Below are 72,089 nucleotides of genomic sequence, written 5' to 3'. Positions count from 1 at the left end.
CAGGTGCAGTTAATACAGGTAATGAGTGGAGAACAGGAGGGCTTCTTAAAGAAAAACTAACAGGTCTGTGAGAGCCGGAATTCTTACTGGTTGGTAGGTGATCAAATACTTATGTCATGCAATAAAATGCAAATTAATTACTTAAAAATCATACAATGTGATTTTCTGGATTTTTGTTTTACATTCTGTCTCTCACAGTTGAAGTGTACCTATGATTAAAATTACAGACCTCTACATGCTTTGTAAGTAGGAAAACCTACAAAATCGGCAGTGTATCAAATACTTGTTCTCCCCACAGTATCTCCAAGATATAGGACAGACACTTCAAAACCATATTTTTTTGTTTTGTTTTGGACTGTCTTTTCTTTCATTTATAAATGTGTTATTCAATGCGTTTCTATGAGCTATAGTAGTAAAGGCCAAATTCAATATTTTATCAAATATATTTTATATAAATATTTTTTTTAAACCTAAAGGGGTCCTAAAATTCTAAATCAAATAGCTAAATGATCCATAGTATGACCATCTTAAAACAATTCCATATGCCCCCCCCTCCCCCCATTTGATTGATGAGATGACATAGTCAATAAGAACCTTAATAGCTAATTAAAATAATTGAACCAATGTAAGTAGTTGAACCAATGTTTTGAATATTTTACTAAGCAATTGCATGCCTAGTGCCAACATGATTATTCCTGAGTTAATCACACTTACCTTACACAATCAATCGGGCATGGTTCTTCATATGAATGTCACTGTGTGGAATGATACAGAATGCAGGATTGATGGATGAGGTGCGAGGGGCTTACCCATCCGATACCCAAATCAGCCTCTCTTGTCCACAGCTGTGCCAGCATGAGTCTGTCATACTCAATCCTGCAGGCAGAGGAGCACCGTCTCTTCCCTCATTACCATAGTCCAGTCACTGAGACTCTCTCTTTCTCTCTGAGTCTATATCCCCTCTCTCTCTCCCCTCTCTCTCTCCCTTCCAACCTCTCTCCCTCCCCCCTCTCTCTGACTCTTCTGTCACTTTTATCTGATCTTTGCCCAGACCTGCGTCATCTTCTCTCTTAGCCCCTCTCTGGGTGTCTGAGCCCTCCTTCTTTCCATCTATTTGTAATTCCAACGCATTTTCTCATGTTTTCTCTTTATCACAGACATCCTCACTAGGATGTTCTACCTAATAAAGCCTCTTATCAGTGGTCTGTCTGTGATAACGATTATAAGTACCAGTTGGGCTGCAGGTCAGATGTGTGGCTGTGTGGTTCTGTCACTTTTTTCCTCCACTAATAATTCAAATTGGTGCAGTATAGAAAGGCTGTCAAGTAACATATTAGATATATTTTTAATTTCAGTCTCTTATTAGCTGCTCAGACAATTTTCTAACATACAATACCATTTAGGGAAGAATACAGATTTGTTTTAATGGTAATGTTTAAGTTGTTTCACAGTAGTACTTTGTGAGGAGAAAAGTTCAAAGCTAAAAGAGCTTCTTCATGGAAAATGTGATTGGTAGATATTAGATAATTGGTAGACAATTACATTTAAAAAGGAATCGTAGAGCACTAATATTTTAAGTTGTCATAAAGTATAAAGTATCAGATAAAACAATTTGCAGACATTCAAAACCACCTTCAGACCATTTACTAGATAGGACAGATGTATATTTATTTATTTTACCACATAAAATCTTAAAAGGTTTTGTTAATTTCTTTACAGGTCTGGTAGGTAACACAAAGATAAGGCAAGGTAAACAAAACAGACAGTCCCTCTACATTCCAGCTGGAATCATGTACCATGTACTATCTCTACATCTGTTGCTTAAATTGTGTCACGATCGTCGAAGGAAGAGGACCAAGGTGCAGCGTGAAATGCGAACATACTTATTTTTATTTAATGAATACACGAACAACAAAACAACAAACGATAACGTGACGTCCTAGGTCAAACACAACCAACACGGAACAAGATCCCACAACTACTGTGGGAAAACAGCCTGTCTAAATGTGGTTCCCAATCAGAGACAACAAGCAACAGCTGACACTCGTTGCCTCTGATTGAGAACCACTCTGGCCAACATAGAAATACAAGAACTAGAACTACAACATAGAACACAAACACATAGAATCTACACACCCTGGCTCAACATATAGAGTCCCCAGAGCCAGGGTGTGACAGTACCCCCCCCCAAAGGCGCGGACTGCGACCGCGCCTAAACATAAACCAAACAGGGGAGGGCTGGGTGGGCATTCCTCCTCGGAGGCGGTTCCGGCTCCGGGCTTGACCACCACCCTCCAACAATCCCCCCGTAGCGCCCCTGGTCCGGTCTGGCCCCGCTGGCTGGAGCTGGACTGGACATCGTAGGAGCGGATTGCTTAGGCTCCGGTGTGGAGCAGCTGACCGGTACCTGACCAGGCACCGGTGACCCAGGCACGGGTTGTGCCGGACTGACGACTCGCACCCCTGGCTTGGTGCGTGGAGCAGGAACGGGCCGGACCGGGCTGACGATGCGCACCCCTGGCTTGGTGCGTGGAGCAGCAACGGGCCGGACCGGGCTGACGATGCGCACCCCTGGCTTGGTGCGTGGAGCAGGAACGGGCCGTACCGGGCTGACGACTCGCACCCCTGGCTTGGTGCGAGTGGCAGGAACAGGCCGGGCCGGGCTGGCGACGCGCACCGTAGGCTTGGTGCGAGGGGCAGGAACAGGACGGGCCGGGCTGGCGACGCGCACCATTAGCTTGGTGCGGGGAGCAGGAACAGGCCGGGCCGGGCTGGCGACGCGCACCATTAGCTTGGTGCGGGGAGCAGGAACAGGCCGGGCTGGCGACGCGCACCATTAGCTTGGTGCGGGGAGCAGGAACAGGCCGGGCCGGGCTGGCGACGCGCACCATTAGCTTGGTGCGGGGAGCAGGAACAGGCCGGGCTGGCGACGCGCACCGTAAGCTTGGTGCGGGGAGCAGGAACAGGCCGGGCCGGGCTGGCGACACGCACCGTAAGCTTGGTGCGAGGGGCAGGAACAGGCCGGGCCGGGCTGGCGACGCGCACCGTAGGCTTGGTGCGAGGGGCAGGAACAGGCCGGGCCGGGCTGGCGACGCGCACCGTAAGCTTGGTGCGGGGAGCAGGAACAGGCCAGGCCGGGCCGGGCTGGCGACGCGCACCGTAAGCTTGGTGCGAGGGGCAGGAACAGGCCGGGCCGGGCTGGCGACGCGCACCGTAGGCTTGGTGCGAGGGGCAGGAACAGGCCGGGCCGGGCTGGCGACGCGCACCGTAGGCTTGGTGCGAGGGGCAGGAACAGGCCGGGCCGGGCTGGCGACGCGCACCGTAGGCTTGGTGCGAGGGGCAGGAACAGGCCGGGCCGGGCTGGCGACGCGCACCGTAGGCTTGGTGCGAGGGGCAGGAACAGGCCGGACCGGGCTGGCGACGCGCACCGTAGGCTTGGTGCGAGGGACAGGAACAGGCCGGACCGTACTGGGAACACACACCACTGGCCTTAAACGGGGATCAGGAACGGGCCGGACCGGACTGGCAATACACCTCAGTACCTCTCGCCGTGCCTCTACATCTTCCTTCCCTTTTCTTACCAATGGCTCCCGTAACCCGGTGGCCTTCTCACCTCGTCCACGAACTCGCCCCTTCTCTGCCTCCAGCAGCCCCGTTGTTTTTTTGGGGTGCCTCTCGCCTGTCCGACCACGGCCCGGTTGGTGCCGCTTCTCCTCTCTACGGCGCGCCTCCACCGTCTCTTCCCACGGACACCGATCCATCCCGGCCTGTATCTCCTCCCAAGTCCAGGACCCTTTCCCGTCCAAAATCTCCTCCCATGTCCAGGCTGCCTGCTCCTGGACACGCTGCTTGGTCCTGGTTTGGTGGGATCTTCTGTCACGAACGTCGAAGGAGGAGGACCAAGGTGCAGCGTGAAATTCGTACATCTTATTTTATTAAGTGCACAACACAATAAACAAAACAACAAACGATAACGTGACGTCCTAGGTCTAACACAACCAACACGGAACAAGATCCCACAACTACTGTGGGAAAACAGCCTGTCTAAATGTGGTTCCCAATCAGAGACAACCAGCCACAGCTGACACTCGTTGCCTCTGATTGAGAACCACACTGGCCAACATAGAAATAGAATAACTAGAATATACAACATAGAACATAAACACATAGAATTTACACACCCTGGCTCAACATATAGAGTCCCCAGAGCCAGGGTGTGACAAATTGAGAAATTGCCATTTGCACATTATACATCTGTTAGAGAACAGAATGTCAGTTTGACCAAATGTCATTGTGTGATCACCAAATTATTTATAATCTCTGAAGAGAACATAACAACTATTTCTTTATCAATGTGGGTAACCGTAACATTAGTAATTGTTATGGAAAGACAGTTAATTCATTTAATGAGTAAAACTATTCAGTGAATCAATGTCTGGATCTTAATTGGCCCTTTGTACTGAATCTCTTGGTGATAAAGCCATTTAATTTATCTTTGTTTTCTGTCACCGAGTAGCAGTCTAGCTCAGAGGAACGTGATGCTGTCTCCTCCTGCATGCACTTCAATTGGCTGTGCCTGAGAGGATTTTGGGTGGGACGCAACGGTTCCGTGTTCTCCATCAGTCTCCAAGGCACCAAGGCACCTGTGGGGAATCCTGAGAAGAACAACAAAACAAAACCAGATAGCATAGCAACAAAAGACAGAGCAGCAGAGAGAGCCACTCGCTTCAGTCAACTCTTGACTGGGGTTCTCATTTGAGCTTACATTTAAATATCCTACCTCCTCCCGTGACGTTTAGATATAAGCAGTATGAAAATGTATGCACTCACTAACTGTAAATCGCTCTGGATAAGAGCGTCTGCTAAATGACTAAAATGTAATGTAAGCAGGAGCCTTGAATGTTCAACCTTAAAGGAGCAATCTGGAGCAATCGGTAAATGAGCAAACCGCTTTGTTAATATTTTAACTAAAGATTGCCCCTTTAAAGATGAATGATTATCACGGGATTAACTAGGTGCAGTTTGGGGCATATACATCTTTAGGTGCATCCAATTTCCACTGGCTTTATGACTGGCTTAAAAAGCAACCATCTATTTTCTACACACTGACACTTTTTTAATACAAATGTGATTCTATCTTGTTGGTGCCCTGTGGTTGTTGTTGCTGGCGCTGCCGAAATCCCACTGTGATGCAAGGAGTCACTTATCCAAATTTCATCCAGACACTCGTATCGTATAAGAGACATCCATTCCATCCAGTCCTGCCCTCCATGTGTTCACCCACAATACAGCACAATTACGTTTTGAAAAGGTCTGTCCCACTGGGCACCAACTGGTTGAATCAACGTTGTTTCAACATAATTTGTCAATGTATTGTGTCAATCAAACAAGACATAGCAGTCACATGATTTGCACAGCAACAAAACATGCAAGAAGGGGGGATTGATACAGCTGTTCAAGATACAACAATTGAGAGATAATATTGCATGAGGACTACCTAAGAAATATCTTTGATGGTGGAGATGGCACTAGAGTTTATGTAACCGCGCCATTAGGGCTGTCCCTGACCAAAAACAATCTTGGTCGACCAAAAGTAATCTGTTGTTTCGACCAATCGATTGGTCGACATTTTTAAACGTGTATTTTTCCATATATAGACACACCCTGTGTGTTTTAATAAAATCAACTATATGCATTGAGCTTGTCTGATGATTAAAGCTTACAGTTTGATGAATTAAGACAAATGCATCAAGAGGGAGCCAGAGATCTAGATAATCAAAAGAAAAATAATTTATCCTGACCCAACTATTCTCCTCCTGCTCCTGCTGGCTTTCGCAGATTCTGCCATTACTCTCCTGAAGATGCCGGTAATAGGCTACACGAGGAGTCGGCAACCATTCTCATGTGGAATGCTAATTTATTTTGCAATTTCTACTGATCTGCGTGACAGTTATGGTTTTCATATGCACATTTTCGTGAAACAGTTTAATTTAATTTATAATAACGTCTTCATATCTCAAAATCATTGTCAAGTGGTTAATCAAAATTCTATCCAAATCTAAAAGAAAATGATACAAACCTAAAAGGTAACTTCTATTGCCATTGCCAACTATGTAAAAATAGCCTATATAAAGCCAACAAATAACATTGGCTACACATGGCCTGTCTGCAACGAACTTGAAACATTATATCAACTATTAACATGGGTCTGGCCTGAAGCTTGTGCTAGGGAACTTGCAACATTGTATAAAATATTCTGGGACCTCAGAGTTTCCCGTGCCAGTGAACTCGGGACAGACACAGCTATAGGCTATTTGCACAAGGGATAAGAAGCAGTTGTCACGCCCTGGCTCTGGGGACTCTTAAATGTTGAGCCAGGGTGTGGAGTTTCTATGTATTATTGTCTATGTTAGTTCTAGATCGTGTGGATCTATGTTGGCCAGGGTGGTTCCCAATCAGAGGCAGCTGTAACTCGTTGTCTCTGATTGGGAACCATACTTAGGCAGCCTGTTTGGCACTAGTCGGTGTGGGATCTTGTTCCGTAAAGGTTTGTTTTGTGTAACCACAGGACTTCACGTATCGTTTGTTTGTTGTTTTGGTTTTGTTCGTGTTGTGTACTACAATAAAGATGTACGCTTATCACGCTGTGCCTTGGTTCCACGAATCATTAAACGATCGCGACAGAAGATCCCACCACATGAAGACCAAGCAGCGTGCCCAGGAAGAGAAGTTAGCGATGTCTCAGGTGGGCAAATGGTGGTCATGGGAGGAGATATTCGCGGGGAAAGGGCCATGGGCAAAGGTAAAAGCCCAGGCAGGAGAGGAGAAACGGCGCCAACCGTGCCGACGACGGACACCCGAGAGGCAACCCCAAGAAATTTTTTTTGGGGGGCACACGGCGTGGACGACGGGGCAGCAGGAGGCAGCGACAGGGCGAATCTGCAGACTAGGAGAGGAGGCCACCAGGTTACGGGGGCTATTGGTCCAGAGGGAGCAGGAGTTAATTGGTCAGAGGGAGGAGCTACAGGAGTCGTTAAGGGAGAAGAAGAGTGTAGAGGCACGGCGAGAGGAGCTGGTTAGGCAGCAGAAGGAGCGGAGGTTTATAAGGAAACCCAGTCCCGCTCCTCGCACCAAGCAAGTGGTGTGTGTCACCAGTCCGGTCCGGCCCGTTCCTGATCCCCGCACTAAGCCAGTGGTGCGTGTTCCCAGTCCGGCCCGACCCATTCCTGCTTCCCGCACAAGGCCAGTGGTGTGTGTTCCCAGTACGGTCCGGCCCGTTCCTGCTCCTCGCACTAAGCCAGTGGTGCGTGTTCCCAGTCCGGCCCGGCCTGTTCCTGCTCCCCACTCTAAGCCAGTGGTGCGTGTTCCCAGTCCGGCCCGTTCCTACTCCCCGCACCAAGCCGGTGGTGCGTGTTCCCAGTCCGGCCCGGCCCGTTCCTGCTCCCCGCACCAAGCCAGTGGTGCGTATTTCCAGTCCAGGCCGGCCCGTTCTTGTCCCTCGCACCAAGCCAGTGGTGCGCGTCACCAGCCCGGTCTGTTCCTGCTCCCTGCACCAAGCCAGTGATGCGCGTCGTCAGCCCGGTCCAGCCCGTTCCTGCTCCCCGCACCAAGCCAGTGGTGCGCGTCGTCAGCCCGGTCCGGCCCGTTCCTGCTCCCCGCACCAAGCCAGTGGTGCGCGTCGTCATTCCGTTCCGGCCCGTTCCTGCTCCCCGCACCAAGCCAGTGGTGCGTGTCGTCAGCCCGGTCCGGCCCGTTCCTGCTCCCCGCACCAAGCCAGTGGTGCGCGTCGTCAGCCCGGTCCGGCCCGTTCCTGCTCCCCGCACCAAGCCAGTGGTGCGTGTGTCCAGTCCGGCACGGCCCGTGCCTGTTCCACTCCGGAGCCAGAGAAATCCGCTCCACCAGGGTCCGGTCCAACTCCAGTCAGCGGATCCACTCCGGAGCCAGAGCAATCCGCTCCACCGGTGCGCAGTCCAGCTCCGGCCAGCGGCTCCAGTCTGGAGCCTGTACAGATCGATCCACCGTCGTCGGGTCCAGCTCCAGTCAGCGGTGCCAGACCAGACCAGGGGCGCAACGGGGAGGTGGAGAGAAAGTGGTGGTCACGCCCGGAGCCGGATCCGCCTCCGAGGCGGAATGCCCACCCGGCCCCTACCCGGTTCTGTTTGTGTGGCGCGGTCGCAGTCCGTGCCTTTGGGGGGGGGGGTACTGTCATGCCCTGGCTCTGGGGACTCTTAAATGTTGAGCCAGGGTGTGGAGTTTCTAAGTATTATTGTCTATGTTAGTTCTAGATCGTGTGGATCTATGTTGGCCAGGGTGGTTCCCAATCAGAGGCAGCTGTAACTCGTTGTCTCTGATTGGGGACCATAATTAGGCAGCCTGTTTGGCACTAGTCGGTGTGGGATCTTGTTCCGTAAAGGTTTGTTTTGTGTAACCTCAGGACTTCACGTATCGTTTGTTGTTTTGGTTTTGTTCGTGTTGTGTACTACAATAAAGATGTACGCTTATCACGCTGCGCCTTGGTTCCACAAATCATTAAACGATCGTGACAGCAGTGCTTAACTTGGCCAGGAGCTCACCAGAGCTGAGTACCGGCACCTCAACTTTTCTACTGGTTGTGGTCCTGTTCCTCTTATAGAATATTAGCTCAAAAGTATTGTGGAGCTTCTGCACCTAAATATAAACAGTACCTGCACCCAAAATGAGTACCGGAACCTATTTCAGTCCAAGTCAAGCACTGATAAGAAAAAATCAGGTAGGCCTATTTTATGACGTTTCCACTGGATAAGAGTATTACATTTTTCCCTTTCACGCTGAGTGGTTATCAAAAGGGAGAGAGCTGGAAAGAGTTTTCAAATACATTGAGGAACTATTGTAATTCTCAATGGATGTAAAAACAGACTTTGTTTGCTTGCTGTTTGAGGTGAAGAAAACATTACTTTGAGAAGCTCCACAGGTCATTAGTGGTGGTGCGTTAAGGCAATCAGAAATACTATCAGATCCCCAAATGGGCACATTTACAGTTGAAGTCTGAAGTTTACATACACTTAGGTTGGAGTCATTAAAACTAGTTTTTCAACCACTCCACAAATTTCTTGTTAACAAACTATAGTTTTGGCAAGTCGGTTAGGACATCTACTTTGTGCATGACACAAGTAATTTTTCCAACAATTGTTTACGGACAGATTATTCACTTATAATTCACTGTATCACAATTCCAGTGGGTCAGAAGTTGACATACACTAAGTTGACTGTGCCTTTAAACAGCTTGGAAAATTCCAGAAAATGATGTCATGGCTTTAGAAGCTTCTGATCATTTGAGTCAATTGGAGGTGTACCTGTGGATGTATTTCAAGGCCTACCTTCAAACTCAGTGCCTCTTTGCTTGACCTCATGGGGAAATCAAAAGAAATCAGCCAAGACCTCAGAAAAAAAAATGGTAGACCTCCATAAGTCTGGTTCATCCTTGGGAGCAATTTCCAAACGCCTGAAGGTACCACGTTCATCTGTACAAACAGTAGTACGCAAGTATAAACACCATGGGACCACGCAGCCTTCATACCGCTCAGAAAGGAGACGCGTTCTGTCTCCTAGAGATGAACGTACTTTGGTGCGAAAAGTGCAAATCAATCCCAGAACAACAGCAAAGAACCTTGTGAAGATGCTGGAGGAAACAGGTACAAAAGTATCTATATCCAAAGTAAAACGAGTCCTATATCGACATAACCTGAAAGGCCGCTCAGCAAGGAAGAAGCCACTACTCCAAAACCGCCATAAAAAGGCAGACCCAGGTTTGCAACTGCACATGGGTACAAAGATCGTATTTTTTGGAGAAATGTCCTCTGGTCTGATGAAACAAAAATATAACTGTTTGGCCATAATGACCATCGTTATGTTTGGAGGAAAAAGGGGGTTGCTTGCAAGCCAAAGAACACCATCACAACCGTGAAGCACGGGGTGGCAGCATCATGCTGTGGGGGTGCTTTGCTGCAGGAGGGTCTGGTGCACTTCACAAAATAGATGGCATCATGAGGAAGGAAAATTAGGTGGATATATTGAAGCAACATCTCAAGACATCAGTCAGGAAGTTAAAGCTTGGTCGCAAATGGGTCTTCCAAATGGACAATGACCCCAAGCATACTTCCAAAGTTGTGGCAAAATGGCTTAAGGACAACAATGTCAAGGTATTGGAGTGGCCATCACAAAGCCCTGACCTCAGTCCTATAGAAAATGTGTGGGCAGAACTGAAAATGCGTGTGCTAGCAAGGAGGCCTACAAACCTGACTCAGTTACACCAGCTCTGTCAGGAGGAATGGGCCCAATTCACCCAACTTATTGTGGGAAGCTTGTGGAAGGCTACCCGAAACGTTTGACCCAAGTTAAACAATTTAAAGGCAATACTACCAAATACTAATTGAGGGTATGTAAACTTCTGACCCACTGGGAATGTGATGAAAGAAATAAAAGCTGAAATAAATCATTTTCTCTAAAATTATTCTGACATTTCACATTCTTAAAATAAAGTGGTGATCCTAACTGACATAATACAGGGAATATTTACTAGGATTAAATGTCAGGAATTGTGAAAAACAGAGTTTAAATGTAGTTGGCTAAGGTATATGTAAACTTCCGACTTCAACTGTAAGTTGCATGGACTCACACTGTGTGTAATAATAGTGTTTAACATTGAATACTCCTTTGAGCATGGTGAAGTTATTAATTACACTTTGGACGGTGTATCAATACACCCAGTCACTACAAAGATTCATGCATCCTTCCTAACTAAATTGCCAGAGAGGAAGGATACCGCTCAGGGATTTCACCATGAGACTAATGGTGACTTTAGATCCGTTACAGAGTTTAATGGCTTTGATAGGAGAAAACTGAGGATGGGTCAACAACATTGTACTTACTCCACAATACTAACCTAATTGACAGAGTAGAAGGAAGGAAGTCTGTGCAAAATAATAATAATCCAAAACCAGAGAAACTTGAATCAGAGATGCTAGTCTGCCAATAGACTCAACTAGCGATTCCATTACTTCCTGTAATTCGCGCTTGCGCAATGAAGATTCAGGCAGAAGTCAATGGAAAATGGTCACGTTCTAAGCTACAGGAAGTAATCTTATTTTGAGTCAAAGTTGAGTATCATGTTTGTCTATTTAGTTTAGCTTGCACAAGTCGGAGAATCTTCTATCGACTACTTTCCATTTTATGTCCACTTTCATAAGCGATATAAACAACACATTAACAACAAGTAAATCACACATTTATTTTGGCCAGTTCAACGTGAATTGTTCAATAGCATAACCAGTTTGATGCATATTTTATTGGAAACATGTTGCTGTGAAAATGTTAGGCCTATCTGTTTTAGGGCTGGCTAAGGCTACCACACATTTTAGGGCTGTTTTGCTTCCGCTGGTGCCCTTGTTAAGGTCAAGGGCAACATTTTATTTAATTAATTTTTTGTCATTTAGCAGATGCTCTTATCCAGAGCGACTTACAGGAGCAATTAGGGTAAAGTGCCTTGCTCAAGGGCACATCGACAGATTTTTCACCTAGTCGGCTCAGGGATTAGAACCAGCGACCTTTCGGTTACTGGCACAACGCTCTTAACCACTAAGTTACCTGCCGCCCCATGAACTCTACCAAGTACCAGGACATTTAGCCACAAACCTAGATGCCTCTGCCAGGAGGCTGAAACTTGGCAAGTGGATCTTCCAGCAAGACAATGACCCCAAGCACACAAAAATCTACAAATAAATTGTTAATTGACCAGTCTCCGGTCTTGAATCCCATTGAACACCTGTGGTTTGAATTGAATTGAGCAGTCCATAAGTGCAGACCGAAGGACACCAAGGATCTGGAAAGATTCTGTATGGAAGAATGGTCTAAGATAGATCCCTCCCAATGTGTTCTCCAATCTCATAAAACATTATAGAAAATCCTAAGTGCCGTTATCCTCGCAAGGGGAGGGCGCACAAAGTATTGAAAACAGATTTTTTTTAAATGATTTCTTTAACATATAATGTTTCTCTGAGCAATTTTATAAAACAATATTATTTTCAATTTTTTCTTTGCATACATTATAGCTCAGTATTTGTATTATTTATTTTATACAGTCTTTATTTACTCATCTTTATCAAGGGTGACAATAATTTTGGAGGTAGCTGTCAATAAGCAATTATAATAAATCAAGGGCGAAAATGTCTAATTTCCTGTCTTCATACCGTGTGACTCTGACTCGCAAACCCATTGAGGCTCTAAATAGCCTGCCGTAATTGCCTTTGCCAGTTTACATCTTCTGAGATGAGAGACACTCTGATGGAGACTCTATCCCCACCCAGTCAGGGTTTGACATCTGTTCCAAAACAAACAGTTATGAACCAATCAGAAACCTTCTCAAAACAATTCCACATCAGATTCAGGTATGCTACACATACTGCAGTTGCCTTAATCTAAAAAGCGGACATAGACAAACATTTCTTAGATATACAGTATTTTGAACCACATTTAACAAAATAAAATCAAGCTACACAGATACAAAATATTTGAATATTTTATTTTATTAAAATATTGCATGGCAAATAAAGTCTAAAAACAGAGGGAAATTACAGCACAGTGCTCAAAGCATGCCATTTCCCAGTAAAAAAACAGTCATACAAATGATCTCCACAAAGAAAATATTTACAATGAGTATAATTTGTCCTTATTTGACATGATGCACACCTTCCTAGAAAAACTGTAACAGTCATGATCATGATTCTTGTACATTTACAGGTTGATCCCTTTTAAAATTGAGATAAAATTATAAAACTATATACACAAAATATACATTTCAATCTGACTCACAACTCGACCTTTGATGGTTATGTTTTAAACAGTGATTTTAAAAATAAAACCATGATAGCTTATGACTATTTGTATCATTTGTTGCTTTCATCTGTTATGTCTTTTAAGATCAGAGAAAGTACCTGGATAATGCATAATGTAATAATCCATGATGAGTTGTCCCTGGTTAAACCATGAAGGACTAGTCCACTCCACTACAGCAGGAGGGGGCTCATCAGCATTATATGATCCAAAGAATATCAGGGTTGGAAAAAGACACACATGAATCTGTCAATAGGAAAATCAGTGTAAAACAATAAATAACTTTGTTATCATTACTCTTTGGAGTTTTAGCTTAAAATAATATCCAGGCCAGCCCAATGAGAAAGTACAGTAATATTCACAGAATCTTAAAAAAATGTGCACAACACTGCTTAAAGCGAAATATACAGTGGGGAGAACAAGTATTTGATACACTGCCGATTTTGCAGGTTTTCCTACTTACAAAGCATGTAGAGGTCTGTAATCTCCACTCATTACCTGTATTAACTGCACCTGTTTGAACTCGTTACCTGTATAAAAGACACCTGTCCACACACTCAATCAAACAGACTCCAACCTCTCCACAATGGCCAAGACCAGAGAGCTGTGTAAGGACATCAGGGATAAAATTGTAGACCTGCACAAGGCTGGGATGGGCTACAGGACAATAGGCAAGCAGCTTGGTGAGAAGGCAACAACTGTTGGCGCAATTATTAGAAAATGGAAGAAGTTCAAGATGACGGTCAATCACCCTCGGTCTGGGGCTCCATGCAAGATCTCACCTTGTGGGGCATCAATGATCATGAGGAAGGTGAGGGATCAGCCCAGAACTACACGGCAGGACCTGGTCAATGACCTGAAGAGAGCTGGGACCACAGTCTCAAAGAAAACCATTAGTTACACACTACGCCGTCATGGATTAAAATCCTGCAGCGCACGCAAGGTCCCCCTGCTCAAGCCAGCGCATGTCCAGGCCCGTCTGAAGTTTGCCAATGACCATCTGGATGATCCAGAGGAGGAATGGGAGAAGGTCATGTGGTCTGATGAGACAAAAATAGAGCTTTTTGGTCTAAACTCCACTCGCCGTGTTTGGAGGAAGAAGAAGGATGAGTACAACCCCAAGAACACCATCCCAACCGTGAAGCATGGAGGTGGAAACATCATACTTTGGGGATGTTTTTCTGCAAAGGGGACAGGACGACTGCACCGTATTGAGGGGAGGATGGATGGGGCCATGTATCGCGAGATCTTGGCCAACAACCTCCTTCCCTCAGTAAGAGCATTGAAGATGGGTCGTTGCTGGGTCTTTCAGCATGACAACGACCCGAAACACACAGCCAGGGCAACTAAGGAGTGGCTCCGTAAGAAGCATCTCAAGGTCCTGGAGTGGTCTAGCCAGTATCCAGACCTGAACCCAATAGAACATCTTTGGAGGGAGCTGAAAGTCCGTATTGCCCAGTGACAGCCCCGAAACCTGAAGGATCTGGAGAAGGTCTGTATGGAGGAGTGGGCCAAAATCCCTGCTGCAGTGTGTGCAAACCTGGTCAAGACCTACAGGAAACGTATGATCTCTGTAATTGCAAACAAAGGTTTCTGTACCAAACATTAAGTTCTGCTTTTCTGATGTATCAAATACTTACAGTGAGGGAAAAAAGTATTTGATCCCCTGCTGATTTTGTACGTTTGCCCACTGACAAAGACATGATCAGTCTATAATTTTAATGGTAGGTTTATTTGAACAGTGAGAGACAGAATAACAACAAAAAAATCCACCAGGTTTGGCAACCAGGTTTGCACACATCTCAGGAGGGATTTTGTCCCAGTCCTCTTTGCAGATCTTCTCCAAGTCATTTAGGTTTCGAGGCTGACGTTTGGCAACTCGAACCTTCAGCTCCCTCCACAGATTGTCTATGGGATTAAGGTCTGGAGACTGGCTAGGCCACTCCAGGACATTAATGTGCTTCTTCTTGAGCCACTCCTTTGTTGCCTTGGCCGTATGTTTTGGGTCATTGTCATGCTGGAATACCCATCCACGACCCATTTTCAATGCCCTGGCTGAGGGAAGGAGGTTCTCACCCAAGATTTGACGGTACATGGCCCCGTCCATCGTCCCTTTGATGCGGTGAAGTTGTCCTGTCCCCTTAGCAGAAAAACACCCCCAAAGCATAATGTTTCCACCTCAATGTTTGATGGTGGGGATGGTGTTCTTGGGGTCATAGGCAGCATTCCTCCTCCTCCAAACACGGCGAGTTGAGTTGATGCCAAAGAGCTCGATTTTGGTCTCATCTGACCACAACACTTTCACCCAGTTCTCCTCTGAATCATTCAGATGTTCATTGGCAAACTTCAGACGGGCCTGTATATGTGCTTTCTTGAGCAGGGGGACCTTGTGGGTGCTGTAGGATTTCAGTCCTTCACGGCGTAGTGTGTTACCAATTGTTTTCTTGTTAACTATGGTCCCAGCTGCCTTGAGATCATTGACAAGATCCTCCCGTGTAGTTCTGGGCTGATTCCTCACCGTTCTCATGATCATTGCAACTCCACGAGGTGAGATCTTGCATGGTGCCCCAGGTCGAGGGAGATTGACAGTTATTTTGTGTTTCTTCCATTTGCGAGTAATCGCACCAACTGTTGTCACCTTCTCACCAAGCTGCTTGGCGATGGTCTTGTAGCCCATTCCAGCCTTGTGTAGGTCTACAATCTTGTCCCTGACATCCTTGGAGAGCTCTTTGGTCTTGGCCATGGTGGAGAGTTTGGAATCTGATTGATTGATTGCTTCTGTGGACAAGTGTCTTTTATACAGGTAACAAACTGAGATTAGGAGCACTCCCTTTAAGAGTGTGCTCCTAATCTCACCTCGTTACCTGTATAAAAGACACCTGGGAGCCAGAAATCTTTCGGATTGAGAGGGGGTCAAATACTTATTTCCCTCATTAAAATGCAAATCAATTTATAACATTTTTGACATGCGTTTTTCTGGATGTTTTTGTTGTTATTCTGTCTCTCACTGTTCAAATAAACCTACCATTAAAATTATAGACTGATCATGTCTTTGTCAGTGGGCAAACGTACAAAATCAGCAGGGGATCAAATACTTTTTTCCCTCACTGTAGTTGTCAAACCTCAACCCTATATTGAAACTGATACATTTTATGATTTATACTAGTTTAAGCCATGCACAGTTTTTAATTGGAGGCAGACAAACCAATGAATTCCTTTCTCTTTTGAGTAATTGTCACTTCCATTTTTGTGGCAGAGCTGCAATGAGTTGGCTATACTTTTGTATTGAGTATTTATCTCCATACACATTTGTTAATTTCTTGTGTGACATAATTTGACCGTACTTATTTACATTGTCATTCATAAACATTATACCTTTTTTTAATCTATCAGTACCTTGGAGTTTAGCCATATTATTTGCTGTAATAATTGTTCTGCCTCTTCTGGAGGATGAAATTGGAATTTTAACCAGCTCTGTATGGCTTCATTTAAAAAGAAGAATACTTTAAACTGGGTTCTGTTATCAATCCACCGGAAATTGTTTGTTTTAATCAGTATAACAGCAAAAAGCCCCTCTTTGAACATAGGATGTGCCTCTTAGTATCCTGCTGGAAAACCAGTTTGGATTTAGATATTATTTTGGTATAATAGAGGCTTTAAGAGAGAGGTTTAATGCCTTAATATCCAAACTCATGTTGGTTATATAAATATGCCCGTTTAACTTAATCTGGTTTGCCATTAAAATGAAATATTTTGAACAAACATATAAACTGTGATATCAATAGAGAATTAATCAGTGTAACTTTCCTGTAGATGGACAGGGGTTTCCCTCTCCATGATTTAAGGATCCTATCTATTTTGCTAAGTTTTCTATCAAGTTAATAGTTCCAAGATTGTTAAACTTTGCTGGTATATGTACACCAAGCACATCAACTTCACCATCCGCCCATTATATCGGGAGGCCACATGGCAATTTAAAGTTTGTGTCTTTTAGAGACCCAATCCATCATATAATACACTTATCATAGTTGGGTTTTGTCCAGAGAAACTGGATAAATTATCCAGGTCCTCAATAAGGCCCTTCAAGGTTGAAGATTGAGGACTTGAATCATTGGCATACATCGACACTTTTGTCTCTAATCCATAAATGTTTTGCCCCTTAAAGCTTCAACATGTAACTTTTTGGGCGACCAAATTCACATAGAAAAGTGAGTTATAGATCTGTCATTCTCATTGAAAGTCTAAGAAGCGGTATATCTGTTCTGTGAGCTATTTGTATGCTTCCCATTCTTAAGTTTAGTTTTTGCATCTTTTAATTTCAGTTTTGTACACCAGCTGAAAATACAATATTTTTGCAGTTTAGATGGTACAATGATTCTCTACACTATATGTGCTTGTTTTGTCACATAAACTGAAATTAGAATTTTTGCAACCAGAAAATGGCAGAGCGATTTCTGCAAAGTGCAGCTTTAATGTTATCATTAGATCAGATTTTTACAACTAACAGTTCAATGGCTATAATAAATAAGTCTGGTGACAGAGGGCAACCTTGTTTTACTCCTCTTGACTATTCAACATTCTCAGAGAAGTAACCGTTATTTATTACTTTACATAAAGGATTGTTGTACATGACTTCTACCCATCTTATGAGAGATTCTGCAAAAGTAAAACAAATTCTAGACGCACAGTATCGAAGGCTTTCTCAAAATCTGCTATAAAGATTATACCTGCATTCTCATAGTTTCAATTATTTCTAGTAGTTGTGTAATGTTGTCTCCAATATATATTCCTTTTAAGAATCCCGTCTGATCGTGATTAATAAGGTCTGGTAGGACCTTTTTAATTAAAATATATATTTTTAACATTGAAGGTTGAGGGGCCTCCAATCTTTTAAAGTTACTGGGGCTTTTTTACTGCCTCCCTGGCTCCTGCTTCAGTAAGAGAGTGATCAGTCCCTCTTTCTGTGTGTCCGACAGGTGGCAATTAATATACGAGTAATTAAAACATAATATTAATGGTTCATAAAAAGTTTATTATATCTCTATTGGAATGCCATCAAGGCCAGGGGTTTTCCACGTCTGAAAGGAGTCAATTGCCAACCATAGTTTGTCCTGTGTAATTAGGCACTCACAATATTTTGTGGGTGCCTCAAATAGTTAAAGATGATTTTTTGGGAGAAGGATATCACAAAACTCATCATCAAATGAGGTTTGAGGAACTTGACAAGAGAACATTCGTTTAAAATATAGATAAGGATTTCTCCATCTTTGTAACTATTTTCTGTAGGTTCTTTTTGGTTGTGTTTCTATATTGAATGTTTAGGAAAAACTTGGTGCATTTCTTGCAATTCTCCATCCAATTTGCTCTGTTTTTTAGATAAGTGAAACACGATTTTTCATGAATAAGTTCCTCAAACTCCTTTTACTTTGGGTTTAGATTATTCAGTGCTTCTGTAGTACATTCATCAATGTCAGATTTTCTATTTCTGTTGTAAGTCTTTTCTCTGTTGAACGATTTTTGGGGGGATGAAGATTGAATTGAATGGCCTCCCATATGATAAGTGGGTCCGCTCAACCTGTATTGTGCAAGAAAAAATATGTTATGAAGTCCTTAGTTTTTGTTAAGAAAGTTCTGTCAGTCAACAAACCCAGGTAAAAATTGTAATATCCCTGTCCTCGTGGAAAGTATGTCATAGTTATATGGAGGGATATATGTCACGACTTCCTCCGAAGCTGCCTCCTCTCCTTGTTTGGGCAGGCTTCGGCGTTCGTCGTCACCGGCCTTCTAGCCACTGCCACTCCTCATCGCATCATTCCATTTGTTTTGTCTTGTTTTTACACACACCTGGTTCATATCCCCTCATCAGTACCTGTATAAGTATTCCCTCTGCCCCCCATTCCTTTGTGTGTGATTGTTTATTGTGGAGGTGACGATGGCTCGTGGAGCTTTATATATTTGTATCACCGGGATGTTCACCTGTGTGCTTTGTTTTCTCCAGTGTGCCGTTATACCGCACTGTAGTGTTTTACGCATTGCTGCGTACCGCTGTATTTGCCGAATAAACCATTTATTCTGTGATTTACCCTCCTGCGCCTGATTCCATCAAAATCACCCGCTACAATATAAGTTGATGATATGATCACATTCGATCCTCAATCAATACTTTTTTCACTTTTGGCACCATAGAAAAGGATACCAGAAAATAATACATCCGACTAGCTTGATTAAGCCTCCTCCAAGTATATCTTACAAGAACCGTTTTTTTAGCCAATATCAGTCAATTCCAACGCGCCCATAATATTCATAATCTCTTTGAGCACCAGAGGGTGATAGTTGGTAGTATGATTGCCTTTACGGTTCACTGACTTCCTTAAAACTGTGTTGTAGTCCCTTACCATGTTGTTTGTATCTAATTAGATTATTATAAATATTTTCAAAGAAGTTTGGATCGTCATTATTCAGTCCATATACATTTATGAGCCATATCTGTTTATCATCAAGTAATATATTCAAAGCAATCCATCTTCCTTGAGGATCTATTTAAATGGATTGCACTTCAAGATCTAGAATTTCTTTGCCCATGACAGAAATAGATTTTACCATCCCATTCTTTTTCCAAGGCCAGTTCGTCAGAATATATTGAATTACCTTCCTGTAAACAATAAATATGGTAGAACTTTTACTCGCAGAACATTACCACGCAGAACTTTACCTAGTATAACTTTTTTGCAGAACTTTGCCTCGTGTTCGGTGTCACTCAAACTCTACTGTGTTGGAGGGCGTAAGTACATCACATTGAAGGACTTTCTGGTCTTTTAGATATTGGCTACTCAATTAGTAAGAGTTAATACCTGTGATTTGCTGTTGCTTGACTGGTTGGAGGAAAACTCAGAGTACTTCGTCTTCCGTGGTTCACAGACGCTGTCCAGGATCTTGCCATACTCCTCTCTCACCTACAAGGTGCAGAAGAGAGCACTATGAGCAGAGACGGTAGAGAAAGCGAGACATCTCACAGGCTTATTTTCTTTGGTCGAGCGGGGGTGGGGGGGAGGGAATAAGTAGACCAGAACCAGCTGTTATTGGGCAGTTTCCCATTTTAAAAAAGGGTCACGTTCCTGTCTCTGTAAACGGGCATTCCTTCTCTAGTGTGACCATGTTTGAGCATGCGGTAAAGCATGCTCACGCGAGAGAGGGAACGCCCATTTACATAGACAGGAACCTTGACCATTTCTTTCAATGTTAGACTAACCGTTGCCCCCGCACATTGACTCGGTAGCGGTACCCCCTGTATATAGCCTCGCTACTGTTATTTTACTGCTGCTCTTTAAATATTATTATTATACATATATATATTTTTATGTATTCTTTCTTAAAACTGCATTGTTGGTTAAGGGCTTGTAAGTAAGCAATTCAAATGTAAGGTCTACTCCTATTGTATTCGGTGCATGTGACAAATACAATTTGATTTGATTTAAACAGCCTTCATGCAACATCTTCATTATCCACCATATTTGTTATGAGTCCAACAAGCACATATTTGCCTACCCTTAACTGTAGGCCCTACAGTAAACTAAACCCAATCAGTATTCTTTAAACACTTAACAACTCATTTGGAATTCAGCCAAAGTAGTATAACCCAGAGCCATGTATTTAGAGAGTTGGGCCAATGCGGTTTCTGCATTATGATGCATTTACATGACATTGTTAGCTCCCCATTAAAAAAACTATACATCTGAATGTCTAGAATGAGCATAATGATGCATTTACATGACAGTACAACATTCTATGGCAGCCATGTTAGCTCTCCATTAACATTTATGGGGAATATTTAAACAATGCTATGTAACTGAATATCTAGAATTAGAACAATATTCAGAATTCTAAAAGTTGGCCTAACTCTCTAAATATATGGCTCTGGTATAACCTATCGATTAGAAATACAACACATCCATGCTGGACAAGACTGACTCCCCCCAGGCTTTTGTTTTGTCTACAGCAGAGCCGTCCAAAGTGAGGCCCAAAAGCCAAACTTGGTCCTTGACATTTGGTTTGGCCCACCAGAAGCTTCCAGAATGATCTTATGTATTGATGAGCAATGTTATTTAAGGTTTTTTGGTCCGCGGCCCACTACTGAGATTACATTTCATCCCACCAAGCCTAACAGTTTGAACTCCCCTGCATGATGTCCATATTAGGAGTGCTTCAAGGACCCTGGTTGACAGAGTCTTGAGTCGTGATGTACCTGTTTAGAGAGCAGGCAGTGCATGAGGAACACCAGGACCCCCTGCAGACTGTTGAGGATGGTGAACAGGTAAGACATGGCCAGCGTGCTTTCCTCAAACTGGAAACAGCCAAAGATCCACATAGTGCCCAGCACACACAGCTGAGCCACTGCAGTTATGGTGAATGCCCTGCAGGAGGCGACAAACACACACAAAGTCAGATTGAGAGCATTGGTCACAACACATTGTACAGTCAGGCCTGTTTTTTTCCCCACATGTTCTGGCCAGGAAAAACAGTGGTCCTTTGTTATGGGCTATAACACAGCCATGTGTGAGAATGTCAGTTTCTTTGCCGACTCACTTGATTTTGCGGAGGTTGTTGAGATCAGGGTTCAGGCTGGAGAACTTCTGGGCCAACTTCCACACTGTGATGAGGAAGAAAAACACGTTTACCTAGGAGGGGAGAGGGAGATAAGTAGAACTGTAACATGACACAAAACATTGTAAGTAGGACTGATGAAACTATTCCACCTCTGATCTGTGATACACACCATGATAATGATACAGACAGGGCCAAAGAAGCTCCAAATGAATCCATCCTCCAGGTTGAGCCAGCAGCTAAAACACACAATACACACATGAATACACATGAATACCTGATCTCTATAGTACACAACAGACAGAAGGACAGAGAGTCAGACAAATGGATATAGGGAATCCAGTCAGGAGATGACACTATCTGGGATCGATGCAGTGGCAACTCACTGGCGCTCAGTGCCGTATCCTTTGGCGTTGGCGAGGGCAGAGATGGCGACGATGACAGCAGGAACGCCATAGCCCCCCGCCATCATGTAGAGGGGCCTGAAGGTGGTGTTGAAGACCAGGACCACCATCCTGAAGAGCTGCACTCCCTCCAGACACATCCAGCAGAACGCTGCCAGGAAGAAGAAGTGAAGCAGCCCTGCCACCACCACACAGCCAGCCTGAGGAAGAGAGGAGAGAGGGATGAAGAGAAAGGAAATGAAGGGGAGAGAGTGATCGAGAAAACTAAATGTGAAAGAAAGGACAGATACTGTCGAAAGTGATACGATTCACAATACGAGAAGTTACCCACAACAACAACAACAAAAATAACCCCTACCCACATAGACACAGCGCCTATGCCACATGTAAATGTTACACACATTGTCACATCCTCTGACCTCCCACGCCCAGAAAAGCTCAGTAGAGTTTTCCTTATTCAATCTTGTTCCGAGGGCAATTCTGCCTCGAGGGCAGAGCGATTGTGATTGGTTGGATGAAAGCTTACCTGGTTCTCAGTGCGTGAGATGCCGACGAGGAAGATCAGGTTGGCGATGAAGAGGCTGAGACAGAGGTGGAGGTGGATGGTATTGCGGGTGCTCTGGATGGAGCGGATCAGAGGAAGAGACAAAGCAGGGACAGGGACAGGCCCACCCAGGTGATCAGCTGCAGCTGGAATGTGTCCTGGAGGGATGAATGGAGGTGAAGACACACGTCACCATATAGTCACAGCAGTGGAGGCTGCTGAGGGGAGGACGGCTCATAATAATGGCTGGAACGGAGTAAATGGAATGGCATCAAACACATGGAAACCATGTGTTTGATGTATCTGATACCATTCCACCTATTCCCAGCCATTACCACAAGCCCCAATTAAGGTGCCACCAACCTCCTGTCAGTCACAGTGACTGACACAACTTTCATGGATGTGTCTTAATATAGACAACATACCCCTGGATAAACAATAATGGAGCCCTATCTAGCCAGGCAAGACACAGAACAAATTCTCAAAAAAATGTCTTCATGGATTCACTGTTCTCAAATGAATGCAAATGTTTTAAAAAGCCAAACAATCTCCATTTGCACAACTAAATTGCAGAATTACATAGAAAGTGAAATGAAACTATTAGAAAAGGCATTGTTCCTGCTCTATCTTACAGCAGAAGTACAGCTAGACTAATAGAGAAATCCCCCTCACCTTGAACTCAGAGAGCCATAAGAACAGTATCGTGTCCCGTCGGATGTTGGTGGCTATTGCTGTCAAACAAAGAGTCCGCTTAGGCTGCACCTTGATTAGAAGCTTTTATTAATATCACAAGTTTACAGCATAAATTACAGACCCGCGGTGTCTGGAGAAGCACCGTCCCAAATTAATCTGAATGTTTCTGCCGCCTCTTTGTCTAGCTCCTACTTATAAACAATGGCAAAAATGGGTTGCTCCCTCTTTCGTCCAATCACCGGTCTCCCCTGGGGCGTCACCCTACAAACGGCTACATTTGAACTAAGATAAACATCCTCTGGTTCCATTAAGAAAGTCATAATCTTTAATACACTACATTTCCCCCCTTCCAGACTAACTAAAAGTCTCGAAAACAAACAGAATAGGATTATGACTAGTAACAATTTATCTTATTGAGTATCTTTAACATTAAACCAAAAAAACATTTTTCTCTAGAGTGTAAATACCTTTCTATGAAATAGGAACAAATGTTTATGAAGTGTGAATACATTTATTATGAAATATGAACAAATCTTTATGGAGTGTGAGAGCGAAAAACTGTCCGGCAGCCATCTTTCCAGATATCCATCCATCAATCAAGACAGTAAAATTCTCTCACGGTTCCTCTGCCCCAGGCAACCACCTAGATACTCCAGATAAACTCATAAATCCCTATCAATGCATTTGAAACTATGATGCAATTAAATACACATGTAAGCCCCTGCAAACAAAATCCTATCCAAAAAATGTCCACTCTAAGGCTGGTCAACCCATTGGACCCTACAGTGGACCTCTCCCTGCCTAGACTCCATGTCCCTAAGCATCAACGAAATAAACAAAAACATCTAAGATCCCCACATGTATCCAATAACATCAAATATCATTCTACAAAAATTAATACCTAAGAATATGACACAAATTATGTATTACACATGCAAATATGTCTATATTTCATTGCAGACACTGGAATGTAGTCCACTACACTTCATCTCCCCGTAGTCTCGACTTCCAATGGATTGTTGATGATGGAATGGGAATCTTTCCACACCCTCCTTGTTTCATCTCCTCCAGTCATTGTCCTTTCACATTGTCCCTTCATATTGTCCTTGTTTGAGTATTTCAATCTCCACATGTTCCCCCAAATGCTTCTGGAAGAAAAGAAAAGACCAAACAGTATCTTTTGCAAAACAACCCTTTCAAATTAAACATCAATATCAACTAAGAATATAAAAATTATATATAAATGATTTATGAATCAATATACATGATAGAATAATGAACTAGGATAATTATTCATTCATACACTTCCCCCCTTTGATTCATAAAATCATACTAAAATCACCCTAATATTGAAAAAAAAAATGAAAAATGATCAAAAAGGATATTTATCCATTAATACTCCATCCAGACCCCCTTGTCCATCTTCATCCAGATCAGGAACAGTCAACAACGGCATCTGAGTGTTGTCTCCAGGCATCACTATTCCAACCTATCTTAATATCATAGCTTTCTCAAAGGTCAGTAACAAATTACAAACATCACACACAGTGTTATCAAACCTGCTATTAAAATGTAATCCATCACTGCTCCTACTGGCCTAACTGATCTTGCAACCAAGACTTCGCTGACCATCCAGCTCCTTCAGATCTACCAAATGCATCCCTTATATTCTTCAATGCATATATAACCCTAGTGATAATATCTGAACTATCTGGACTCAAAGTATAACTAACATTATCAATATGATCTTCCCAAATGTTACACCATACCATGGAAAAAGTCCCTCCTTCTCCCTTAGATTTATCCTTCAATGATAGGCTTGAAGACTATGACATGTCGCCATGTCTCTTTTCACCCTATTTTCAACCCTAGATTTATCTGTGTCCGGTGCTACCACTCTTATAATGGTAGAAACCTCATATGGAAGCTTCAACGTTGACCTTTAACAACATCCTATCCATCCATAGGGTAAGAATATATATGCTTTATCACCACAAACCCTCAAAATATCTCTAAAATTTCCCATAGTCACATTGTCAGGCAAAAGCTAATCTTTTAACCATCAAAGTCCTGCTCTTCTTACTAACTGGAACATAAAAATTACATTATATTTCTCATTACTACCCTTAAGGTCATGCATACCCAAAGTTATCATATAATCATCACAATCTGATATTCCCATAAACATACCCCTTACATCATATGTTTTATTAGAACAAAACAACTTTTAGCCCTCAATGGTTTCACCTCCAATGCTTCAGGGTTCGCTGTTACCTGATTTTTCTTCCCATTTAACAAATTCCCAGAGTGTAATTCATTTAACCAAGAACACTTAAACCTAGGCTTAAACAAATGTTTTGACAACGACATTATTTTATCTGTTACTGATTGTTGCTGATACAACAGCCATGACCCTGAGTCCTTCTTGCTACCCCCTTTAATTTCAGAAAAGTTGTTGTCGGTGTCGGTGTCATACTTCCTACATTTGCTATTGCCATCGTATCATTAATCCCTTTCAAAGTTACCATTAAAGTAGTTGATTTAGTTGATGTATTAACACTCTTAACTACTTCTAGCGGGAAAGTTACCGATATCCTCTGTGTATTATCTACTGTTGGAGTGACTACTGTAATCTACTCCTCCTGAAGTCCTTTGGTGACTGTGGAAGCTTCAACAGATTTCACATCTTCCATTTCAAGCGTTACTTTACGAATTACATAGCCTTTTAACCAATAATTCTTAACCGGAACAAATTTTAAGGCTTGCACTAGATAAGTACACATATATTCTCCCTGATCTTTCTCTGTAACATTACGCAAAATAAGTGAACAGTCACTCATAACCCTCTTCCACTTCATATCGTTGTACAAAATATACTTCCTTTGACTAGGTGCAACAGCTTCTACATCTGGTCCTGATAACAATACTTCTTCTCCATAATTATCTCTCCATGTGGGAGGAACGTCCCCATCCTAACCCTAATAACAGTCTTTTCCTCTAAAATTGGTGCTGGAGCTATTGGTTCCCTTATAATCAAATGCGATATATTCATGGCTTTAATAACTATCAATGTTGAAAGAGTTAAATTGCTTCTCACTGTTGTTTTAATAGACTGAAGTGTTGATGTCCTTATTGTTACTTCATCTAATTTCCCCAAAGCTTTGAACTCTTTGCTTGTACTTCCATCTATCACCACTAGTGTCACTTTTTCAACTCTCAGTCCTACCTCTAATCCCTGACTTTCAAACTTTTGATTATAAAAAATACACCTACAATTACCTTGATCTTCCTACTCTAAAATGTCCTTCACCACTGTTCTCTCTCTTACTACTAACTTTGAAACTTAGCTTACTGTCTTAGAATTCCTTCAACCCTAGTTCTCCTAACTTTTTAATCTAATCTTTTCTCCTAACCTTTAAAAACCTTTTCCACTGATTTATTCACAAAATCCCTTTACCACCAATTTTTAGGATATGTGATTGGGAAGTCCCCACATGCTTCTGACTTCTTTACACACAGACTTGGCAAACGACTAAACACCTTTTAGCCTAGCCTGAAATCTCTTGGTGTAAGAATGTAACCCAGAATAACAGTCACCTCTTTTAACTTTATTTTTCAGACAGATTGTCTAATAGGCAGTCTAATAGATTATCATTCTTCCTATGATATTATCTTTTTAAGCAAATATGATTCCCAAAAACCCTATTCTTTTTAAAATCTTCTACCAGACAGCCGTCTAGTGTACGTCTTATTGTACAGTTCAATTTACACAATGCATCTCTTTCCAACAATGCAATAGGTATATGTTCTAATATTAGTATGTCTATTTTAATTTCTCTTTGATTTTTATAGCAGAGCTCAATTGGTTCCTTAAGAGTAATTAGCTGTTTTACTACCTCAAATCCCTATCCTAATTAGTTAATTTTACATAGTGAGATGTTTAACCTCTTTAGGCTGAACACAGATACGTTTTTCCACTATTCACCTCTCCTAGTCCTTTGTTTTTACTTCAATTGTTAGATATTTTCTCTTCTTCTCTAATCGGTGCTATCAGCTGACACCCCCCTTCGTATCTTCTAGGCACTCTAGAATCCTTAGGGTTCACCTGGAGAACAGGTGATCTTGACTGGCCCCTGTATCTTCCTTAAAAATGTTCTCTGTTGTTTCCTCCTGACTTGTTGCACTCACAGGTAAAGTGACCAATCTGTCCACAATTATAACACTCTTCTGAAAGTTGCTGGAAGTGTAGCTGAAATCTTCCTCCTCCTTCTAAGCCTTCTCGTCCTCTTCCTCTCCAATTCTGTGTCTGTCCAGAAACTGGCTGTGGATATGGAACACCTGGTACCCCCCTTGGTGGCTGGTACAATTGCATTTGATCTTGTTCAGTTGAAGCTGTAACAGTGATTGTTGATTTGGTTCACTCTGATTCTTCATAACCAAAGCTTCTCTTCTCCTTCTCCACCAGTTGTATGATTGAGTTTTTTTTTTGAGAGTTTCTTCGTCCTGTTCTTTTCTTGCTGTTGACATATCAGGATTCTTCAAAAGCTTATATTCTAAGTTCTGTCCTCGACATATCATCTTCCATCATCTTCTTACTATTGGCCTTTCCTTGACCTCAATGTATTCTTCTCCTCCAATGCTTGGGATTATTTTCTCAGCAGGTTTTCTCCTTCTGTATCTTCTCTTCTTGAGTTGTTCATCCAGTTGTGTTACTTCTTCTAAACTATTCGCTTTATCCAGGCATGATAAGCATCGGTCTATATCTTCTTCTATTTCTTCTGTGCCAGTCCTTGTAGGACAACCTCCTTTTGAATACACAGCACCTTTAGTCTCCTCTTTATCACTGTCTTCATCTGAACTCGAATCTCTTGTATCCTTCTTCCTTCAACTTCCATCAGAGATCAAATCTCTAGTATCCTTCTTTCCTCTCTTGCCAACTTCCTTCTGATCACAGAGTCATATCCACCCATGATCTCTTCTCAATCACTCTGTCTTCATCTTCATCATCTTCTTCAAGTTCCATCTTCCTTAACCTCACTCTTCTCTTCCAGACATCTCATTTTCTTCCTTCTGGAGTTTTGGATTCATCTTTATCGTCGTTTCTGCTTGTCCTCTATCTATTATTCGTTCATCTTCATCTCTGATGCAACAATCACCCTGCTGGATGATCACTGGAAGCTGAGGATAAACATCCCTAAGCTCTACTTCCTTCTCGTAAGGTGGGTGTCTTTTTGCTGAATCCGTATGTGAGAAAGGTGTACTAACTTCTGCCATTAGTTTTTCTGTCGCCTTTCCTTCCTTTAGCATTTTCCTCTATACCTTTATCTTATCGCTGGAATCTTTTATCAGTTTTTGTTTGAGAATGAAGGGCAACTTTTGTTTCATTTGCCGGATAACCTAACACTACTTTAGTTAAAGGATTACTATTTTGTACTATATCAACCGGTGTAATGACTTTCATAGCCTTGATGTCGTTTTTCCCCATTGTAACAACCCTTTTATATTCGTTTATCGTGAATTATTTTATTTTAGACTATATAGCCTATGGCTTCCCCCCTTTAATTATTAATATAAACCAAACAACCCAAAAAAAAAATCAACCAATAAAAATATGAATATGAAAAAATTCTATTACATTTTTTTATTCAAAAACCATTTCTAATTAAAATAAAAAATCTATTAAAAAATCAATTAAAAATTATGAATAATTAAAACCAATGTTTTATTTCTATATCATATCTTACCTATTTATATGTTCTAATATTAGTGGTGGTTATCTTACCACAACCCATCAGGAAAGTAAATGTAAGTTAGTCAACTTCAAAACAATCCCAAAAACAAAGCCTTCTAACCTTACAACACTACAATTCCCATAAACCCCCTTGCTCTATAAGCACCTAATTATCTTAATTTTACCGAATAATGTCAGTACTCGATTCCCAACACAACTCCAATCAACCCAAGTGATGAACATAGCCTCCAAAATGCAATTTTTAATGAATCAGTATTTGCCAAGCCTATGTGAAATTGTCATAACATCAAATATCCTGTAGGGGAAGATTTTGTAACCAGACCAGTACCAAAACCTTTTTGACTTGATCCTCTGTCGCGTCACGTGACGTGTACGTCAGCACCCCCTGTCTTTCTCTCTCTCTCTCCATTGTTCCTCTCATATGACAAAAGAACAGAGAAACAGAAAAAGATTTTAGTAGTTAATGCAATACTGAGTTACTTCAACCATATTCAATATTCCTTCGTTCACATTCGCTCTAAGACTAAACTCAGGACTAAATAGATCGCTCAAAAACATTTTTATTTTATTTTAATCCGTCATTTAATTTATTATAATCCATCAACATATATCTAATTTATAAATTCACTACATCCCAACAAATAGTTTCATTTTCAAACAACAGTCACTTTAACGATTAGAAGATTCGTGTCCAAATCTCTCTTGTCTGTGGCTATTTCTCTGTCTCCCCCTGCAGCGCGCAGCCCCACAGAAATATGACACTTTACCCACAATCCCGTGTTGTAGTTTTAGCCAATCCCCTCGTGTTGTAGTTTTAGCGCCGTAAAATCAAGCGCATGCGCAAATCCATTTAACAATACGATTGCCCAACAATAGAACGGCAGCATTCTACCTCAGTTCTCTATTTTACACTTATAGTCAGACAATAACACTTAACAGAGCTCACATTTGCGTAGAACTCTGAATTCCACACACACAAACACATTTAAGAGGGTTAGTCCATCGCAATGGGACCTCTAAGGACACCAGTTAGCATGTAGCATGCAACACAATTAGCATTTAGCCTTAGCATTTAGCATTAGCCGCTATGTACAATATGGCCTGAACCAGCATTTAGCATTAGCATTAGCATTTATCATGTGGCGTCCAACGTAACCAGAAACCCTGCATTGTGCCTAAATTATTTTCCTTGTTTCTTCTAACTTTATGCTGCCGTGAGTTATGGATATTATATGAGCGGTTAACCCCCAAGCAGATACCCCGTCGGCTACAAGATGAGAATAACTTACAATATAACCGTCCACCTCATAGTTCCCAGAACTAACCTGAAACACCGAATGCATAATCAGGATTTATGGCCCATCCTATATGATGGCCCCCCTGGGGTCTTTATCAGATTCACAATGCCCTAATGTATACGTATTCCTGCCTTTATTCACTACCAATCCATTGTTCTAGATTTCCTATTATTTACCGTTTACCAATGCAACCCAATTTTAGAATAATTATTACAGACTCCTAGTCGACCGCAATAACACCACATCAACAACGACCCAAGTAATTTTAATGGTACACCCTTCCCATCCCCTTAATGAGCCATCGAAAGAACTAATGCCCAAATTGTGTGAGAAATCTCACCTTTAAAGCCGGCTTGAGCAGTAGTCAACTCGCGACTCAGGAAGGGAACCAAGAACGATGCAATCAGTATCTCAGCGGAGCCTCCATTCTATCGTGTCCCGTCGGATGTTGGTGGCTATTGCTGTCAAACAAAGAGTCCGCTTAGGCTGCACCTTGATTAGAAGCTTTTATTAATATCACAAGTTTACAGCATAAGTTACAGACCTGCGGTGTCTGGAGAAGCACCGTCCCAAATTAATCTGAATGCTTCTGCCGCCTCTTTGTCTAGCTCCTACTTATAAACAATGGCAAAAATGGGTTGCTCCCTCTTTCGTCCAATCACCGGTCTCCCCTGGGGCGTCACCCTACAAACGGCTACATTTGAACTAAGATAAACATCCTCTGGTTCCATTAAGAAAGTCATAATCTTTAATACACTACAACAGCAAAGCTGCTGAGATGGTAGCAGGAGCACACGGTGTGGGTGGCATTGGACTGCACCAGGAAACAGCCTCGATCAGACCAGGTCCCGTCTCCCAACTCAGCATCCCAGTACACACAGGTGTAGTTCCCTTCATCTGACTGGGAAACAACATTCATAAATACCATAGAAGATAAGTAAAAAAACAATGTTCAATGTATTCGAGGGACAAACAAGAGGCTGACATTTCGGTGTGTCAGACACTTTTCTTAGACCTAGTGCATCATATGAAGAAGTTTTGATACTGCTGAATTCACATAGACCGTTGTAATGGGATAGAGGGGTAATGATTATGCTCCTCACCTCCTTCAAATGGGCGAAGGTGAATATGACTGGCTTCTTGAGAAATGTGGTGTTCTTGTTACTAACGGTAGCCGTCACCACTTTGGAGTTGATCTGGAAGCTGTGGCCCTCCTGTGCCTTCAGCCCTGAGAAGGAATGGTTGGTGGATGTCTCCAGACCCTTATAGCTGAGCAGGGACACTGTCGCAAATCCTGAGAAAGCATATAAAATCAAATCAAATGTTATTCGTCACATACACGTGTTTAGCAGATGTTATTGCGGGTGTAGCGAAATGCTTGTACTTCTAGCTCCGACAGTGCAGTAATATCTAACAGGTAATATCTAACAATTTCACAACATATACCCTATACACACAAATCTAGTAAGAAATGGAATTTAAGAATATATACATATATGGACAAGCAATGACTGTAACGATTCCGGCAGTCTGAGTCGGTTCCTGTCTGTGTATTAGTTTTTCTGCTCGGGATCTCCAGTTTCCCGAGGGTTCTGGAACGCTCCCTGCCTGGTTGCCGGGCTACGTTGCTAGGCGGGAGCTCTCCTGATTTCCACACCTGCATTCCATCAGCAATCTGCACACCTGGCCCTGATCATCACCTTCATAAGCTCTGACCTGACATCCATTCCCTGCCGGATCGTTAGCCATGAACAGTATGTTTGTCCGTGTATCAGCCTTGGAACTTCTAGCGTTAGTTTTGTTGTTTTGCACCTTTTTGACTTGCTGTATACTTACCTCCGTTTTGTTCTATCTGCAGTCACTCACCCGGAACCTTCACCCAACCTCTGCCTGATGGTCGGCGGCTGCCGAGCCATTACTGGACCTACCACTGCACCCTCAACAACCCATCCACGCCACCCGCTCTGTTCCCTGGATTATTCAGCCTCACTCGTGGATCTATTAAATAAACACTCACCTTTGTTTCAATTTACCTTGTCCTGGTCTGCTTCTGGGTTCTGGCTTAGTAAACCGTGACAGAACGATCCGGCCAGTAATGAACCCAGCGGACCTGGACTCTGTTCCGCCATGCCATTACCCATCAGGAGAAGATGTTGGGCCATCATAGCACGGAGCTACAGGAGATCGCGTTGGCAGTTCGGAACCTTTCTACCGGTCTGACGGAGGTCCAGAACCAGCGCAAGTTTCCGGTGGAGGATCCACTACCGGTTTCACCCATCTCGCCTGCCGCTTCTGGAGCTGTGTCCTTCCGTGAGCCCAAGGTTCCGACGCCGGATAAATATGAGGGGGAGCTGGGAAGATGCCGTTCTTTCCTTATGCAGTGTGGGTTAGTGTTCGATCTACAGCCCTACTCTTATGCCACAGACAAGGCTAGGATAGCCTTTGTGATTGAGTTGCTGCGTGGTCGAGCGCTGGAGTGGGCTTCAGCCGTTTGGGAACGACAAGACCCCTGCATGGCTTCATACCAGGGGTTCACGGCCGAGATGAGGAAGCTCTTCGACCATTCCGTCCGAGGGAGGGACGCAGCTAGGCGCCTGTTTTCGCTTCACCAAGGAACTCGCAGCGTGGCCGACTTCGTGATCGAGTTCAAGACGTTGGCTGTGGAGAGTGGGTGGAATGAGGAGTCTCTGCAAGCGGCCTTTTACCAGGGTCTGTCGGAGCAGCTCAAGGATGAGTTGATCTCCTATCTGGAGCCTAGTGACCTGGACAGCTTGGTAGCCTTGTCTATTCGGGTGGATAATCGAGTCCGAGAGCGAAGGAGGGAGAAGCAATGGTTTCCGTCCAATCGATCAGCTTCTCAGGTTCCAGTCGGGTCGGGGATTGGACCAGAATACGTCGATCATCGTCCACCACACAGGATTAGTGGAGAGGTCCTGTCTCCCGATTCTGAACCAATGCAAGTAGGGCGGCACGGGTTAACCAAGGAGGAACGCCAACTCAGACGTAGGGACTAACTGTTGCCTCTACTGTGGTGGTTCGGGACATTACCTCGCCACCTGTTCCCGGCGGTCGTCAAACTGCGCGGCTCGCTAAAGTTGGGAGGACTTTTAGCGAGCCAGTTTCGACCTCTCAATACCTCTGTCAGACCCCGTTTCCCGGCTACCCTTATGAACAGGAATCAGAGCTTAGCGATTAACGCTTTTATCGATTCAGGTGCCGATGGAAGCTTTCTTGATGCCGAGTTGGTGGAACAGCTGGGGCTTTCCAAGGAGCAATTGCCGGAAGCCATTGAAGCGACCACTCTGAACGGCAGTAGTCTGGCACGTATCACGATGAGGACTGAACCGGTTAAGATGCTGTTGTCGGGGAATCATTCGAGATGATTTCATTCTTCATTCTGCCGTCTTCCCATGTTCCTCTGGTCCTTGGATACCCCTGGCTGAAGGAACACAATCCCACGTTCGATTGGGTGACGGGCAAGGTAACGAGTTGGAGCCTTGATTGTCATGCTAACTGTCTCAAGACTGCCTGTCCCCATTCGGTTCCCAGTCAGGTGATTGAGGCTAAACCCCCAGATTTGTCCCTGGTTCCCGAGACATATCACGATTTGGGGGAAGTGTTCAGTAAGCAGAAGGCTCTGTCACTCCCTCCCCACCGACCATATGATTGTGCCATCAACCTGTTCCCTGGAGCTGTCTACCCCAAGGGAAGGTTATACAGTATCTCCCGACCTGAACGTGAGGCTTTGGAGACCTACATCAAGGAGTCCCTAGCTGCTGGTCTCGTTCGTCCCTCGTCATCACCCCTGGGGGCAGGATTCTTCTTTGTGGGTAAGAAGGATGGCTCTCTTCGACCGTGTATTGATTATCGGGGGTTGAATGACATCACGGTCAAGAACAAGTATCCCCTGCCCTTGATGAGCTCTGCCTTCGACTCCTTACAGGGAACTACGATGTGGGCAACCGGGAGCTTCTCGCGGTGAAACTTGCCTTGGAGGAGTGGCGCCACTGGTTGGAGGGGGCGGAGCAACCGTTTATTGTCTGGACTGACCACAAGAATCTTGCTTACGTGCAATCGGCTAGACGTCTCAACTCCCGTCAGGCCAGGTGGGCGTTGTTTTTCGGACGATTCAATTTTTCCCTGACGTTCCGACCTGGATCTAAGAACGGCAAGGCGGACGCCTTGTCCCGGATGTTCTCCAAGACGGAAGAGAGTGGGTCCAAGACCGAGACAATCTCTCCCCGGAACTGCGTCGTGGGAGCAGTTACGTGGAAGATTGAGGAGGAGGTGATGGCGGCCCTTCGGACGCAGCCCGGTCCCGGTAACGGTCCACCCGGTCGGTTGTTTGTGCCTGAGTCGGTTCGTCCTGCTGTCCTCAAATGGTCCCACGCCAGCAAGATGGCTTGTCACCCTGGCGTGGCTCGGACGATGGCGTTTCTTCGCAGACGTTTTTGGTGGCCTGCCATGGCCGAGGATACTCGGGTTTTGTTGCTGCCTGCCCAGTGTGTGCGCAGAATAAGAGTACCAATCGGCCCAGCTCTGGACTACTTCACCCTCTTCCTATTCCCCGGCGACCATGGTCGCATCTGGCCCTGGACTTTGTCACTGGGTTGCCCGCTTCTGAGGGGAACACGGTCGTTCTGACTATCGTGGACAGATTCAGCAAGTTCGCCCCACTTTGTGCCTATTGCCAAGCTTCCCTCTGCCTCGGAGACGTCCGAGATCCTGGTTAGGGAGGTTTTCAGGGTCCACGGTTTGCCCAGTGATATCGTTTCCGACCGTGGCCCTCAGTTTACCTCTGCTGTCTGGAAGTCCTTCTGTTTGGCCATTGGAGCTACAGTCAGTCTCACATCTGGTTTTCACCCCCAATCTAATGGTCAGGCGGAGAGAGCCAACCAGAAGATGGAATCCACGCTACGCTGCCTTGTCTCTTCCAACCCCACCTCCTGGGTCTCTCAGTTGCCTTGGGTTGAGTATGCCCACAATACTCTCCCTACATCTGCCACTGGGATGTCTCCCTTCCAGTGCCTGTATGGCTACCAACCTCCCTTGTTCCCTTCTCAGGAGAAGGAGCTCTCAGTGCCCTCTGTTCAGGCCCATATTCGCCGTTGCCACCGGACCTGGCATCGGGCCAGAAAGGCACTCCTTAGAGTTTCGGACCGGTATCAGCTCCAGGCGAATCGTCGCCGGATCCCCGCTCCCACCTATACCATCGGAGATAGGGTCTGGTTGGCCACACGGGATCTTCCTTTACGGACTGAGTCTAGGAAGTTGTTACCGAAGTTCATTGGTCCGTTTGTGGTGGAGAAGGTGATCAATCCGGTGGCAGTTCGACTCAAACTACCGAGGACGCTCAGAGTCCATCCCACCTTTCATGTCTCCTGCCTCAAGCCTGTTTTCCTCAGTCCTCTGTTGCCTCCTCCGCCTCCTCCTCCTCCTCCTCGGATGATCGGAGGTGGTCCTGCCTACACGGTGCGACGCATCATGGATTCCAGACGGCGGGGCCGGGGTTTCCAGTATCTCGTGGACTGGGAGGGGTATGGTCCTGAAGAGAGGAGTTGGATTCCGCGGCGACAGATCCTAGATGCTGACCTCATTCGTGACTTCTACCGCCTCCATCCTGGCGCTCCGGGAGTCCGCCCGGTGGCGTTCGGCGGAGGGGGTACTGTAACGATTCCGGCAGTCTGAGTCGGTTCCTGTCTGTGTATTAGTTTTTCTGCTCGGGATCTCCAGTTTCCCGAGGGTTCTGGAACGCTCCCTGCCTGGTTGCCGGGCTACGTTGCTAGGCGGGAGCTCTCCTGATTTCCACACCTGCATTCCATCAGCAATCTGCACACCTGGCCCTGATCATCACCTTCATAAGCTCTGACCTGACATCCATTCCCTGCCGGATCGTTAGCCATGAACAGTATGTTTGTCCGTGTATCAGCCTTGGAACTTCTAGCGTTAGTTTTGTTGTTTTGCACCTTTTTGACTTGCTGTATACTTACCTCCGTTTTGTTCTATCTGCAGTCACTCACCCGGAACCTTCACCCAACCTCTGCCTGATGGTCGGCGGCTGCCGAGCCATTACTGGACCTACCACTGCACCCTCAACAACCCATCCACGCCACCCGCTCTGTTCCCTGGATTATTCAGCCTCACTCGTGGATCTATTAAATAAACACTCACCTTTGTTTCAATTTACCTTGTCCTGGTCTGCTTCTGGGTTCTGGCTTAGTAAACCGTGACAATGACAGTGGCATGGACTAAGATACAGTAGAATATTATAGAATAGAATACAGTATATACATATGAGATGAGTAGTGCAAGATATGTAAATATTATTAAAGTGACTAGATATATGTTTAAGTCTAGGAGTTTGTACAGTGTGTACTTTAATTTCACATCACATTATATCATTACATTACATTATAAAGATTGGTTCTGTTGATTGTGATGGCAGTGTTGAAGTTGATAATGAAGATGGGGATGATAAAGATGGTAACCTGGGTAGGAGGCATCTCCAGCAGCAGTCTCCCAGTGGCTGTCTAGCTGAGCGTGTGTAGAGGACAAGGTGAGGGGGCCCTGGGGTGAGGAGGCATTTCTCTGCACCAACAGCTCCACCTCTGGAAGCAAATACATTCACATCTTTACAAACAGGCCTAGGTGAGATGTTACAACTCTCAGAATGGTTATCTGCTATAGAGGCAGACTTGTACACAGGAAATGATGCTATGAAATGTAACCCATATAACCTAACGAAATACTTTGCCAGCTATTAAAAAATGGCCACAAATGAACTTATAACTTTCTTTGTAGAATAACAACTTGTCTTCCGTACAGTGGCTTCAAAAGCCAAAACAATCATGGCTGAGTTTATGTGTCTGGACTCTTGAGGTGAACAGGAAACCACTGGAATTAAACATAGAGTTCAGGACGTTCTCCTACCGGTGTGAGATTTGGACCTCCTCGTCACGGGGTGTTTCAGTAGAGGTCCTATCATTCTCAGAGCAGTCTCTACCAGGTCCAGCAAGACACTCACTTCATTGTTATCATTCAGAGGCCCGCCAGACAGGAGCCTGTCTATAGCAGACAACAGAGTCTACAGAGACACAGAGAGAGGTGGGGGAGGAGGGGGGGACATAGAAACAGTCAGAGAGGTTGAGACTTTTATTTGTCACATGCACAAGTACAGTGAAATTCTTAACTTGCAAGCCCTACCCAACATTGCAGTATTCAATATCAAAATAGTATAACTAATAAAATAAATAAATGAAATAAAAACACAAGAAATAAGAGAAAGAGAGAAAAAAAAGAAGAAGAATGCCAGTACCAAATGTACATTACTATATATTTGGCATACACTAACCACAATGCTATGATTAGAAATCATACAGCGAGAGGAGGCTAGTTTCCATTATAAGCTAGATGTACCAACAATGCTGGTCATCAGTCGTTGTTTCACTCCATGTATTCTTTACTTAATGTGTGTGGGCTGTGTCTGAACCTGCATATGTCAACCTCTCTATGATGGATGCCTGGGTTATAATGAGCCTCAAATATAAATAAGAGTCTCTAATACAGTGGGGAAAAAAAGTATTTAGTCAGCCACCAATTGTGCAAGTTCTCCCACTTAAAAAGATGAGAGAGGCCTGTAATTTTCATCATAGGTACACGTAAACTATGACAGACAAAATTAGAAAAAGAAATCCAGAAAATCACATTGTAGGATTTTTAATGAATTTATTTGCAAATTATGGTGGAAAATAAGTATTTGGTCACCTACAAACAAGCAAGATTTCTGGCTCTCACAGACCTGTAACTCCTTCTTTAAGAGGCTCCTCTGTCCTCCACTCGTTACCTGTATTAATGGCACCTGTTTGGACTTGTTATCAGTATAAAAGACATCTGTCCACAACCTCAAACAGTCACACTCCAAACTCCACTATGGCCAAGACCAAAGAGCTGTCAAAGGACACCAGAAACACAATTGTATACCTGCACCAGGCTGGGAAGACTGAATCTGCAATAGGTAAGCAGCTTGGTTTGAAGAAATCAACTGTGGGAGCAATTATTAGGAAATGGAAGACATACAAGACCACTGATAATCTCCCTCGATCTGGGGCTCCACGCAAGATCTCACCCCGTGGGGTCAAAATGATCACAAGAACCTAGTGAATGGCCTGCAGAGAGCTGGGACCAAAGTAACAAAGCCTACCATCAGTAACACATTACGCCGCCAGGGACTCAAATCCTGCAGTGCCAGACGTGTCCCCCTGCTTAAGCCAGTACATGTCCAGGCCCGTCTGAAGTTTGCTAGAGTGCATTTGGATGATCCAGAAGAGGATTGGGAGAATGTCATATGGTCAGATGAAACCAAAATATAACTTTTTGGTAAAAACTCAACTCGTTGTGTTTGGAGGACAAAGAATGCTGAGTTGCATCCAAAGAACACCATACTGTGATGTCACGAGAGGCTGTGTCCTGGAGGGACGTTACATCCCCCTGAGGTGGCTGCAAACCCAGACAGCTATGGCTCCATCTGCTGGTATGGTCGGGAACTCCACCCCTCTATGGCCAATCTTCCCACGCAGCTGAAACAAATGAGGAGCTGATGAGCTGAAGGTTTGGAAGGGAAGAGACACAGTCTCCAAGCTGGGCTCTCTGGAGGACAAGAGTGCTGCACGTCCACTTCCATGAGGAATATAAGGATTTGGAGATACTTACCTTTGGGAAATACTCACCTTTGGATATATGCACCTGTGGAAATACGTGAGAGACATTTGGAAGGACTTTTTGCTGGGTTGGCCACTAGCTGCAACGTGGACTACAGTAAGGCTGGGGAAAAGTTATCTGAGCGAGTGAGAATTATGATTTTGGATGTGGAAGAGACATCCCTGAACTGTTAACCCTTAAAGAGCCACAAGAGAACAGAATTTTGTTATATTTTCGTTAATTTCCCAAGACCTATAATAAAATCCTTGTTTTGTTTGAACCTTGTCTCTTTGCACTACTTGAGCAATCCCGCTGAAAGCTGTGTAGCCTCTCGTGACGTCACAGATGGTGGAGAATACGGGCACGCTCAAGCGTTAATAGTGCATGTCAGAGGAGGATACCGAAGGTTTGATCACCCAGTTTTCCAAGTTGGCCGTAGGCTCCCGCCGACTGAAATGGAGGACATATTGAAAAGCCCTTGTTGCTGGCCAGCAAGCCCAGATGCAAGCAAACGTGGCTCTCTTGGAGGAGCAAAAGAAAGCCAACCTTCTGAAGGCAGAGGAATTGCAGTTGCAGAGACAGAGGGTGGTCCAAAATACCCGCCCAATAAAGGCAAGTGACTTTATATCTAAGATGGGAGCTACCAATGACATTGAGGCATACCTGCATGCATTTGAGGCCACGGCCACTAGGGAAGCCTGGCCCAAGCAACAGTGGGTTGGTCTGTTAGCCCCTTTCTAACCGGGGAATCGCTGAATGCTGTCCGGGACCTGGGCCCTGACCAGGTTACTGACTATGATGCCCTGAAGTCTGAGATCCTCAGCAGATATGGACTCACAAAGTTTGGTATGGCCCAGCGCTTTCACAGCTGGACCTTCCAACCAGACCAACCTCCTCGGGCGCAGATGCATGAACTTGTCCGAATCGCAAGGAAATGGCTGGATCCGCAGAGGAATACAGCAGCGGCGGTGGTGGAGGCCGTTGTGGTGGATCGTTACCTACGCGCCCTGCCTTATGAGGCAAAACGGTTCATCAGTCAACAGGCCTTGACCACGGCTGATCTGACCGTGGAAGCTGTGGAAAAGTACCAGGCCACAGCGGAGATGCTGAATGCTTCCCAAAAAGACCCCAGGAGTGCGGCCCCACCACAAATGGGAAGAACCCGTCCAAAGGACCCCAAGGTCTCGAACCCAGCCACGTCAGGACTTATCCCGGCTCCAGGGGGAGCCAGAAACCAGACGGGTCCAAGAAGAGTACACCAGGAGGGGGAAACTCGACAGTGTTACCGGTGTGGGGAGATGGGACATATCTCCTGGCAGTGTGGGAAACCAGCCGATGAACCTATGCCCACTGCGGAGTCCTCCAGCTCAGCACCCACACACCGTTTTGCCTCGCTCTTGGGAGTCGTAGATGGCGGCCCAGATCGACCCCCCACCTGCCCGGTAACTGTGAATCACCATGATGTGGAGGCCTTACTGGATTCTGGTAGCCGGGCCACCCTGGTGCGTAAGGATTTGGTGGGCCCAACGTGTCGACCCCGGGGAAAGTCCTCCCAGTTTCCTGTGTCCATGGGGACACCAGAGAATACCCCATTACTGAACTTACAATGACCAGCACACGGGGAACCATACACACGACGGCGGGGGGTGGTTGATTCCCTCCCCGTCCCTGTCCTAATTGGACGAGACTGCCCAGCCTTTTACCCACTTTGGAGAGAGTCTCAGGAGAGGATAACCCGAGTACCTCGGAAACGGAGAGGCAAGACTCATCCTGGGAAGGCTCCGGTGCAATCCTCCGAGTTACTCACTCCCGCCCGGGCTCGGATAGGGATGGCAGGTGCCCAGACCGACACAGAGACGGAGCTACAGAATCTGGACAAAGAACTGTCTGGTCTGAAGGGGACCGCTGAGAGGTATCGTTTGTTAAAGCAACAGTTAGACATGAAGACAGAAGAGTTAGATATCCTCCAGGCTAAACTTCCAACAGAGCTCCTTCCCTAAGCAACAGGAGGAGCTGGAGAGGCTGCGCAGGACCATCGAGGAGTGTGAGGAGACCCTGCGCAGTAGTAAGGAGGTCCAGAAGAAGGCAGAGGAGAAGTACAAGGTGTTGGAGAACAAGATGAAGAATGCGGAGGCAGAGAGAGAAGGAACTGAAAGCTGCTCAACAGAAGCTAAACTCTGCTAAAACCAAGGCTGATGCTTCAGTAAGAAACTCAAGGAGAGACAACAGGAGGCTGAGTCCCTGGTCCTAGAGTTGGAGGAGTTGAAGAGAGAGCAGTCTGGCAAGCACCACAGCAATGCGGACGCCCTCTCCCGGCGTGATGCCTTCTTCGCTAGCCTTTTACCCCGACGAGGACGTCGGTCCCGAGGAGGGGGATGTGTGATGTCACGAGAGGCTGTGTCCTGGAGGGACGTTACATCCCCTGAGGTGGCTGCAAACCCAGACAGCTATGGCTCCATCTGCTGGTATGGTCGGGAACTCCACCCCTCTATGGCCAATCTTCCCACGCAGCTGAAACAAATGAGGAGCTGATGAGCTGAAGGTTTGGGAAGGGAAGAGACACAGTCTCCAAGCTGGGCTCTCTGGAGGACAAGAGTGCTGCACGTCCACTTCCATGAGGAATATAAGGATTTGGAGATACTTACCTTTGGGAAATACTCACCTTTGGATATATGCACCTGTGGAAATACGTGAGAGACATTTGGAAGGACTTTTTTGCTGGGTTGGCCACTAGCTGCAACGTGGACTACAGTAAGGCTGGGGAAAAGTTATCTGAGCGAGTGAGAATTATGATTTTGGATGTGGAAGAGACATCCCTGAACTGTTAACCCTTAAAGAGCCACAAGAGAACAGAATTTTGTTATATTTTCGTTAATTTCCCAAGACCTATAATAAAATCCTTGTTTTGTTTGAACCTTGTCTCCTTGCACTACTTGAGCAATCCCGCTGAAAGCTGTGTAGCCTCTCGTGACGTCACAATACCTACTGTGAAGCATGGGGGTGGAAACATCATGCTTTGGGGCTGTTTTTCTGCAAAGGGACCAGGACGACTGATCCGTGTAAAGGAAAGAATGAATGGGGCCATGTATCGTGAGATTTTGAGTGAAAACCTCCTTCCTCAGCAAGGGCATTGAAGATGAAACGTGGCTGGGTCTTTCAGCATGACAATGATCCCAAACACACCGCCCGGTCAACTAAGGAGTGGCTTTGTAAGAAGCATTTCAAGGTCCTGGAGTGGCCTAGCCAGTCTCCAGATCTCAACCCCATAGAAAATCTTTGGAGGTAGTTGAAAGTCTGTGTTGCCCAGCGATAGCCCCAAAACATCACTGCTCTAGAGGAGATCTGCATGGAGGAATGGGCCAAAATACCAGCAACAGTGTGTGAAAACCTTGTGAAGACTTACAGAAAATGTTTGACCTGTGTCATTGCCAACAAAGGGTATATAACAAAGTATTGAGAAACTTTTGTTATTGACCAAATACTTATTTTCCACCATAATTTGCAAATAAATTCATTAAAAATCCTACAATGTGATTTTCTGGAATTTTTTTCCTCAATTTGTCTGTCATAGTTGACGTGTACCTATGATGAAAATTACAGGCCTCTCTCATCTTTTTAAGTGGGAGAACTTGCACAATTGGTGGCTGACTAAATACTTTTTTTCCCCACTGTATAAATAAGGGACTCTAATATAATTAAGGGCCTGTCACGCCCTGATAGAGAGTACTCTTGTTGGTTGGGTCAGGGTGTGAGTTTTCTGTTGAGATCTATGTTAGTGTATTTCTATGTTGTAGATCTAGGTTGATCTTTCTATGTTTGGCCGGGTGTGATTCCCAATCAGAGGCAGCTGTCACTCGTTGTCTCTGATTGGGGATCATACTTAAGTAGCCTGGTTGCCTACCTTAGTTGTGGGATCTTGTTAGTGTTTGGCTTGTTGTGAGTATAGCCCTAGGACTTCACGTTACGTTTGTTGTTTTGTCAAGTGTTTATCTTCATTAATAAATATGTACGCATACCACGCTGCACCTTGGTCTGATCGTCTCTTAACGATCGTGACAGAAGATCCCACCACCAACGGACCAAGCAGCGTGCCCAGGAGCAGCAGCCACCCTGGACACAGGTGGGAAAGACATTTTGGACTTGGGAGGAGATATTGGCTGGTAGAGGACCCTGGGCGAAGGAGGAAGCCCAGGCAGGAGAGGAGAAATGGCGACTCAAGAGGACTCGGTCACGAAGAAAGCCCGAGAAGCAGCACCAAGATAAAAAAATGTGGGGGCACACAGGGTGGTTGGCGGAGCCAGGGTTCAGAGCAGAGCCAACTCCCCGTATTCACGCTAAGAAGCGTGTGACCGTGCAGGCTCCGTGTTATGCAGAGATACGCACTGTGTCGCCAGTGCGCCTGCACATTCCAGTGCATCCTGTGCTAACGCCACACACATAACGTGCGGAAGTGGGCATCCAGCCAGGACGGGTTGTGCCAGCTCTACGCTCCAGACCTCCAGTGCACCTCCACAGCCCGGTACAGCCTGTGCCAGCTCCTCGCACCAAACCAGTGGTGCGCGTATCCAGTCCAGTACGGCCCGTACCTGCTCACCGCACCAAACCAGTGGTGCGTGTCGCCAGCCCGGTACGCCCCGTACCTGCTCCCCGCACCAAACCAGTGGTGCGCATATCCAGTCCAGTACGGCCCGTACCTGCTCCCCGCACCAAACCAGTGGTGCGTGTCTCCAGTCCGGCACGACCCGTGCCTGCTCCTCGCACCAGACCAGTGGTGCGTGTGCCCAGTCCAGCTCCGGTCAGCTGCTCCACTCCGGAGCCAGAGCAGTCTGCTCCACCGGTGCCTAGTCCAGCTCCGGTCAGCGGCTCCACTCCGGAGCCAGAGCAGTCCGCTCCACCGGTGCCCAGTCCAGCTCCGGTCAGCGGCTCCACTCCGGAGCCAGAGCAGTCCACTCCACCGGTGCCCAGTCCAGCTCCGGTCAGCGGCTCCACGCCGGAGCAGTCCGCTCCACCGGTGTCCAGTCCAGCTCCGGTCAGCGGCTCCACTCCGGAGCCAGAGTAGTCCGCTCCACCGGGGTTCAGCTCTGGTCAGCGGCTCCACTCCAGGCCCAGACGTCAGCCCCTCTCCAGGGTCAGGGCCTCCCACACCAGGGTCCAGACAGGGCTTGGTGCATCGCGGGAGGATTGCCGATCCAGGCCCAGACGTCAGCCCCTCTCCAGGTTCGGGGCCTCCCACACCAGGGTCCAGACAGGGCTTGGTGCATCGTGGGAGGAAGGAGAGGGGAAGCATCGCGCCGAGGTCCAGACCAGGGGTGCAACGGGGAGGAAGAAAGGGAGAGGTCGTCACGCCCGAAGCCGCCTCCGAGGCTGAATGCCCACCCGGACCCTCCCCTAATGAGTCAGGTTGGTGCAGCCGGAGTACGCACCTTTGGGGGGGGTACTGTCACGCCCTGATCGAGAGTACTCTTGTTGGTTGGGTCAGGGTGTACGTTTTCTGTTGAGATCTATGTTAGTGTATTTCTATGTTGTAGAAAGATCAACCTAGATCTATGTTTGGCCGGGTGTGATTTCCAATCAGAGGCAGCTGTCGCTCGTTGTCTCTGATTGGGGATCATACTTAAGTAGCCTGGTACAGCCCTAGGACTTCACGTTACGTTTGTTGTTTTGTCAAGTGTTTATCTTCATTAATAAATATGTACGCATACCACGCTGCACCTTGGTCTGACCCGTCTCTCAACAATCGTGACAGGGCCTCTAATATAAATAAGGGCCTCTAATATAAATAAGCAGTAGTACCTCTAGCAGGGCCACTCCATCCACTGGTCCTGTTGTCTTACTCTCACTCAACTCCAGACAACTGGTCCTCATCAGGGCCAAAGAATCCTGCAGGCCTGGGAGGACCTGAGAATGAGGGATGGGAGGAGGACGTTAGGCTGTATTTAGTTCTGCAGATACCTGTAGGTGTGAATCATTACACTGTATACGCATGTGGCTTACCATCTCAAGATGGTTCTCACTCACAAACGTGTCACAGATCAACTCTGTGGAAACAGAAGAGATGAGTGAATAAGGCATCTTAAATGAAAAAAATGTGTTGACAACTTGATCATGCAGCGGAAGTATTGTGAAATTTGAATGTTGAATCTCCATATCAATGAGAATGCTGATCTATAAATGTGATTCTCACCAGTACACTTCCCCTGCGGGTCTCCGTAGTTGGTGAATCCTGCATGGCACGCACACCGATGGCCACCATCGGCGGAATTATGGCACGTTCCATTCCCTCCACAGATTGACTTATTCATTTTACACAAATCTACAAAGGAATGACAGAAAGCACAGGTGACATTTTCATAAGGTGTTCACATCTACCTAAAACCGATCAATTTACATAATATCAATTACACATTCTGGTCATAAAGAAATTACAATCTGGTGCTTCATGAGGAAGAGGAGCATTTGAGCAAAATACATCAAATTATTTAACTTTCTCAAAATTCACAGGTTTTCCCAAAATCCCGGTTGGAAGATTCCTGGAATTAGCAGGAAATATGGAGTCCTCCAACCAGGATTTCTGGAAAACCCATCCAGGGTGATAATACAATTCATCCCATACCCTTAGCACCTTGAGCATCCTCACTGTCTGTGGTTGCTGTCCGGTCTGTGGTGGCTTTCTGATCTGTTATTTCCTCACATGATTCTCCATTCCCTGTGAATTTAGCTTTGCCAGACTTCAGGCCAAACCCTGGGTTGCAGACACAGTAGTAGATGCCTGGTGTGTTGAAGCACTGTGTATGCTTCCCGCAGTTTGTGATGTCGTCCACACACTCGTTTCTATCTACATGGAGGTAAAAAATACCATTAGGAATAGGAAACTCTCACCATTTCATACATGACGACATCCTGCATATGCCTGAAACGCTCTCTGTACACATATTTTGATATTTTGTGTTATCACCAGTTGTCTATGGCATCTTACCTTCACACGTGATTCCTTGGCCCAAAATAAATATTTCCACTCCAGTACTGGAGACAAACCCATCATTGCAGATGCAGGAGTAGGACCCTATTGTATTGTGACACTCGGCATTGGGACCACAGGCGTCCTTATTTTCCAGACACTCGTTGATGTCTTGAGGGACAGAGAAAGGAGTAGTCAGTCACACCTCAGGCTAACATAGAATATATACTGAATACAAATATAAGGGTAACATGTGAAGTGTTGTTCCCATGTTTCATGAGCTGAAATAAAAGATCCCAGACATATTTCATTACGCACAAAAAGCGTATTTCTCTCAAATGTTGTGAACAAATTTGTTTACATTCCTGTTAGTGAGCATTTCTCCTTTGCCAAGATAATCCATCCACCTGACAGATGTGGCATATCAAGAAGCTGATTTATACAGCATGATTATTACACAGGTGCACCTTGTACTGCGGACAATAAAAGGCCACTCTAAAATGTGCAGTTTTGTCACATAACACAATGCCACATATTTCTCAAGTTTTGAGGGAGCGTGCAATTGACTGCAGGAATGTCCACCATAGCTGTTGCCAGAGAATTGAATGATAATTTCTCTACCATAAGCCACCTCCAACGTTGTTTTGGAGAATTTGGCACTACGTCCAACCGGCCTCGCAACCGCAGACCACATGTATGGTGTCGTGTGGGCGAGCGGTTTGCTGATGTCAATGTTGTGAACAGAGTGCACCATGGTGGCGGTGGGGTTATGGTATGGGCAGGCAGCTACGGACAGCGAACACAATTGCATTTCATCGACGGCAATTTGAATGCACAGCGATACCGTGACAAGATCCCTCGTGCCATTCATCTGCCGCCATCACCTCACGTTTCAGCATGATAATGCACGGTCCAATGTCGCAAGGATCTGTACACAATTCCTGAAAGCTGAAAATGTCCCAGTTCTTTCATGGCCTGCATACTCACCAGACATGTCACCCATTGAGCTTGTTTGGGATGCTCTGGATCAACGTGTACGACAGCGTGTTCCAGTTCCCGCCAATATCTACAGTTGAAGTCGGGAGTTTACAACACCTTAGCCAAATACATTTAAACTCAGTTTTTCACAATTCATGACATTTAATCCTAGTAAAAAATCCCTGTCTTAGGTCAGTTAGGATCAACAATTAATTTTAAGAATGTGAAATGTCAGAATAATAGTAGAGAGAATGACTTAGTTCAGCTTTTATTTCTTTCATCACATTCCCAGTGGGTCAGAAGTTTACAAACACTCAATTAGTATTTGGTAGCATTGCCTTTAAATAGTTTAACTTGGGTCAAATGTTTTGGTAGCCTTCCACAAGCTTCCCACAATAAGTTGGGTGAATTTTGGCCCATTCCTCCTGACAGAGCTGGTGTAACTGAGTCAGGTTTGTAGGCCTCCTTGCTCGCACATGCTTTTTCAGTTCTGCCCACAAATTATCTATAGGATTGAGGTCAGGGCTTTGTGATGGCCACTCCAATACCTTGACTTTGTTGTCCTTAAGCCATTTTGACACAACTTTGGAAGTATACTTGGGGTCATTGTCCATTTGGAAGACCCATTTGCGACCAAGCTTTAACTTCCTGACTGATGTCTTGAGATGTTACTTCAATATATCCACATCATTGTCCTTCCTCATGATGCCATCTATTTTGTGAAGTGCACCAGTCCCTCCTGCAGCAAAGCACCCCCACAGCATGATGCTGCCACCCCATGCTTCACGGTTGGGATGGTGTTCTTCGGCTTGTAAGCATTCCCCTTTTTCCTCCAAACATAACGATGGTCATTATGGCCAAACAGTTCTATTTTTGTTTCTTCAGACCAGACGACATTTCTCCAAAAAGTATGATCTTTGTCCCCATGTGCAGTTTCAAACCATAGTCTGTTTTTTTATGGCAGTTTTGGAGCAATGGCTTCTTCCTTGCTGAGTGGCCTTTCAGGTTATGTCGATATAGGACTCATTTTTACTGTGGATACAGATACTTTTGTACCTGTTTCCTCCAGCATCTTCACAAGGTCCTTTGCTGTTGCTCTGGGATTGATTTGCACTTTTCGCACCAAAGTACGTTCATCTCTAGGAGACAGAACGTGTCTCCTTCCTGAGCGGTATGACGGCTGTGTGGTCCCATGGTGTTTATACTTGCGTACTATTGTTTGTACAGATGAACGTGGTACCTTCAGGCATTTGGAAATTGCTCCCAAGGATGAACCAGACTTGTGGATGTCTACCATTTTTTGTCTGAGGTCCTGGCTGATTTCTTTTGATTTCCTCATGATGTCAAGCAAAGAGGCACTGAGTTTGAAGGTAGGCCTTGAATTACATCCACAGGTACACCTCCAATTGACTCAAATGATGTCAATTAGCCTATCAGAAGCTTCTAAAGCCATGACATCATTTTCTGGAATTTTCCAAGCTGTTTAAAGGCACAGTCAACTTAGTGTATGTCAACTTCTGACCCACTGGAATTGTGATACAGTGAATTATAAGTGAAATAATCTGTCTGTAAACAATTGTTGGAAAAATTACTTGTGTCATGCACAAAGTAGATGTCCTAACCGACTTGCCAAAACTATAGTTTGTTAACAAGAAATTTGTGGAGTGGTTGAAAAACAAGTTTTAATGACTCCAACCTAAGTGTACAGTGGGGAAAAAAGTATTTAGTCAGCCACCAATTGTGCAAGTTCTCCCACTTAAAAAGATGAGAGAGGCCTGTAATTTTCATCATAGGTACACATCAACAATGACAGACAAATTGAGAAAAATAATTCCAGAAAATCACATTGTAGGATTTTTAATGAATTTATTTGCAAATTATGGTGGAAAATAAGTATTTGGTCACCTACAAACAAGCAAGATTTCTGGCTCTCACAGACCTGTAACTTCTTCTTTAAGAGGCTCCTCTGTCCTCCACTCGTTACCTGTATTAATGGCACCTGTTTGAACTTTATCAGTATAAAAGACACCTGTCCACAACCTCAAACAGTCACACTCCAAACTCCACTATGGCCAAGACCAAAGAGCTGTCAAAGGACACCAGAAACAAAATTGTAGACCTGCACCAGGCTGGGAAGACTGAATCTGCAATATTAGGAAATGGAAGACATACAAGACCACTGATAATCTCCCTCGATCTGGGGCTCCACTCAAGATCTCACCCCATGGGGTCAAAATGATCACAAGAACGGTGAGCAAAAATCCCAGAACCACACGGGGGGACCTAGTGAATGACCTGCAGAGAGCTGGGACCAAAGTAACAAAGCCTACCATCAGTAACACACTACGCCGCCAGGCACTCAAATCCTGCAGTGCCAGACGTGTCCCCCTGCTTAAGCCAGTACATGTCCAGGCCCGTCTGAAGTTTGCTAGAGTGCATTTGGATGATCCAGAAGAGGATTGGGAGAATGTCATATGGTCAGATGAAACCAAAATATAACTTTTTGGTAAAAACTCAACTCGTCGTGTTTGGAGGACAAAGAATGCTGACTTGCATCCAAAGAACACCATACCTACTGTGAAGCATGAGGGTGGAAACATCATGCTTTGGGGCTGTTTTTCTGCAAAGGGACCAGGACGACTGATCCGTGTAAAGGAAAGAATGAATAGAGCCATGTATCGTGAGATTTTGAGTGAAAACCTCCTTCCATCAGCAAGGGCATTGAAGATGAAACGTGGCTGGGTCTTTCAGCATGACAATGATCCCAAACACAACGCCCGGGCAACGAAGGAGTGGCTTCGTAAGAAGCATTTCAAGGTCCTGGAGTGGCCTAGCCAGTCTCCAGATCTCAACCCCACAGAAAATCTTTGGAGGGAGTTGAAAGTCCGTGTTGCCCAGCGACAGCCCCAAAACATCACTGCTCTTGAGGAGATCTGCATGGAGGAATGGGCCAAAATACCAGCAACAGTGTGTGAAAACCTTGTGAAGACTTACAGAAAACGTTTGACCTGTGTCAATGCCAACAAAGGCTATATAACAAAGTATTGAGAAACTTTTGTTATTGACCAAATACTTATTTTCCACCATAATTTGCAAATAAATTCATAAAAAATCCTACAATGTGATTTTCTGGATTTCTTTTTCTCATTTTGTCTGTCATAGTTTACGTGTACCTATGATGCAAATTACAGGCCTCTCTCATCTTTTTAAGTGGGAGAACTTGCACAATTGGTGGCTGACTAAATACTTTTTTTCCCCACTGTATGTAAACTTCCGACTTCAACTGTAGCAACTTCACTCAGCCATTGAAGAGGAGTGGGACAACATTCCACAGGCCACAATCAACAGCCTGATCAACTATGCGAAAGAGATGTGCTGCGCTGCATGAGGCAAATGGTGGTCACACCAGATACTGACTGGTTTTCTGATCCATGCCCCTACCTTTTTTTAAAGTTATCTGTGACCAACAGATTCATATCTGTATTCCCCCAGTCATGTAAAATAAATAGATAAGGGCCTCATTTATTTATTTCAATTGACTGATTTTCTTATATGAACTGTAACTCAGTAAAATCTTTGAAATTGTTGCATGTTGCGTTTATATTTTTGTTCAGTATAGTATAGTCACTATAGTGAATAAGTGTATGGATTCCAAAATTGCAGCAGTGCTGTGTTCTTTGACCAGGACTGCAATGTATAGAAATGCTATAAGGTAACTAGAAAGGAGAGTTGTTTACCTAAACATTTTTCAGGTGAGTCAGCTGTGTAGTTCAGCCGTTGTGTTGATGATCTGAACCCAGGAGCACACTGGCAGTAGTAGCTTCCTACGGTGTTGATGCATGTTGCATTCTTACCACATAGTGGTGGTGTTTCAGGGTCCTCATCATAGTCCTCACTAGGAGGATTACACTCATTCTCATCTGCGGTCAAATACAGAAGCATTTCAAAAACAGAAGCATTGAGAAAGTGTGAGAGAGGTAGAATGGTTGGGGTCTGGGAATGATCATTCAAAATATAAGAGATATACTGTATATATAGAATAAATAATACAAGAGAAAAATTTACATACCAATGCACAATTTCCCCTTTTTAGAGAATCCTGGGTCACAGCCTGATACATGTTCCATCAGCGGGGCAAGGTGAAGAGCTGTAGAGTAAGAAACAGGCAGATTCTCCAATAAGTTATCCCATTATCGTATGGTCAGTGCTATCCTGGATATGTACGACATCCCTACCCTAAAGCCTAAACATAACCCTCTCCTAACATGACGAAATGACTTTTGTACATGACTAGATGACTTTTTAGTACATGACTAAATGACTTTTGTACATGACTAAATGACTTTTGTAGAACCAACCTTTGACCATGATTGTAAGGTTGTAACAATAATCAGTTTGAGAGGTTTCAGGCACAGGAACTTGCAGCAATAGTTTTTAAAGGTTTACTGAACCAGGCCTTTGCAATGCTATCTCTCTCTGTGCAAAAAAGGTATACCCACTATCTGGATTTCCTCAGATTGTTCCTACGGCAACTGGGCTCACAGGATTTGCCCATAATAACCCCTGAACTGCACATGGCTGTCCAGAGGTGACCATGTCCTCTCTCCCAGGAATAATGACTGTAAACCTCCTCAGTCTGTATGATAATGAATGGGTAGTCAGTCCATTGTGGTAATGAGTGGAGAGAAGAGGCAGCAGTGTGTGGAATGTTGTGATCACAGAGAGATTCTTCTAAAACGTTGTGTAGGCACTGTTTTAAGTTCCACATTTCTGGTGCTCTCTATTTCACTCGAACTAGTAAAAATGACATTTTATAATGATTAAGAAAAAATAAATAGCGTAACCTTTCATTGAGGAACCATCTGTTAAACAATGGTCTCTGAGGCAGTAGTTTTGTTCTCTCCCTTCACAACCCTCCATTTATCCACCTCTTCTCAGGGCTTATATTCTATTTCCCTTTGCATAGCTTTGAAGATGGAGCCGATAGACATGGTCGCCCTATTCATGGCTCCTAAGCAACTTTGCATATTTTTTGTGTGTGTTATTTCTCACCTAATTAGCTCAGAACATCCTTTGCGTCATTACATACAGCCGGAAATAACTTTTGGATATTAGAGCGGCGGTAACTCACCAGCATTTTTACCAGAAATACAACTTTCCTGAATTTGATCCTTTGTTCTTACCCCTCAAGTGGTATTCAGATTGGACTTAGTGTGAATGCAACCACCCACTGCTTCCGAGTATATTACTCGCTAATGTTCAGTCCCTGGACAATAAAGTAGACGAGCTCATGGCGAGGATCTCCTTCCCTTCCAAGTCACTTGGCTCTGTCATATCCTCACATGGTCTCTCCTATCATTGCTACGCAGACGACACACAATTCATTTTCTCCTTTCCCCCTTCTGATAACCAGGTGGCGGATCGCATCTCTGCATGTCTGGCAGACATATCAGTGTGGATGTCGGACCACCACCTCAAGCTGAACCTCAGCAAGACGGAGCTGCTCTTCCTCCCGGGGAAGGACTTCCCGCTCCATGATCTCGCCATCACGGTTGACAATTCCATTGTGTCCTCCTCCCAGAGTGCAAAGAACCTTGGCGTGATCCTGGACAACACCCTGTCGTTCTCCGCTAACATCAAAGTGGTGACCCGATCCTGCAGGTTCATGCTCTACAACATTCGCAGAGTACGACCCTACCTTACACAAAAAGCAGCACAGGTCCTAATCCAGGCACTTGTCATCTCCCGTCTGGATTACTGCAACTCGCTGTTAGCTGGGCTCCCTGCCTGTGCCATTAAACCCCTACAACTTATCCAGAACGCTGCAGCCCGTCTGGTGTTCAACCTTCCCAAGTTCTCTCATGTCACCCCGCTCCTCCGCACACTCCACTGGCTTCCAGTTGAAGCTCGCATCTACTACAAAACCATGGTGTTTGCCTACGGAGCTGTGAGGGGAACGGCACCTCCTTACCTTCAGGCTCTGATGAGACCCTACACCCAAACGAGGGTACAACGTTCATCCATCTCTGGCCTGCTAGCCCCCCTACCTCTACGGAAGCACAGTTCCTGCTGAGCCCAGTCAAAGCTATTTGCTGCTCTGGCACCCCAATGGTGGAACAAGCTCCCCCAAGACGCCAGGACAGCGGAGTCACTGACCACCTTCCGGAGACACTTGAAACCCTACCTCTTTAAGGAATACCTGGAATAGTATAACATCCCCCCATAAAACAACAAAAACAAAAAAAAATTATAGAATTAAAAATAATATATATATAAAAAATTGGGTGGTTGTCCCACTGGCTATCCTAAGTTGAATGCACCAACTTGTAAGTCGCTCTGGATAAGAGCGTCTGCTAAATGACTTAAATGTAAATGTAAATGTAAGAACTGTTTAACGCAGGTCTGACCAATCGGAATCCATGCTTCAAGATTGTTTGGATCACGTGGACTGGGATATGTTCTGGGTTGCCTCTGAGAATAACATTGACGTATACACTGACACGGTGACTGAGTTCATCAGGAAGTGTATAGGGGATGTTTTTCCCTCTGTGACTATTTAAACCTACCCAAACCAAAAAATGTGGACAGATGGCAGCATTCGCGCAAAACTGAAAGTGTGAACCACCGCGTTTGACCACGGCAAGGTGACTGAGAATATGGTTGAGTACAAACAGTCCAGTTATGCCCTCCGTAAGACAATCAAACAGGCAAAACGTCAGTAAAGAGACAAAGTGGAGTCGCAATTCAACAGCTCAGACACAAGACCTATGTGGCAGGGACTCCAGACAATCACATATAAAGGGAAAACCAGCCACGTTGCGGACACCGAAGTCTTGCTCCCTGACAAGCTAAACACCTTCTTCGCCCGCTCCGCGGGAAACACAGCACCATGGACTGTGAGCGCTCGTTCTCTGTGGCCTACGTGAGTAAGACATTTAAGCGTGTTAACCCTCGCAAGGCTGCCGGCCCAGACGGCATCCCTAGCCGCGTCCTCAGAGCATGCACAGACAAGCTGGCTGGAGTGTTTACGGACATATTCAACCTCTCCCTATCCCAGTCTGTTGTCCCCACTTGCTTCAAGATGCCCACCATTGTTCCTGTACCCAAGAAAGCAAAGGTAACTGAACTAAGTGACTATCGCCACGTAGCACTCACTTCTGTCATCATGAAGTGCTTTGAGAGGCTAGTTAAGGATCATATTACCTCCACCTTACCTGACACCCTAGACCAACTGCAATTTGCATACCGCCCCAATAGATCCACGGATGATGCAATCGCCATCACACTGCACACTGCCCTATCCCATCTAGACAATAGGAATACTTATGTAAGAATGATGTTCATTGACTACAGCTCAGCCTTCAACACCATAGTACCCTCCCAAGCTCATCATTAAGCTCGGGGCCCTGGGTCTGAACCCCGCCCTGTGCAACTGGGTCCTGTACTTCCTGATGGGCCGCCCCCAGGTAGTGAAGGTAGGCAACAACACCTCCACTACGCTGATCCTCAACACAGGGGCCCCACAAGGGAGCGTACTCTGCCCCCTCGTGTACTCCCTGTTCACCCATGACTGCGTGGCCACGTACGTCTCCAACTCAATCATCAAGTTTGCAGACGACAAAACAGCGGTAGGCCTGATTACCAACAACAACGAGACAGCCTACAGGGAGGAAGTGAGGGCCCTGGCAGAGTAGTGCCAGGAAAATAACCTCTCCCTCAACTTAAAAAAAAACAAAGGAGATGATTGTGGACTTCCGGAGACAGCAGAGGGAGCACGCCCCCATCCACATCGACGGGGACGCAGTAGTGGAGAAGGTGAAAAGCTTCAAGGTCCTTGGCGCACACATCACTGACAATCTGAAATGGTCCACCCACACAGACTATGTGGTGAAGAAGGTGCAAAAAATGCCTCTTCAACCAAAGGAGGCTGAAGAAATTTGGCTTGGCCCATTAGACCCTCACAAACTTTTACAGATGCACAATTGAGAGCATTCTGTCAGGCTGTATCACAGCCTGGTACGGCAATTGCACCGTCCGCAACCGCAGGGCTCTCCAGAGGGTAGTGCGGTCTGCCCAATGCATTACCCGGGGCATACTGCCTGCCCTCCAGGACATCTACAGCACCCGGTGTCACAGGAAGGTTGTGTGTTCACCCTGCAACCATCCAGAAGGCAAGGTAAATACAGGTGCATCAAAGCTGGAACTGAGAGACTGAAAAACAGCTTCTATCTCAAGGCCATCAGACTGTTAAATAGTCACCACTAGCCGTCCACCGCCCAGTACTCTGCCCTGAACTTTAATCACCGTCACTAGACGGCTACCACCCGGTTACTCTACCATGCACCTTAGAGGCTGCTGCCCTATGTCCATAGTCATGGAACACTGGTCACATAATAATGGAACACTGGTCACTTTACATACTGTTTTATATACATATATTTCTATATTTCTTAATTCCATTCTTTTTCTTTTTAGATTTGTGTATGTTGTGTGTGTGTACGCAAATGTGTGAGTTTCAAAGACAAATTGGGTGAGGGTGAGTGGGTGTGAGTGTTATCAGACTGTGGGGTGCTTTAGGGTGAGATCACGGAATAAAAATACCACTGTTAAAGGCAGAGGAACAGAGGGTCTCTTTAGAGAGAGGGACCCGGAGTCTAGGATGAAGAATAGGGAGAGTGTCTCTCTCTGGATGTCTCTCTGTCTACTGCTAATTCCTCTGACTGCTCCTTCAGGCTTTTAGTCCTCAGATTCCCAGAAGTCCTTCAGTGTTATGACAACGGTCTGTCCTTTAGGTTCCATTCAGTTCTGATGAGTGTCATTGTTTCCACATTAAGAGCTGTGTCCCTATGGATCTGTCTTACTCAATGAACCAGTAAAATGTACTGGCTAATTTTCCACTCACTGGAAATAAGTTATAAACGCTCAAGCCGTAAAAGTGATTTCACAAGAAAGCAATACAGATATATTAGCCACACATGTAAAAGAGATGCAATAAACTGTACAACTCAACAATTTCAACAGGCTATTAACATGAGTTTAAATGGATTCCAACCTTGGCACACATAGATGTCACATGGTCGTCTCAAATATCTCAAAGGGACTTGCCGTGCTCTCCCCCTACCTTATGTCTTAAAGATGTTCTTAAATTATATAATTAAACCATTATATCATTAAACCTGCAATTACTGAGAAGAACGAGGTACATTTCATCTGACTCCTTTGAATACAAAGGATTAAAAATATCTAAACAATTCCGCTTTACTTTATAACCTTTTTCAGTTGTTCCTAAATGTTGTTTCAGCTTATGTCAGGAATGATGTCTAATGCAACCTAGGAGTAGCCTGGTCCCAGATCTGTTTGTGTTTGGCACGTGACCATGACCAAAGGGGTTGGCAAGACAGTAAGGACAGATCTTGGACCAGGCTAAACTGAAAGGTGTTCAAACCTGTAGTGACCTCCTGTGGGACCCTGATCATGATGACCTGCCAATGAATTTCCACATTAGCATTTCAGGCAAATCCTAATTTAAGTCAAATTTTTATTTAGTTATCCATTGATGTCAATGGGAGACTAAGTGAAAATTCAATTCAAGTTAGGATTCGCCTCTTCAAGTTCAACAGCCACGTCTTCTACTTTTTCTTCATCTAACCATCCTTGACCAAACATAAACACTGTCTGGTTTAGTGCTTTCTCTCCCAAACACACAACCTTCTCCATGGCAACATGACTCCTGTGTAAACAGTTTACAAAAATGACTCACCCAGAATCAGGAGATGCACCCTGCCTGCCATAGTGAAGAAGAATCTCACTATCTCTTCTATGAGAATCACAACGCACAAGATCAGACCAGGGCTGAAACTCTGCCCCTATCTGAACGGTCTATTCAAAAGTGTGATAAAGATCCGTCTTCTCTTCTTCTCTGGAGTTTCTCCAAACTTCTCAGGGTAGTTTTACTGAAGAAAAATGGCACCTGTATCCATCAACTCAGTCAAGCTTCTGTCTAGTTAATTGAGCTCTGCTGACATCACCAAATGAGAGATAAAACGACAAGTAGTCACTGTGCTCTCATCACTTGCCTAAAACTCTCGGTCTCTGTCTCGCTTTCCTTCTCTCTCGTTCTGTGTGTTTGGCTGTGGTTGTCTGGGCTGTCTGGCTCTCTGACATACTAAGGGGTTTCTGGGCAGAGTTTCAGTTGAGCCGCTGGTGTTGAGAAACGCCCCTGAGACACGGAAAGAAATTAGGTTGGAGGATAAGAGGAGGAGGAGTAGAAGGGGAGTTTAGCAACTGCTGCTGTTGAAAAAAATGTATTTTTGATCTCTGCCCTTTACAGTTCCATGACAACAACACGGCCTAAACTGGCCTTCACTTCTCTCTCTCTCCCCCCCTCTCTCTCTCTCTCTCTCTCTCTCTCTCTCTCTCTCAATTAAATTCAAAGGGCTTTATTGGCATGGGAAACATATGTTTACATTGCCAAAGCAAGTGAAATAGATAATAAACAAAAATGAAATAAACAATAAAAAATTAACTGTATATATTACACTACAAAAGTTCCAAAAGAACAGATACATTTAAAATGTCATATTATGTCTATATACAGTGTTGTGACAATGTGCAAATAATTTAAGTACAAAAGAGAAAATAAATAAAATCTCTCTCTCGCTCTTGTTTCCTTCCCCCCTCTCTGTACCCCTATCTCTCTCTTTCTTTCTATCTACAACCTTGTCTCCCACTTCCTCCACTCTATCAAACTGTATGGCCTCAATTGAATCAGACATTAAGGAGTCTGGGTTGTGAGACTGTTCATTGTTATACAGAACACTGCTTGGACACACTCCCATTGCTGTGGTGGTCTGTTAATGGTGGTGATGACAAATATATGGCTCTCTCCTTTTTGTCTTTGAGCAGATGGCGTCTGTCCATACTGATAACAACGTAACAACGTACTGTAATATACAAAACTCCCAGTGGAATCCATTAACAATGGTCATTTATTTTAAAGTTTTGTTTTGTAAAAAGTATAGGACAGCAGAATTTAGCTTTCGAATGACAGAAAACAGAATAGTCATCCATCCAAGCCACAGGATAACCGCAGATTTAGAATGTGTGATTTGTTTGGTCTTCAGTATTGCAAAAAGCCACACAGATGCAACATTTTACTCAAAGGAACAATATCATCATCATTGCTGTTGTGTTTAACTTATAATGCCACTATTCTATTTCTTAAACATTAGTTGTCATACTGTAACACATCTTCAACAATATATCAATTGTACTTCTGCTACTCTTGCTAGTACAGTTATGATTTGTCTTAGAAGAGGAAGAAGGAGTGCTGAGAGCGAAGAAGCCGAGTGCAACATTTTAGAGACACTGTGTTCTTTTTGGTTATGGCGTTGTCAACACCCTCTTACAGACCTCGCCACTGTAGGATGTTAATTTGATCACTCTTTTGTCGCTTAGAATTTCCTGGGCCACAGGAAATTAAGATGAGCTTTATAATTTACATAAATTCACTGAAAACCCGCAGTAACACACGGTTATATTAACAGTATTCCACTTTTCATGTAGCCTCATTTTGACCAGCTAATAGCCTAACCACTGATCAAGCAACATTATGGACTTAATCCTGTTGCTGCAGGATTATTTTGCTCCCATAATCCAGGTCAAATGAAGATCATAAACCTGTAATAAGGGTTTTCAGTACTAAAGCTGGGACAAATGGAATTATTGTCATATTGCAATTGACTTATACACTGAGTTCAATACAATACGCAAAAAAACATGATATAGATTTATCAATAATGGCTGTTGATGCCGAAAAGTATTTTGACCTTTTTGAATGGCCTTTTCTGTTAAAAACTTTGGAAGCTTTCAACTTCCAGCTGAAATAATACATTTAATAGAAATATTATATAAATGTCCTAAAGCAAAAATATGCACACATAATACATTATCAGATGAAATTGCTTTAGAAAGGGGCACAAGAAGGGATGTCCTCTCTCCCCCTTCCTGTTTGCACTGGTAATTGAACCGCTTGCAGAAATAATTAGACAGGACCCAAATGTAACAGGTATCAGTATTGGTAAACATTAATATAAACTAAACCTATTTGCAGACGATATCCGGATATACCTGACCAATTCTTAAAACGAAATGCCCCCCCAACACCTGCTAAAAATATTTTCAGAAAACTCTAAAATCTCAGGATATAAAATTAACGTGGGAAAAAAAACAAAATAATGTCAATAGGAAAAATAAAAATAATAACTAATGATCTACAGTAATCCTTTAAGTGGACCACAAAAAATATAAAATACTTAGGATGCTTAATAAGTGAAAACAAACAACAAATATATAAAGATCACTTTATCCCATTACTTAACAATATGAAAGCAGACCTAATTAAATGGAACAATCTTCCCATAAATCTAAAAGGTAGAATAAACCTCTTTAGAATGGCATGGCTCCCAAAGTATTTATACTTATTATCGGTAATATCAATTATCCCACCAAAGACTTTCTTTAAAAAAGTATACTCTGTCATAACAGAATTTATATGGGCAAATAACACTCATAGAATAAAAAGGAACGTTTTACATCTTCCTAAGTCTGAGGGTGGTTTTAACCGTCCAGACTTGGAATTCTAACAACTCGCCACCTAAGGATTTTACTTATGACATATACAGTACCAGTCAAAAGTTTGGACACACCTACTCATTTAAGGGTTTTTCTTTATTTTTACTTTTTTCTACATTGTAGAATAATAGTGAAGACATCAAAACTATGAAATAACACATATGGAATCATGTAGTAACCAAAAAAGTGTTAAACAAATCAAAATATATTTTATATTAGAGATTCTTCAGTAGCCACACTTTGCCTTGATGACAGCTTTGCACACTCTTGGCATTCTCTCAACCAGCTTCATGAGGAATGCTTTTCCAACAGTCTTGAAGGAGTTTCCACATATGCTGAGCATTCATCTCAATTGGGTTGAGGTCGGGTGATTGTGGAGACCAGGTCATCTGGCCGTCCCCACCCATCACCCAAACGTCCTCACCCCAAGACCCAAATTAGACAGAGGTATGCTTGTATGGACAGACCGTGCATATATTTATAGGGAGCTAAGCGTTATAAAATGGGGATGTAAGGATCTATTAGCATTAGTTAGTACAGTGGGGGAAAAAAGTATTTAGTCAGCCACCAATTGTGCAAGTTCTCCCACTTAAAAAGATGAGAGAGGCCTGTAATTTTCTTCATAGGTACACGTCAACGATGACAGACAAATTGAGAAAAAAAGATCCAGAAAATCACATTGTAGGATTTTTAATGAATTTATTTGCAAATGATGGTGGAAAATAAGTATTTGGTCACCTACAAACAAGCAAGATTTCTGGCTCTCAAAGACCTGTAACTTCTTCTTTAAGAGGCTCCTCTGTCCTCCACTCGTTACCTGTATTAATGGCACCTGTTTGAACTTGTTATCAGTATAAAAGACACCTGTCCACAACCTCAAACAGTCACACTCCAAACTCCACTATGGCCAAGACCAAAGAGCTGTCAAAGGACACCAGAAACAACATTGTAGACCTGCACCAGGCTGGGAAGACTGAATCTGCAATTGGAAAGCAGCTTGGTTTGAAGAAATCAACTGTGGGAGCAATTATTAGGAAATGGAAGACATACAAGACCACTGATAATCTCCCTCGATCTGGGGCTCCACGCAAGATCTCACCCCGTGGGGTCAAAATGATCACAAGAACGGTGAGCAAAAATCCCAGAACCACACGGGGGGACCTAGTGAATGACCTGCAGAGAGCTGGGACCAAAGTAACAAAGCCTACCATCAGTAACACACTACGCCGCCAGGGACTCAAATCCTGCAGTGCCAGACGTGTCCCCCTGCTTAAGCTAGTACATGTCCAGGCCTGTCTGAAGTTTGCTAGAGTGCATTTGGATGATCCAGAAGAGGATTGGGAGAATGTCATATGGTCAGATGAAACCAAAATATAACTTTTTGGTAAAAACTCAACTCGTCGTGTTTGGAGGACAAAGAATGCTGAGTTGCATCCAAAGAACACCATACCTACTGTGAAGCATGGGGGTGGAAACATCATGCTTTGGGGCTGTTTTTCTGCAAAGGGACCAGGACGACTGATCCGTGTAAATGAAAGAATGAATGGGGCCATGTATCGTGAGATTTTGAGTGAAAACCTCCTTCCATCAGCAAGGGCATTGAAGATGAAATGTGGCTGGGTCTTTCAGCATGACAATGATTCCAAACACACCGCCCGGGCAACGAAGGAGTGGCTTCGTAAGAAGCATTTCAAGGTCCTGGAGTGGCCTAGCCAGTCTCCAGATCTCAACCCCATAGAAAGTCCGTGTTGCCGAGCGACAGCCCCAAAACATCACTGCTCTAGAGGAGATCTGCATGGAGGAATGGGCCAAAATACCAGCAACAGTGTGTGAAAACCTTGTGAAGACTTATAGAAAACGTTTGACCTGTGTCATTGCCAACAAAGGGTATATAACAAAGTATTGAGAAACTTTTGTTATTGACCAAATACTTATTTTCCACCATAATTTGCAAATAAATTCATAATAAATCCTACAATGTGATTTTCTTGAAAAAATAATCTCATTTTGTCTGTCATAGTTGACGTGTACCTATGATGAAAATTACAGGCCTCTCTCATCTTTTTAAGTGGGAGAACTTGCACAATTGGTGGAGGAGTTCCCACATATGCTGAGCACTTGTTGGCTGCTTTTCCTTCACTCTGCGGTCCGACACATCCCAAACCATGATCAATTTGGTTGAGGTCGGGTGATTGTGGAGGCCAGGTCATCTGATGCAGCACTCCATCACTCTCCTTCTTGGTCAAATAGCCCTTACACAGCCTGGAGGTGTGTTGGGTCATTGTCCTGTTGAAAAACAAATTATAGTCCCACTAAGCCCAAACCAGATTGGATGCCGTATCGCTGCAGAATGCTGTGGTAGCCATGCTGGTTAAGTATGCCTTGAATTCTAAATAAATCACAGACAGTGTCACCAGCAAAGTATCCCCACACAATAACACCTCCTCCTCCATGCTTTACGGTGGGATATACACATGCAGAGATCATCCGTTCACCCACACCGCGTCTCACAAAGACACGGCTGTTGGAACCAAAAATCTCACATTTGGACTCCAGACCTACTGCTCGTGTTTCTTGGCCCAAGCAAGTCTCTTCTTATTATTATTGGTGTCCTTTAGTAGAGGTTTCTTTGCAGCAATTCGACCATGAAGGCCTGATTCACACAGTCTCCTCTGAACAGTTGATGTTGAGATGTTTCTGTTACTTGAACTATGTGAAGCATTTATTTGGGCTGATATTTCTGAGGCTGGTAACTCTAATTAACTTATCCTCTGCAGCAGAGGTAACTCTGGGTCTTCCATTTCTGTGGCGATCCTCACAAGAGTCAGTTTCATCATAGCTCTTTTTTAAAATGTATTTTTAATATAACCTTTATTTAACTAGGCAAGTCAGTTAAGAACAAATTCTTATTTACAATGATGGCCTACACCGGCCAAACCCGGATGACGCTGGGCCAATTGTGCGCCGCCCTATGGGACTCCCAATTACCGCCGGTTGTGATACAGCCTGGAATCGAACCAGGGGGTCTGTAGTGACGCCTCAAGCACTGAGATGCAGTGCCTTAGACCGCTGTGCCACTCGGGAGCTCTTGATGGTTTTTGCGACTGCACTTAAAGAAACTTTCAAAGTTCTAGAAATGTTCCGCATTGACTGACCTTCATGTCTTCAAGTAATGATGGACTGTCATTTCTCTTTGCTTATTTGAGCTGTTCTTGCTATAATATGGACTTGGTCTTTTACCAAATTGGGATATCTTCTGCACCCCCCCCACCTTGTCACAACACAACTGATTGGCTCAAACGCGTTAAGAAGCAAACAAATTCCACAAATTAACTTTTACAAGGCACACCTGTTAATTGAAATGCATTACAAGTGAAGCTGGTTGAGAGAATGCCAAGAGTGTGCAAAGCTGTCATCAAAGCAATGGGTGGCTATTTGAAGAATCTCAAATATAAAATATATTTTGATTTATTTAACACTTTTTGGGTTACTACATCATTCCATATGTGATATTTCATAGTTTTGATGTCTTCACTATTATTCTATAATGTAGAAAATATTTAAAAAATAAAGAAAAACCCTTGAATGAGTAGATATTCTAAAATAAAATACTGGTAGTGTGTGTATGTACTTCCTCACACTCACAATGAGGATGTACACAAAGCCTTTGCATTAGATAATGTAGTTCCTATACATAGGATTGCAGTAGTACTTAGCCTGCTGTACATGTGCTGGACCCTACTAGAGAAGAAGTGAAGCACAGATGCATAAATGGTCCACCACAGACCCTTATTCAGAGCTGATGTTAGAGCCAGTCAGTGAGACTGGGCTACCAAGGAAAATAAACCTTTTCACTAAATCCACGAAAAGCCTAATTCATGTCAAATGTCATGTCAGATATCATGTCAGATTAAAGTTTACCCTTCTGTTTTACCCTTTGAGTTTACCATTCTTGCTTCATCATATTACCCCAGACCATAATAGCGTGACTGATTGTAATGCATAACCAATGGGCACAGACATCAGTTCAACGACTAGTTTGGATTTACATTTGGTTGTGTTGTCAACTAACTTGAATTCAATGTGAATTCAATGTGAAATCAACCACAAATTTCACCCTGTCATTGGATTTAGTTTAAAAGTTGGTGAAAAAAAATACAAAATTCCCTTACGTTGATGAATTTTTGCAAACCCAATCAGTTTCTTTGGTTGAAATGACGTGGAAACAACATTGATTCAACTGGTTTTTGCCCAGTGGGTAAGTGCTTTGTCCCCAAATTCCTCCTATAATCATTGGATACACACAATTCCACATAGTCCCTTTATTATCTAGCGAGCCAATCACAGGCCAGTAGATATGATCTTGGCACGGTTCCATCTCATCCTGTTGTCTCCGCACCCCTTTTCCTGTTCATACAGATGTATATATGTGTCACGGTTTCGGCCGAGGCTGCTCCTCCTCCTTGCTCGGGCAGACTTCGGCGGTCGTCGTCCCCGGAGTACTAGCTACCACCGTTGTATGTTTTCGATGTTTGTTTGGTTTTGTCTGATTGTGTACACCTGTTATCGTTTAGCGTTTATTATGTATCCTATAAGTTCTCGTTTTGTTAGTCATGTGTTGTGTGTGATTGCTCCATTCTGTCGTCAGTTGACTGTGCGTGTTTTGCTCCTTTGTTTAGGAGAGTTTGTCGCACGGTTGTGCGCGTTAGTTTGCACTGTGTTAGTTTACGCGGTTTGCGTAATCGCTCGTCTCCGGGCTCGTTGAGGCTCGTTTCTTGTTTTGATTTACTAAAGTCTGTTGGACTAAGCTTCTGTGTCCTGCGCCTGATTCCTGCACCACATTCCACATACAGCACTCCTGACAGAATCACACACCTACGATGGAATCAGCAGGCACAGCAGCAGCACCCGAGTCACTGGAGGAGCGCGTCCGCGAGCAGAACGACCAGATCCTTCGCATCGGGACCGCCCTTCAGGAAGTTATCAACACTCTGCACCGATGGGAGAACAGAGGGACACCCACACCTCCACCTACCTTGCCATCACCATCGGCCAGTCCGCCCATCCAAGCTCCGGAACCCAGTGGGATTCGGCTCTCGCTCCCGAGGGCGTATGATGGCACCGCTGCCGGGTGTCAGGGGTTCCTCCTGCAGGTGGAACTCTACCTGGCCACCGTACACCTGGCGCCCTCGGGACACGAGAGCGTTTCCGCCCTCATCTCCTGTCTCACCGGCAAGGCGTTGGAGTGGGCCAACGGCGAATGGAGGAGGATAGACGCCGCCACGATCACATACGCGGAGTTCTCCCGCCGCTTCAAGGCCGTGTTCGACCATCCACCTGAGGGGAAGGCGGCGGGGGAGCATCTATTCTACCTCCGGCAGGGGAAGAGGAGCGCCCAGGAGTTCGCTTTAGAATTCCGGACTCTAGCGGCGGATGCAGGGTGGAATGAGCGGGCCCTCATCGATCACTACCGTTGTAGTCTACGGGAGGACGTCCGTCGAGAGCTGGCCTGCAGGGATACCAGCCTCACGTTCATGTCCATCCAGCTGGACACCCTGCTGGCCACCCGCGGACGTTCCGAGTGGGGTTCGTCCATTCCACCCTCCAGCACCTCCGAGCCGAGCCCTATGGAGCTCGAGGGTGCTGGCGCTAGAGAGAGGAGGGGAAGGAGCACGAGGGGGGCCGTCCCCTGCACCAACTGTGGCCGTGGAGGACACACCGCGGCTAGGTGCTGGGGAGGGTCTCCTAGGGGAGAAGACGGCAGGCCACTTACTGGGGAGTCCTTCCAGGTGAGTAGGCGTCCCACTTACCCAGAGCTCTCTGTTGTGCACTTCTGTATATCTGTACGATTTCCACAGGTTGCACCTCATTCCCAGCATAAGGCGCTAGTAGATTCAGGCGCAGCTGGGAATTTTGTTGATTGAAAGTTTTGTTTAGAATTAGGGATTCCCCTTCTTCCTGTTGACGTCCCATTTCCCGTTCATGCCCTAGATAGCCGTCCGTTGGGATCGGGGTTGATCAGGGAGGTCACAGCGCCACTTAGGATGTGTACGCAGGGGGGTCATGAGGAAACTATCCAGCTATGTCTGATCGACTCTCCTGCGTATCCGGTGGTGCTGGGAATTCCCTGGTTGAGTACCCATAATCCGTCTATTTCGTGGCAACAGAGGGCTCTTAAGGAGTGGTCTGCCCAGTGTGAGGGGCGATGTTTGGGTGTTTCCGTGGGGGCGACCTCGGTGGAGAGTCCAAACCAGGTTTCCGCACTGCGCATTCCCACTGAGTATGAGGATTTGGCACTTGTGTTCAGTAAATCGAGGGCGACGCGTTTGCCTCCTCATAGACAGGGGGATTGTGCGATAGACCTCCAGGCAGGAGCAGCGCTTCCACGGAGCCATGTGTATCCTCTGTCCCAAGCGGAGAAGAGGGCTATGGAGACTTACATAGCCGAATCTCTGAGACAAGGATACATACGGCCCTCCACTTCTCCTGTGTCCTCGAGCTTCTTTTTTGTGAAGAAAAAGGATGGAGGGTTGCGCCCGTGCATTGATTACCGTAGTCTCAATCAGATCACTGTGAAGTACAGTTATCCACTCCCTCTGATTGCGACTATGACAGAGTCTTTGCACGGAGCCCGTTTCTTCACAAAACTGGATCTCAGGAGCGCATATAACTTGGTGCGCATTAGGGAGGGCGATGAATGGAAGACGGCATTTAGTACCACCTCGGGTCATCACGAGTATCTCGTCATGCCATACGGGTTGATGAATGCTCCTTCAGTCTTCCAATCCTTGGTGGATGAGATCTGCCGGGACATGCAGGGGCAGGGTGTGGTCGTGTACATAGATGACATCCTGGTGTACTCGTTTACCCGAGCTGAGCATGTAGCTCTGGTGCGTCTAGTGTTGGGTAGGCTGTTGGAGCACGACCTGTATGTCAAGGCAGAGAAATGTCTGTTTTTCCAGGAGTCGGTCTCCTTTCTGGGTTATCAGTTGTCCGCGTCAGGGGTGAAGATGGAGGTTGACCGGGTGTCAGCCGTGCGTAATTGGCAAATCCCAACCACCGTTAAAGAGGTGCAGCAGTTCTTGGGTTTTGCGAATTACTACCAGAGGTTTATCCGGGGTTTTGGACAGGTGGCAGCTCCCATAACGTCTCTTCTGAAGGGGGGTCCGGTGCGCTTGCAGTGGTCAGCGGAAGCGGACAGGGCTTTTGGGAAACTGAAGGCCCTGTTTACTTCGGCTCCGGTGCTTGCGCATCCGGATTCCGCCTTACCATTTCAGGTAGAGGTGGACGCGTCTGAGGCCGGTATAGGGGCCGTGCTATCTCAACGGTCCGGCACGCCACCTAAACTCCGCCCCTGTGCTTTTTACTCCAAAAAGCTCAGCCTGGCGGAGCGTAATTATGACGTAGGTGACAGGGAGCTGTTAGCCGTGGTTCAAGCCCTAAAGGTGTGGAGGCATTGGCTTGAGGGGGCTCAACACCCTTTCCTCATTTTGACTGACCACCGTAACCTGGAGTACATTCGGGCAGCTAGGAGACTGAACCCTCGCCAGGCTCGGTGGAACATGTTTCTAACCCGGTTTGTATTTAAGATCACGTACATCCCTGGGTCCCAGAACGGTAAGGCAGACGCCCTGTCCCGGTGGTATGAGACAGAGGAGAGGTCCGTTGAACCCACTCCCATACTGCCGGAGTCTTGTCTAGTGGCACCGGTAGTGTGGGAGGTCGATGCTGAAATTGAGCGGGCGTTGCGTACCGACCCTAGCCCTCCACAGTGTCCGGTGGGTCGGACGTACGTTCCGCTCGAGGTTCAGGATCGACTTATTTATTGGGCTCACACGTCACCCTCCTCTGGACATCCAGGTATTGGCCGGACAGTGCACTGCCTTAGCGCTAAGTACTGGTGGCCAACGTTAGCCAGGGATGTGAGGGTCTATGTCTCCTCCTGTTCGGTGTGCGCCCAGTGTAAGGCGCCCCGACATCTGCCCAGGGGTAAGTTACAACCCCTGCCCGTTCCACAACGACCCTGGTCTCACCTCTCGGTGGATTTTGTTACAGACCTTCCCCCCTCTCAGGGGAATACCACTATACTGGTCGTTGTGGATTGGTTCTCTGAAGCCTGTCGTCTACTCCCAATGCCGGGTCTTCCTACTGCCTTACAGACCGCTGAGGCACTATTCACCCACGTCTTCCGGCATTACGGGGTACCCGAGGATATAGTGTCTGATCGAGGTCCCCAGTTCACCTCCCGAGTCTGGAGAGCGTTCATGGAGCGCTTGGGGATCTCGGTGAGCCTTACCTCGGGGTACCACCCGGAGAGCAATGGGCAGGTAGAACGTGTGAACCAGGATGTGGGTAGGTTTCTGAGGTCGTATTGCCAGGGCCGGCCGGAGGAGTGGGCGAGGTATATTCCCTGGGCAGAGATGGCCCAGAACTCTCTCCGCCACTCCTCCACCAAACTAACCCCATTTCCAATGTGTGTTAGGTTACCAGCCGGTTCTGGCACCGTGGCATCAGAGCCAGATCGAGGCCCCTGCGGTGGATGAGTGGGTAAGGCGCTCGGAGGAGACGTGGAACGCTGCACACGTCCATCTGCAGCGGGCCATCTGTCGACAAAAGGCGAGCGCCGATCTCCACCGCAGTGAGGGGCCGGTGTACGCACCTGGAGATCGAGTCTGGCTCTCGACCAGAAACCTGCCCCTCCGCCTGCCCTGCCGGAAGCTGGGTCGGCGGTTTGTAGGGCCTTTTAAAGTCCTGAGGAGATTGAACGAGGTGTGTTACAGGTTACTACTGCCTATTGAGTATAAGAATATTAACCCCTCGTTCCATATGTCTCTTCTCAGGCCGGTGGTAGCTGGTCCACTACAGGACAATGAGATCAGAGAGACTCCTCCGCCCCCACTGGACATCGAGGGGGCTCCGGCGTACACAGTTCGGTCCATCTTGGATTCGAGACGTCGGATGGGGGGTCTCCAATATCTTGTGGAGTGGGAGGGGTACGGCCCGGAGGAGTGGTGCTGGGTGCCGAGGAGGGACATCCTAGACCCGTCTCTCCTGACAGAGTTCCACCGTAGTCACCCTACGCTCCCTGCTCCGCGTCCTCCTGGTCGTCCCCGAGGCCGGGGTCGGCGCACGGCTGGAGCCGCGCGTCAAGGGGGGGGGTACTGTCACGGTTTCGGCCGAGGCTGCTCCTCCTCCTTGCTCTGGCAGACTTCGGCGGTCGTCGTCCCCGGAGTACTAGCTACCACCGTTGTATGTTTTCGATGTTCGTTTGGTTTTGTCTGATTGTGTACACCTGTTATCGTTTAGCGTTTATTATGTATCCTATAAGTTCTCGTTTTGTTAGTCATGTGTTGTGTGTGATTGCTCCATTCTGTCGTCAGTTGACTGTGCGTGTTTTGCTCCTTTGTTTAGGAGAGTTTGTCGCACGGTTGTGCGCGTTAGTTTGCTCTGTGTTAGTTTACGCGGTTTGCGTAATCGCTCGTCTCCGGGCTCGTTGAGGCTCGTTTCTTGTTTTGATTTACTAAAGTCTGTTGGACTAAGCTTCTGTGTCCTGCGCCTGATTCCTGCACCACATTCCACATACAGCACTCCTGACAATATGTATGAAAATGTATGCACTCACTAACTGTAAGTCGCTCTGGATAAGAGCGTCTGCTAAAAGACTAAAATGTAAAATATATTCGATACATTTCTGGGATTTATTTCGGATCTATTTGTTTTTTATTGTGTTTCTTTCTAAAGGCTCAAACAATCGAGACCGCCTTCAAACATGGGCTGCCTTTCTCAACTAATTCCTGACCTGGACCAGACCAGAGGCCTGACTTGAGCCGGGCGCAGCATCTGGAGAGGCCAGGGTTGTGTTCATTAGGGCACACCCCATGAAAACGTTTTGCAAACGGAAAATGAAAACAAGTGTTTTTGACCCACATTGTCAAATAAAATATAAATAATATTACATACTATTTCAATAACATAACATACCCAAACTGTTTTAGATTAAACATAATCAATCAAATGTCACAAGTCATTACAAGATAACAAAATGATCTAGTATCTATTGTAGATCATCTCTTCACAGCTCGCTCTGTGATTTCCTTGCTCTCTTACTCTACACTTGCCTTTATATAGCAGAATATATTTAACCCACATCCTTATACTCTGGTTATGAGAGGGTGGTAAAACACAAGCTGTTGCTCCGCACCCAATTAACTGTTGCGTAACAAACATTGCATCATGTCAAGCATTACAGTAGCACCACCACATATCTGATATACTGCACTGAATAGATTATAACATTTTGATGATTTTCCTCATGAAAGAAATATCTTAAAATGAGAGCATCCTGCCTGTCCACAACGGAAAGTGGCACTCTAACACCAGTCTGAGGTGGTTGAGCACAGCTTCAGAACTTTTACTAGTGTGTGAACAACGTGGTAGTGTTGGCTCTACAGTATGTAGGCAAAAGGGTACCGACTCTGGTCCCACTGTTAACCAGCCCCTGAATAGATAGCCTGGTCCCAGATCTGTTTGTGCCAATGGCGTGACAATGACCATAGGTGTTGGCAAGACAGCCCAAACAGATCTGGGACCAGGCTAATCTCTGGATTGCAGAATTGCTTTTTTTATTTCAAAGTTAGACAGAAGATTAACTCAGAACATAACGTATCAGAATACAGAAAGTGAGTCAGAACATGTGGCACAAGTGTGGCACGATCAACAATGTATGGAGAACAATGGCTGATGGTTATAGTATCTAATTAGCTAAAATGCTAAAGTTGTCCTTGATGTGATTCGAACACACAACCTTTGATTTGCTAAACATTCGTGTTATACGCCCACCCATCCACTCCGTACAACCACCCTCCTTTCGATTTTGCCTCAAGTATCCTTCTGTCTTATGTAACCATACCAAACGTAACATAGCATACTAATGTGAGCTTCCCGGTTTTACTTTTACCATGTTACTTCTAGTCTATGAGGCCAGGCTGGAATTTATGGCTACTAGCTGGCACAGCCCAGTCCTAGCTCAGACTGCAATGTTGACTGGTTTTATGGATGAGCATGCTCTGTAAAACAAACAATATTGTAGCAAGTTTGCTTGAGGATTGTGGGTAATTGAGAATTCCTGTACTTGCATTATTTCACTAACCTTTGTACCTGTAATGTTGGTGCTTTTTTATTCTGACTGTATTACTTGCTAGAATCCATATATGAAATATAGTATTAATCTCCCTCATGAATTCATTTTTCTCTGCTCAGTAAGTGTTAAAGGACATGTCCTAGTGTGGGGACTTTCTATGGGGACTTCACCGGAACAGAGGCCAGTAATTTAGAGGAAGTTGACCTTCTGAAGGTGTTGATGGGAGGATGTGAATTCTCTAAGTGTGAGATTCTGTACATTTAAACCAACAACCAACCACTTTTCCATCAAACTATTTCATGCGGATGAATTACCTGACTCATGAAAAAAGTATCGACCGGGCTAATGGAAACATGAAATGCTGGTACTATTTTATAAATGCCGACAGACAATTTCTTCGTCTGACAAGGTGGGATCTTTTTGTGTCTGTAAAACTCATTATGTGTGAAATGGCAGTGTAAATGCCTTTATGCGTAAATATTGACATAATAACCAGCTCAAAGTAAATTTGGAGTCACGCGATGATACAGTATGTGGTGGTGTCCTCCCACTACGACTCGGAAAAGCATGCAGTTAATTGGCTACAGATTAAATAAATGATGAACTTCACAGGGTGGTGAATGTGCAAGGTGATGAGCTTGATGCTCCTTTCCAATAGATATCGAGGGTATTATTCTAGTGACATGATCGATGCTTGGCTGCTGTTTGACAAATAAAAAATATTGCACTTATCCATAATAATCTCATAATGTAGGTACCTATCCACACTGTATCTGTGAGCTGTTGGCTAGAGCGCATGTGCGAAGACAGGGCACATTTGCTATATGAGGCAACAGTTTTTGCGACATAACCATCAGCAGAGTTGAAAATGCGATTGAAACCTATTTAACTTCTGTTTTGCATTCGGTACACTAAGTCATCACGCAGAGCCTTTTATCCACAAAAAGTCAGTTTATGGAAACCCATCTCTGGTGGGAAAATGACATGTTATTTTATGCAGATTTATGAATATTCGCATGAAAATCTGTCGCAAATTGGATGGAAACCTAGCTAGTGTCACACTCTTTTGGTAACTTCCTCATCTCCATCCAGCCTTTGTTTAACCACTAACACCTTACCATCATCATCTCTGCCATACCAACACTCCCAAAGCTCTGTGTGATGGAGTAATGAGTGATTGTGTCACGTTTCTTTGCTCACAACTCAATCTGTCTGCCTCAAAGTTGTGCGACACCAACAGCATGGGGTAACACTGTAACAAGTGTTGTTAACAGCAACAACGCATAGTTACATTTTTTACATTTTTAGTCATTTAGCAGATGCTCTTATCCAGAGCGACTTACAATTAGTGAGTGCATACATTTTTCATACTGGCCCCCCGTGGGAATCGAACCCACAACCCTGGCGTTGCAAGCGCCATGCTCTACCAACTGAGCTACAGGAGGCCTAGTTACAGTGTAAAAACAACATGTAACTGGTAGTAATTTTGGTATGTAATTACAAAGGTGTAACTATGAATGCTTG

At 45.0% G+C, this 72,089-nt stretch overlaps 1 pseudogene; it reads right to left on the bottom strand.

Annotated features, from left to right (window-relative positions):
• Nucleotides 1-18,947: 18,947 nt before the first annotated feature.
• Nucleotides 18,948-56,946, bottom strand: LOC121551810 (annotated as a pseudogene).
• Between the last annotated feature and the right edge of the window lie 15,143 nt (nt 56,947-72,089).

The sequence above is a fragment of the Coregonus clupeaformis genome, chromosome 35 (genome assembly GCF_020615455.1).
Source record: "Coregonus clupeaformis isolate EN_2021a chromosome 35, ASM2061545v1, whole genome shotgun sequence".
NCBI classification, from domain to species: Eukaryota; Metazoa; Chordata; class Actinopteri; order Salmoniformes; family Salmonidae; genus Coregonus; species Coregonus clupeaformis.
Note: the sequence above shows the minus strand (reverse complement) of the source record. Positions and strands in the feature narration are given on the sequence as shown.